The sequence below is a fragment of the Rosa chinensis genome, chromosome 4 (genome assembly GCF_002994745.2).
Source record: "Rosa chinensis cultivar Old Blush chromosome 4, RchiOBHm-V2, whole genome shotgun sequence".
Taxonomy (NCBI): Eukaryota; Viridiplantae; Streptophyta; class Magnoliopsida; order Rosales; family Rosaceae; genus Rosa; species Rosa chinensis.
In genome coordinates this window covers 44,511,104-44,582,659 of record NC_037091.1, presented here as the reverse complement: position 1 = coordinate 44,582,659, position 71,556 = coordinate 44,511,104, and the positions used below count along the sequence as shown (strand labels likewise).

The 71,556-nt window shown below is 36.9% G+C and overlaps 4 protein-coding genes and 2 pseudogenes across 10 annotated transcripts; 2 read left to right on the top strand and 4 right to left on the bottom strand.

Annotated features, from left to right (window-relative positions):
• Positions 1-22,746: 22,746 nt before the first annotated feature.
• Positions 22,747-25,197, bottom strand: LOC112199380 (annotated as a pseudogene).
• Positions 25,198-25,598: 401 nt separating this feature from the next.
• On the bottom strand, positions 25,599-33,294 carry LOC112200588 (protein ABCI12, chloroplastic). 4 transcript variants are annotated; one of them, XM_024341619.2, is made up of 8 exons: positions 32,851-33,292; positions 31,880-31,996; positions 31,470-31,706; positions 31,049-31,213; positions 30,822-30,897; positions 26,674-26,738; positions 26,210-26,378; positions 25,599-26,080 (listed from the first exon to the last, which is right to left on the bottom strand). In XM_024341619.2, the coding sequence occupies exons 1-7, from the start codon at positions 33,187-33,189 to the stop codon at positions 26,229-26,231; spliced, it is 1,149 nt and encodes a 382-aa protein (XP_024197387.1). In that variant the 5' UTR covers positions 33,190-33,292; the 3' UTR covers positions 25,599-26,080; positions 26,210-26,228. The 4 variants fall into 4 exon arrangements, with proteins under 4 accessions (XP_024197387.1, XP_024197388.1, XP_024197389.1 ...); XM_024341620.2 differs by having other exon boundaries at positions 25,599-26,033; XM_024341621.2 differs by having other exon boundaries at positions 25,599-25,979.
• A 296-nt stretch (positions 33,295-33,590) lies between these two features.
• On the top strand, positions 33,591-34,368 carry LOC112199379 (annotated as a pseudogene).
• Positions 34,369-35,776: 1,408 nt separating this feature from the next.
• LOC112197712 (membrane protein PM19L) lies at positions 35,777-37,016 on the bottom strand. Its single transcript, XM_024338511.2, has 4 exons — positions 36,834-37,016; positions 36,529-36,748; positions 36,369-36,414; positions 35,777-35,989 (listed from the first exon to the last, which is right to left on the bottom strand). Exons 1-4 carry the CDS (start codon positions 36,961-36,963, stop codon positions 35,867-35,869), a joined length of 519 nt encoding a protein of 172 aa, XP_024194279.1. The 5' UTR covers positions 36,964-37,016; the 3' UTR covers positions 35,777-35,866.
• Positions 37,017-37,418: 402 nt separating this feature from the next.
• On the bottom strand, positions 37,419-42,474 carry LOC112197711 (glutamine synthetase leaf isozyme, chloroplastic). Of its 2 annotated transcripts, XM_024338509.2 has the most exons (14): positions 42,326-42,472; positions 40,723-40,989; positions 40,459-40,498; positions 40,265-40,368; positions 40,133-40,181; positions 39,902-40,008; positions 39,682-39,769; positions 39,426-39,554; positions 39,266-39,340; positions 38,965-39,018; positions 38,840-38,877; positions 38,592-38,751; positions 38,427-38,487; positions 37,428-37,851 (listed from the first exon to the last, which is right to left on the bottom strand). In XM_024338509.2, exons 2-14 carry the CDS (start codon positions 40,971-40,973, stop codon positions 37,712-37,714), a joined length of 1,296 nt encoding a protein of 431 aa, XP_024194277.1. In that variant the 5' UTR covers positions 40,974-40,989; positions 42,326-42,472; the 3' UTR covers positions 37,428-37,711. The 2 variants fall into 2 exon arrangements, with proteins under 2 accessions (XP_040373458.1, XP_024194277.1); XM_040517524.1 differs by lacking the exon at positions 38,965-39,018 and having other exon boundaries at positions 37,419-37,851; positions 42,326-42,474.
• Positions 42,475-56,750: 14,276 nt separating this feature from the next.
• On the top strand, positions 56,751-64,273 carry LOC112197487. 3 transcript variants are annotated; one of them, XM_024338193.2, is made up of 15 exons: positions 56,755-56,993; positions 57,102-57,172; positions 57,619-57,700; positions 57,882-57,985; positions 58,744-58,870; positions 59,061-59,155; positions 60,683-60,806; positions 61,016-61,096; positions 61,545-61,643; positions 61,912-62,070; positions 62,167-62,230; positions 62,321-62,394; positions 62,843-62,887; positions 63,166-63,333; positions 63,449-64,273. In XM_024338193.2, exons 2-15 carry the CDS (start codon positions 57,135-57,137, stop codon positions 63,965-63,967), a joined length of 1,779 nt encoding a protein of 592 aa, XP_024193961.1. In that variant the 5' UTR covers positions 56,755-56,993; positions 57,102-57,134; the 3' UTR covers positions 63,968-64,273. The 3 variants fall into 3 exon arrangements, with proteins under 3 accessions (XP_040374218.1, XP_024193961.1, XP_024193962.1); XM_024338194.2 differs by having other exon boundaries at positions 57,084-57,172; XM_040518284.1 differs by lacking the exon at positions 62,843-62,887 and having other exon boundaries at positions 56,751-56,993.
• Positions 64,274-71,556: the final 7,283 nt, after the last annotated feature.

Sequence of the window (71,556 nt, the reverse complement as noted above, 5' to 3'; positions counted from 1 at the left end):
TTTTTATATTTTTGTCTCCCTTTTTTTTTTTCACCTTCTTTCAATGCACATATTTATGAGAATTAATAGAGTTTTTGATAATTTTTCTAATGGTAAAACATTATTCCAATTATGTGAATTTGTACAAACAAACTCAATTTAATTGGTACAATCCAATCAGTGATGTTATGTCACACACGAAGGGTAAACATGGAAATTTCTGTATCATCGTACGTACTCAATCATATTGATACAATCAAATGAGTTTCTAAATTCTTTATTTTAAAACCTTTTAGAATAGAGAAATTAGAAACTTGGCTGGATTTCCATATCCAAATAGGATTTGTAGTCAGTGAGCAAATCTTATAAAAACATTACCTAGCCTTTCCCTCCCCACGTCTTCATTCATTCATTCTCAACGAATTACAAGACTACTACCTCTCCTGCTTCGACTTTCAAGTCCTAATCAAGAGCTTCGTCTTCGATTCCACTATATCAAAATCTCATCCATGACTCGTCAGGTTTCGTTAACGCTGGCAAAAGTTTTGTTCGGGTTGTTCGTGTTGATCATGATGGTCAAAGCAGCTGATGCCAGAGGCTACGCCCATGGGCACCACTGGCACCCTCACCCTCACCACCACCATCACCATGGACAAACTAGTAGTGCATCCAAAACCTTGACGTCTTCAGGCACTCTTGGTTCAGCAGTAGCTGTGCTTTGTTACATGACCTTGCAATACTTGCTGTGATTAAATCCTCTTGGTTCAGTAGTCGCTGTGCTCTCAGAATTTTTGTTTTATTTTGTTAAGAACTTGTTACAGAGGATTAATTAAATTTCTTATCCTAGCTTTCTATGTAATTATTTTTCTTTATATATTAAGTTCAGCGTACTTTCATCTCAAAAAAAAAAGTTCAGCGTACTTACTTCTAGTATTTTCTTAGGAAATCAATACCTCACTAGACCCGATGCCGGAAGCGTCTCTTTCGGTGGGAAACAATCTTTTTGCTGCCAATTCTTCTCACCAAAACCCCAGTTTCGGTCTCAGACGAAATTAAAACTCGTATATATATACACACACCCCTTTTTATTTCTTAGTTCCAATATGTAGAAAGATGTATATGCCATACCCGTAACAAGTTGTATTTATAATTTATTAGTAGCACTACTAGAATAACGCCAATGGACATCACATTATTTATATCGGTCTAAATTCAACGCGATGTAAAAAAATATTCTAACATCGGTTTCTAAAAATTTGATTTTTATTTATATATTTAACATAGTTTGTTATTGTTGACCGATGTCTATACTTTAATTTTTAAAAATGCAAAAAGCTAAGTTAAAAATTTTCGTCAGAGTTGTTTTGACCCTGAGGAACTAGCTCTCCAAAGGTACACTTGTTCACTACCCAAAAAATTTGGTAAATCACTTTAAGTTTTGCCGAATCTTATTTTAGACAACCACTACTTTAATTACTTTTTGTGATCTGAAGTTGCAGTTTAAGTGGATATATGTAAAACTAGTTCTCAACTCATTGGCACATGTTTTTGCTAGGTCCATTGGCAACTACACCAAGAATTGGAAACTCACGTTACAAGTATTTTTACCTTATTTAGGAGACTTCAATCTTGTTCTTTTCTTTTCGATCTTTTATTGTTGTATATGGAGAAGTTTAGGCCATATGTCCCCTTCTCCCTACTCTTTGTACTCGTTTTATCAAAAATGATATTAATGAGATTTTTTTTTTGTTACCACTGGTATTCTCATTGTGATATTTTTCTAGCGAAGAAACTAATTTATGCACATAGGAAGCAAATCACTTTTAAACTAGAAATTGAAGCAAAAAGAACGAAAGGACAACAATATGAAATAACAAACTGATGTTATAAATGACTAAGAACATCAGTTCTATAATAGGAGATTGTAAACTGATGTTAGAAAAGAAAAAATACATTTGTAAACTGATGTTAGAAAAGAAAAAAATACATCGATTCCTTAAAAGAAAGCGATGTCAAATAGGAGATTGTAAATCGATTAAAATGATGAAGCGATGTCATAAGAAGAAAAACAAATAGAATTTTTAATAGAAAACTGATGTTTAGACCCAATTTCTACATCGGTTCTTTAAAACGAAACGATGTGTAGAGGTGTTTTTAACATTGGATAACAACCAATATCTGGGTTTTCATGATCTTTGACATCATCCACTAAGACATCAGAATTTTTTTTATTTTACATCGGTTAGGAACTTATGTATATGAGCTTTATTCTAGACTTCTAGTAGTGCAGCTAGGCAGCCCACATTTTATATGTGTGAGAGAAAAGAAAATAAAAAAGAAAAAATAGGGGGTAGTTTTTGTAAAGAACGTGTTAACTGTTTTAGGGAATCAGAAATTGAGAGATAATCGCTGTGTATTCTCATTGATAATAGGGGCCTCTTTATATAGAGGATTACAATGCATAGAATCTCAACATACAAGGAAAGTAATTCTACATTGATTAGGATTCTAGATCCTTCTAATTAAATCCTATTACCACTAGGTCAAGTAACCTAGAGTTTGGGCTAAACACAAATTAGGTTTTCCTTGAACACTCCCCCTTGTGTTGCCCAAACGCGGTGCTTCTCTCGTTGCCTCGTTAAAAACCTTGCTGAGTAACAAAAACCCAGTGGGACAAAAATAACCTCGGTCGAAGGGGAAAAAGAGCACAACACACCCTTCACGATTCGAGACGAACATGTAGACATCTCCCCCTAATGTCTGCGCCTCCCCCTGATGACTACGATCATGGGAGTTCAGATAATTTCCGCAAGTCAATTCTTGCCACATGTTTCTCGAACGTGGATTTGAGCAATGACTTAGTAAACAAGTCTGCCTCACTGTCCTCAGATCGAACCTAATTCACTTTGATCTCGAGGAGAGCCTGTTGTTGCTGATTAAGCTTGGTTTTATAGCTTTTGATGTAGCCTTGCCTCATTTGTTCAAAACAAGCAACATTATCCTAAATGCTCGTAGGCTCATCTGTGGTAGACTTCAAACCACAATTGCTTCGAACATACTTAATGATGGATCCAATCCATATACATTCACGAACCACTTCGTGAAGAGCAATGATCTCTGCATTGTTCGAAGATATAGCGACTAGGGTCTATTCTGTAGACCTCCAAGATGTCACGGTCTTTTCCCATGGTGAACACTTAACCGGATTGGGAATGACCTTTGTGTGGGTCAAAGAGATAACTAACATCAGCAAAACCTTCCAAAACACATGTCGTTTTGGGATGGGGATAGTGGACGCAGGCCAGTGTTGGCGGCGTACCTGGTGTGTGATGGGTCCTAATCCATCATCTCTTTGTAGGGATAGAACAAGCCCATATCACTCATACATCTCAAGTATCGAAAGATATCTTTTACACCAATCCAATGGCGTCGCGTTGGCGCAGAGCTATATCTAGCTAACAAGTTCACAACATATGAGATGTCCAGTCTTGTGCATTGGGATAAGTACAATAATGCGCCTATTGTACTAAGTAAGGCACTTCTGCCTCTAGCACATCTTCGTCATCATCCTTTCGACGAAGAGGATTCTTTTCAGGATCAAGACTATGGACGATCATGGGGGTGCTTAAAGGCTTGACCTTGTCAAAATGCCTAAGCATCTATCGACACGATGCTCAAGTTCTAAACCGAGACATAATCGTGTTCTCCCAAAATCCTTCATCTCAAACTACGGATTTCAAGTGTTCAGCGGTTTCCCTTAACTCTTTAAGGGCTTCTAATGGAGATCATGTCCAACATGAACCGCGATAGAATCCAAAACTTGTCATAGAAACGCGTGGGCATATCCCTTCCCAATCAAGTAGTCACATTAGTGAGCGTTTCAACCTTATTGTAAACGCGCTCCGTGGTCTAGAACCTCTTGACTTGGGTAAATGAAGTTCGCCATGAACCTTCATGTATATTCTGTATCTAGATCCCTATAGAGATACGTAGTGACCACATTTGTAAGCTGCATGTTCAGTTATTTGGAAACTACCAAACTGACAAGGTAGTAGAGTGCAATGACATCCATTACGAGAGAATATGTCTCATCGTAGTTGATTCCAGGGCGTTTTGTGAGAAGCCTTGCGCCATAAGGCGAGATTACCATCTCTTTTTCTCACTACGCTTTCTAACGAAGACCCATTAGTCAACATGTTCTATGTTAGGAGGTGTTGGCATCTCTAGCTCGAAAACCTTCCTCTTCGTTAGAGAATTCATCTTAACCTGGATCGCATCTTTCCATTTAGGCCAAAACTCTCTACGTTGGCATTCATTCATCAACGGAGCGTGGTTCGATATCATCTGACTCAACGAACTCATGCGCAACGAAATACGCAACTATATCATCAATTATGATGGAGTTTCTATCCCACGTCTCATGTACACTAGTGTAAGTTTCATAGAGCTCTATATTCTCAGGAATAGGTTCTGACATTGAGGCGTCCCCCAACGATAACCATAACCTGGAAGATTCTCATGAGGCGGATTTTGAGTGTCGATGATTCAAGGATTGGTTTGTGCCAATGTATCCTTCGAACCCACGGGCCTCCCACACATCCTAGTTGGGGCCATGGCCTGTAACGCCAGAGTGCCACTCTCTTTGGCATTGGCGCCATGCCTACCTCCATGTAGGGTGGCGCTACGTCCTCTCGTAGGGACGTCCTTCCTTGCAGGCATGTTTGCAGCATATTTGTGTGATCTCGTCACTTTAATAGGGATCAAGATGAGACATAGTGGGGACAGACCACGGCAATTCTTGTCGTTCCTGTTGAACATCTGTGTTCTTATCTCCCCCGAACGATGGGAAGACTGTCTCATCAAAGTGACAACCCACAAATCTAGCGGTAAAGAGATTGCCTTGCAAGGGCAGTAAGTGGCGGACGATTGTTGGAATCTCAAATCCAACGTAGTTGCCCATTCGTCTGTAAGGACCCATCATAGAGCGCTGTGGCGGCGCAATTGGCACAAAAATGGCTCACTCAAATGTGCGTAAGTACAAAAGACGTGTACCCAGTCACTAGCTGTAACGCAGAGGTACATTGAGTGGCGGTAGGTCATAGACGAATTAGCATAGCTGCATGCGATATCGAATCACCCCAAGCGGATGTAAGAAGATTGGTGTGCATTACCAATGTTCGAACTACCATCGTAGTCGTTTCTGCGAGACCAATTGGGTGTGTACATGGGAATGTGATGTCCAACATCATGCCCATTGCAATATCCATCGAAAGTCTTTCGATGTAAACTCTCTAGCATAGTCAAATCCAATTGACTGAATAGGATGATCTGGGGAGTGAGCCCGTTGTCATATGATATGTGCTAGGAGTGTAGCATAAGCAGCATTTCAAGTGGACAATGGCACAACACGTGACCAGCGTGTTTGCGTGTCAACCAACATCATGAGATATTTAAACTTCCGCAAGTTGGTTGAACTAGTCCACAGAATCCCTAAGGATTCTATGTAAGAACATAATGAGTATTTTCATAACCTTTGCAGAGGACAGTCTTAGTCCTACTTTCCCTAAGGAACGAGATTTGTAAAAACGAGCGAGAGGCTTTAGAAGCAACCAATGAGGATTTTGGTTGGGCCTGAGCGTCTAAAACGCTATTTGAAGCAAGTTGGTGATTGCAGCATCACCTGCGGCGCCATCACCATGATGGACGCCATGGAACGCCATCCATGGCATCATGGATAGGGACTACGCCAGCCCTAGGCTGGTGGTGGATGGAGGCGATGCCCTAGGCTGCAGCGTCGGTCACACTTAGTCCAGGAATCAACTTTTGATTCATGCTTCATTTTGCTCGAGAGAAAAGATGTCCATGTGAAGTCTTTAGTAGACGGATCATCATATCATGACCAGGATGACCTATCCTGTCGTGACAAAGCCAATATGTGTCTAAATCCAAGAGATCTTCTCTCATAACTTTTATTGGATTAATAGCTCGAATAGTGACATAGAGTCCACTAGAGAGACACATAAACTTCTCTAAGATGCGTCTTTGTTCGCAATCATTAGAGGTATTGCAAAGGAATTCATTTCCGTTCTCTACATGCATTTTCGCATGGAATTCGTTGGCTATTCATAGGGTACGATTTGCCCTAAGAGCGTAGAGAGTTTCTGTGACAGCTGTAATCAAGGTGCCATTTGGCAAGTGGAACTTAGGCTATTCCATGTCCTTGAATTAATACTGATGGCCCAGCCATCGTAGTCACAAAGTCATTTGCTCAGAATCAAAATGGAGTCATAATGAAAAGAACTCGAAATTTTATTCATAAGCCAACAGAGTACATCATTGTCTCTTAACCATTAGGAGAATCTAATCCAAATGCTAGCTAATGCAAAACAATGGTAGTCGTCTAACTTCTTTCGATAATTCCAAAATAAATGTGACCAGGTGAGTAGAGAGATGTCGGTGGAGCAAAGCTCACTTAAGTACCACTAATCTCAAAACCTTCCTAGACATCACACTTACTGTGGGTGAGCCTACTTTGAAGAAAGACTAAACCATTGGCATTTACTACAAAGTATATGGCAATTGCCTATTACATCTCTTGGAAAAATAAAGACTTAAACAGAATTGGCGATCTATTGATCCCAGCCAGATTTGTAGTCTCCAACCCTTCACTTTAGATCATCTTCTTGATCTTCTTGTTCCACATAGTGAGCTTCTCTTGCTTCACAATATGCTTTGTAGGCGGTGACAAGTTCTTCACGAGCTCTACAAATGTGTGCCCAATGATCAGACACTCCACATCGAGAACATACATCTCTTTGCTCGAACTCCATTGATTGAGGCGCTTTGAAAGCGTCATTTAGATGGCTCTTAGTGTTGGTGGCGCCACCAACATGGCCAGAGGCGTTGCCTCCCTCTCTCTTTCCACGTTTACCTCTTCGGTTCCGTGTTCGCCTATTTTGGCGGTTACCTTCCCAAGTAGAGCGATTATATGGATCAGAATGTCCAGAAGTATATCTAATATTAGGGTTTCGCTCTTGGCGCCCTCTCTTAGAGGTGCAACTATAATTCGATTCCGGAATATGCTCTGTTTCGACGAATCTCGAATTATAGTTCTTCACAAGGATATTGTCATGCTTTTCAGCGACATTCATAGCTACAATGAGCTCATGAAACCTTGTGATCCGTCTTGCATTAACATCGATTCGATAGTTCTTAGCAACCATCAATACAGAGACGGGGAAGGTAGAGAGAGTCTTCTCAATCAACTTCGCATCTGTGATCTCTTTACCACAGAATTCCATTAAGGATTTAATGCGAAGTGCTTCCGAGTTATAGTCAAGAACTGACTTGAAATCACAGAAGTGGAGGCTATGCCATCTCACTTCTAGGTCAAGAAGCAAGGAGTCACGGACGTTGCCAAATCTTTCTTCGAGTGAGACCCACAGCCTTCTGGGGTCTTCTTCATTCATACACTCGTACTGGAGCGAATCATCCATATGACGAGTCATTAGGATGATGTCTTTCGCCTTATTTGCCTCTAAGGCTGCTCTATTTGCTTCCAAAGCTTGAGCTTGCTCAACAGTTATCACGTCCTGGCTAGGCTCGAGAATCATATCCAGGATTCCATCAGCCTTGAGATGCTGGCGGATATCACGAACCCACCTGTGATATCCAGAGCCAGTTGTTACCAATGGAGCAAAGTCCAATTTGTTCAGGTTACTCATCCTGAAAGAGAACAAGAAATTAGGGTTAGTTTTGGAGCGAAATAGGCTACCACGAAAACATATGAAATTTCTGAGCGTAATTGCTTCCAAGAAATTAGGAATTTCCGAGCGTAATCGCTTCCAAGAAATTCGATTCCAAGAGATATTGGATTAGATCGAAACAATGATGTAAGTGGTCGATTATAAATTCTCTACAAACTCTAAGTTTGGAGATCTCAACAAGCTCTAAGCTTGGAGTGAGCACGAATCCCCACAGTTCGGCTTAATTTGGTCTCCCCTATAATGAAGAAAGGGGGGTAGAAGAAGGGAGGTTGCAAGTCCCCGAGAAAAAGAAGCGAAAAAGAATAAAAAAAAACTTCAAAAAGGGAAAATTTTAGTAAACCATACCTCTTAGGATTGCAGAGCGTATTCGATCCTTATTGTAGGATTGCAGACGAGCCTCAGTCCTAGGCGAATCAAACTTGTTGAAATTCGGAGCAAATTTGCTTCTGAACAGCTCCCACTCCGATTGGTGTACAGGTCTCAAAACGACTTCAATAGGGCTTAAATTTGGAGGTTAGATATAAGAGACAGACTTGAACATCTTTGATGAAGGAAGAATTTTGATCTGAAGTTCTGAACTAGGCGTTTAGGGGCTTACAAACTGACTGATATGCACAGGAACGAGCATGCTGAACAGCTCCCACCTCGAATGGTGTACATGTCTCAAAACGAGTCCAATAGGGTTGAAATTTTGAGTTCAGATAGAGGAGACATAGATGAACAACTTTTATGAAGAAAGTATTTTCATCAGAGGTTCCGAACAAGACGTTTTGGTACGTGAAAGCAGACTAATCTGCACAGAAACGAGCGTGCTGCTGTGTTGCAGGGGGCAGCAGGCGTGCGGCAATGCTGCAGGGGCAGTAGGCGGCACACGGGTGCGCAAGGGCTGCAGGGGCAGCATGGGGCATAGCTAACAAGGGCTAGGAGCTTGCGGCAGTTTTGGTGAGAAGAGTTTTCGGGTTTTTTGTTTTTAGGGCTAGGGTTAGGGCTCGTGCTGATAACGTGTTTTAGGGAATCAGAAATTGAGAGATAATCGCTGTGTATTCTCATTGATAATAGGGGCCTCTTTATATAGAGGATTACAATGCATAGAATCTCAACATACAAGGAAAGTAATTCTACATTGATTAGGATTCTAGATCATTCTAATTAAATCCTATTACCACTAGGTCAAGTAACCTAGAGTTTGGGCTAAACACAAATTAGGTTTTCCTTGAACATTAACCTTTTTTCTTTTTTCTTTTTCCATTTTATTTTGGGTTGTGAACTGGCTTTTTTTTTTTTTCTTGAATTCGGTTTTAAAGGTTTTTTAATTTCTTTAATATTTGAAGGCTATAACTAAATATATATATATATATATATATATTGTTGTAAATATTATTTCTTATGTGGCTGTCCACATTATTAGTTAGGGACCTACTTGTAATATCTCAATAGTTTAATCACTTATCATGTAAACCCTACCTCTATATAAGGGAGGCCTCTAAGATTGAATAATACACTTCTCTATTTTCCCCTCATCTCTCTTTATACATTCCTTACTCTCTACAACGTAAGTCAATATTTTATAACACGTTATCAGCACGCTCTATTCTTTTCTTTAATACTCTATGATGATCCATGAGTCCTTATCAACACGTAAGTCAATATTTTAATACTTCTGTTTAAAAAAAGAGAAAAAGTTTGGTGCCCGACTCAATGGCTAAATTGTTTCATCAATAAGAATATAAACAAATATATTTAAATACAATATTATGCCTTAGTCATATTGATTAATTGTTATTATTTCCTTTTATGAAGGCATGGAAAGAGATTTCGAATGCTCTCAAGTTATGAAGGATGGAGAAGATATATGTCTTGCTGACACTGCCACCACACATACGATCCTTCGCGATCGGGTTTATTTCTCCACTTTAACACTTTCTAAAGCCAATGTGACTACTATCTCAGGTTCTGCAGACCTAATTGAAGGCTCCGGAAGAGCCCACATTAGGCTGCCCAATGGAACTCAATTGTCCATTCAAGAGGCTTTATACTCTTCGAGATCTAGAAGAAATCTCCTCAGTTTTAGAGATATCCGTTTAAATGGATACCACATTGAGACCACAAATGATAATCATGTGGAATATCTTTGCATTACATCCAATAAAAAGTGCCAAAAGCAGATATTGGAAACATTGGTTGCCCTATCATCTGGGTTGTATTACACAACCATTCAACCAATTGAGGCATACCATGTTGTGAACCAGCAGTTCAAAAATCAACATACATTTATGCTTTGGCATGACCGTTTGGGTCACCCTGGATCCACCATGATGCGTAGGATCATTACAAATTCCAATGGACATCCATTGATGACTAAACATATTGTTTTGCAAAGCAACCCTTGCAAAGCCTGCTCACAAGGGAAATTGGTGGTTAAACCATCTTATGCAAAGATAGATATCGAATCCCCATCTTTTCTACAAAGAATTCAAGGGGACATTTGTGGACCTATTGACCCATCTTGTGGATCATTTCGATATTTTATGGTCCTAGTTGATGCCTCTACAAGATGGTCACATGTTTCCCTCTTGTCTACCCGTAATGTGGCATTTGCCAAACTACTTGCTCAGATAATTAAATTACAAGCTCAATTCCCGGACTACTCTATCAAGTCCATTCGTTTAGACAATGCTGGTGAATTTACATCTCAAACGTTTGATGATTATTGCATGTCTATGGGAATTGAAATTGAACATTCGGTTCCTCATATTCATACACAAAATGGTTTGGCAGAAGCTCTTATTAAGAGACTTCAAATAATAGCTCGCACTTTGCTAATGAAAACAAAGATGCCAGTTTCTGCATGGGGACATGCAATTTTGCATGCAGCAGCTTTAATTCGGTTGAGGTCCATAGCTAACCATCAATATTCCCCATTACAACTTGTTTCTGGGAGCCAGCCCAATATCTCCCATCTTCGAACATTTGGTTGTGCTGTTTATGTGCCTATTGCACCGCCACAACGTATAAAAATGGGCCCTCAACGTCGATTGAGAATCTACATTGGTTTTGATTCACCATCCATTATTCGATATTTAGAACCCATGACGGGTAATACCTTCACTGCACGGTTTGCAGATTGCCATTTTGATGAGACAATATTCCCGCCGTTAGGGGGAGATAAGACTGTTCCAAATGAACGTCGTGAATTAATGTGGACTGTACCCACTATATCTCATCTTGATCCTCGTACTAAAGAAAGTGAAATTGAAGTACGAAGGATTCTGCACCTTCAAAATATTGCTAACACAATGCCTGATGCATTCACTGACACAGCAAAAGTGACAAGATCACATATCCCAGCAATAAATGCACTGGCAAGAATTAATGTCCAAATTGGACAAACTAATGTGGCAGCCAATGAGCCATCTGTTGCACGCCTGAAGCGTGGCAGACCTATAGGATCAAAAGATTCAGTTCCCAGAAAGAGGAAATCAAAGTCACATCTGAATCCAAATGAAATCGCCCCTGAAGAGAATATTGGGCAAGACATTAATGTCCGATCCACAATTCATGATTCTATGACTACAAAAGAGGAAAATGACATCGGTGAGACACTAGCCCATGAAGAGGCTCAGGTACCTGAAAATAAGGAAATTTCCGTAAACTATGTGTACACCAATGAGTTGTGGGATCGTAGAGATATGATCATAGACAATATATTCTCATTCGCAGTAGCTACTGAAATAATAAAAGGCGATGACACTGAACTTCGCTCTGTTAATGAATGTAGACAGCAGAGACATGACTGGCTCAAATGGAAAGATGCAATCCAAACTGAATTAGATTCTCTAGAAAAACGCAGTGTTTTCGGACCTTTTGTCTAAACACCACCCAATGTCAAATCGGTTGGATATAAATGGGTATTTGTGAGAAAGCGTAATGAGAAAAATGAGATTGCAAGATATAAGGCGCGACTTGTTGCGCAAGGTTTTTCACAAAGGCCTGGGATAGATTATGAGGAAATATATTCTCCTGTAATGGATGCTATCACATTCCGCTATCTAATAAGTTTAGTAGTTTCGGAAAAACTTGATATGCGACTTATGGATGTTGTTACTGCATACCTATACGGTGAGTTAGATACTGATATCTACATGAAAGTCCCAGAAGGACTTAGGTTGCCTGAAGCAACTACAAAACCACGCAATATGTACTCAATCAAACTGAGACGATCCTTATATGGATTGAAGCAATCTGGATGAATGTGGTACAACCGCCTCAGTGAGTATCTACTTAAGGAAGGAAATGTCAATGATCCTATATGTCCTTGCGTGTTCATTAAGAAATCAAATTCTGGTTTTGCAATAGTCGCAGTTTGTGTTGATGACATGAATCTGATTGGAAGTTCTTCAGAACTTGGAAAAACTGCTGAATATTTAAAGAAAGAATTTGAAATGAAAGACCTTGGAAAAACAAGGTATTGCCTTGGGCTGCAGATTGAGCATTTGGATAATGGGATTCTTGTCCATCAATCTGCTTATACCGAAAAAATTCTGAAGAGATTTGGTATGGAAAAGGCTCACCCACTGAGTACCCCAATGGTTGTTCGGAGTCTTGACACTATGAAAGATCCATTTCGTCCAAGACAAGATGACAAAATTATCCTTGGTCCACAAGTACCATATCTTAGTGCTATTGGTGCCCTACTTTATTTGGCACAATGTACAAGACCAGACATTACATTTGCAGTTAGTGTGTTGGCAAGATATAGCTCTGCTCCAACATCACGCCATTGGAAAGGCGTAAAAGACATTTTACGCTACCTTCGTGGTACAACAGATATGGGTTTATTCTATACAAATAAATCTGTTGATAATCCCACGATTGTTGGATATGCTGACGCAGGATATCTCTCTGATCCGCATAGAGGTCGCTCTCAAACAGGATATGTTTTTACTTGTGGAGACACAGCAATTTCATGGCGATCATCTAAGCAAACACTCGTGGTAACTTCCTCTAATCATTCAGAAATAATTGCATTATATGAGGCTGGCCGAGAATGTTTATGGTTAAGATCCATGATTCGCCACATTCGAAGCACCTGTGATTTACCTTCAGCAACTGACAAACCAACAGTCATGTATGAAGACAATACTGCTTGTATTGCTCATATTAAAGAAGGATTCATCAAAGGTGACAAGACTAAGCATATCGCACCAAAGTTCTTTCACACTCATGAGCTTCAAAAGAATCAAGAAATTGCAGTGAAGCAAATTCGATCTGATGAAAACTTGGCTGATTTATTCACCAAATCTCTACCTAAGTGTACTTTCCAGAAGTTTGTGGAAGGGATCGGATTGAGACGATTCTCAAAGCTATCAAGCGACGCATGCAAAGATCAGGGGGAGATTTCAATCAGTGGGAGCATCAAGAAACATGATACCTAGGACATATGCGCGTTGTTCTCTTTTTGTCATTCGACCAGGGTTATTTTTATCCCACTGGGTTTTTGTTACCTGGCAAGGTTTTTAACGAGGCAACAATAAGCGCGTCCAATGCCATCATCAGTTGGTGGACATCCAAGGGGGAGTGTTGTAAATATTATTTCTTATGTGGCTGTCCACGTTATTATTTAGGGAACTACATGTAATATCTCAATAATTTAATCACTTATCATGTAAACCCTACCTCTATATAAGGGAGGCCTCTAAGACTGAATAATACACTTCTCTATTTTCCCCTCATCTCTCTTTATACATTCCTTACTCTCTACGACGTAAGTCAATATTTTATAACATATATATGATTATGGTGGGCAAAGCTGTCTTCTTTTAAACAATCTCTATGATATGAGCATTTTAATGCGACGTTTTAAGTGTTATTTCCTCATATTTACTTAGTTATTTCCTTAAATAAATCTTTCTTGTTTAGGAAAGTTACTAAATACTTTCTATTTTCAGGTCCTTGGAGCAAACAAGCTGAAATAAGCTCAAAAAGGGAAAGAAAAGCTGGAGAAGTATGGGGGAGCTCAAGGACTGCATAAATGAGCTGAAACGAAGAAATGAAGTTTTCCTGGTCCAACCAGGAAACCCTATTCAGAAAAGGAAACTTTGTCAAAGCAAGACTCCTGAGCAAACAAGGAAGCATGAGCGGAAAAATAAAGGAAATTGACGTTGGAGGAAGATTCCTGGAGGCACTAGGAGATATCATGGCTTGAAGATGACATGGAGGCCCAAGAATCTTCTAGATTAATGTGGATTTTCGGCAAATGAAGAAAGCCCATTGGATTTTGGGTTTGTGACTCATGAGAGATATTTTTGGAGGATTTATATGTGTTTGCCGTGAAATACAAAGAGGAAAAGAAGGAGACAACGTTGAAAATCAGAAATATAATTGAAGATATGCCTTGGAGATTTTCTAGGGAGAGTTTTAAGGGAGGAAATATTCTTGGAGGAGTTAATTGTGTTGTTGCCATAAAATACCAAGAGGAAAAGAAGGAAGTAATGTGAAAAATCAAGGAGATTGACGCCACACAAGGAATGATATGCCTTGGAGGAAATCAAGGGAGAGTTTTAAGGAAATGAGGAGTGTGTGCAACAAATAAAAGATATTCTTGGAGAATTAAAACTGATTTTGCCGTGGAAATAAGGAAGTTAACGTGAAATTCTCAAGAGAAAATTAAGGTTGACGTTGGAGATAAGGTTTGGAGAGTTTTAAGGAAGGGTGAATGCTCAAAATAAGTCTAGGTTCATCCCTACATTCCCTAAAGGAATTTTGGCCGAAAATAAGGAAATAAATCATATTTAATTCATAGATATTTCGGCAAATATATATTAAGGGATTATAAACTTATTTTGGAGAGTTTTGATTAGATGGATGACACACCAAAGGTGACATGGCACTCTATGATTGGTCGAAGCTATGTGGAATTTTCTGAATGCTTGGAGAGCCTTGGCCGTCCTCTATATATACTCCCCTATTCTTGACGTTAAGAGTTCCACACTCCACACACCCCATAATTCAGAAAATTCTCTCCATAACGTCAAGCTCTCTCTCCACCCTCTAGTGCAATCCACTGTTTCAAGCAAGGAAGAAGAAGAAGAAGAAAGAGCCGTGAGTATCATCATCCATCCTCCACCTTGAAGACTTGCTTCCAAGATTCAAGCATCCAAACGTCAACCCTCCATCCTCATCTCCATCTCATGGTGTAATTCAACCTCTTTCTTTGTAACCTTGTTTGATTTCGTTGGAATTGTTTCTAGTTGACAATAATATTTGAACAAAGTTTAATTCTGAATTTCTTATGATTGAATGAATTTTCGATTCCTATAATTGTGATTCTAAGTTGCTTTTGTGAGATTGTTCAATTAAATTTACTTGATTGATATCTTTTATATGTTTATCTTATTTGGGTCGACACTTATAGGATTTACATATAATTGGTGCTAGATTTAAGTTTATGATTCACCTAATAGTTTTATGAACTTGAATCAAAAGTAGTCAAGACTTTGGACAAAGATCGAATTTAATTGAAGAGGATTGCAAATAGATGAACTTTTTCATACTAGGTTGTGCACTTAAGTTGATAACCTTTCTCTTTGTTTATTGCGTTGAACATGTTTTGATTAACTAGCTTTCTAGACTTTGATTGCATGTTTGATAGGATTGATCTAGGTGCTTTCACGTAGGTTAATTAGTAAAGGAAAGTAAAATATGGGAAATCGTTTGCTTCAAATGTTTCACATGATCAACTTCTTTCTCATGACTTGGAAGAACAATTGTAGGGTTGAATCGAATTTGATTATGAAATTGGTTTTGATCTTTGTTTCTTATGTTTCATTCTTGTACTTGTGTTTGTATAGTTTTATTTGTTTTAATTCTTTTAATTTTCGGAAACCAAATCTTTAAAACCCCCCTTAATTATTTCGTAAATATGTTCATACTTTGTTTTATTTTTGTAAATAATTTACTTTGTACTTATTTTAATTCTTTATTTGTCATACAATGACAGGTGTACCCTCAATACCCGGAATAGAACGATCCCTACTTGCTTATACTACTAATGATATTTATAGGATTAAATTATACGCTTGCTTTTAAGCGTATCACTCTACATAGCCAATAGGTGTAGGAGGGTGGGCACTAAATGATTGGTTAAATAGTTTTAAATTTATTTTTTGCTATTTTAAATTACCACTATTATACTATAGTACGTCGACCTAAATCATCTAATCAGTTTGACTATGAACACAATAATTCTATATAATTACTGACCCGGCCCAACCATAACGGAAGTTTTTTATGTAAATACCCCTAACCATTAAAAAACATAAGAAAATTAATTCGATTCTTTTGAATAAGAAACAAAGTTAATTAGGTGGAGATGTTTCCTTAAAATGGAAAAGGTACTGAGCAGTAGGTAGTAGCTAAGCAGAGAACTGTGATCATGACATGCATACATAATGTTTTTATGTTGTAAGGTTTAACGCAGCTCAAACAATATCAAATATACAGATATATATATATATATATATATATATATATATATATACACAAATATACATACATTTCCATATACATACATACATACATATATATATATATATATATATGGGAGGTCATTAATTTTCATAAAACTAAGAAATTAGTTCTCAAACCAGCAGAGATCGAGTTTGTCTCAGATTGATTGATTAAATTTTGGAACTAACAAGTGCACCAGACTCTTCACGTTTAGTTCGGACTATCGATCAATAAGCCTTTGTTTAACTCTGGTTTTCATGCTGATTTTATGATGATAGATCATCTATCTAGATAATTTCTAATATAAATCGATATATCTGAAGAAATTTGATGTAGGTTGTTCCTTAAAATTAAAGACTGGTCGGTTAGTTCATCCCCAAGATTTTGCACGATAATATCATCAACGTAGCTACAGCAAAGGCTGTATGGGCTACAGCCCAACCCTTATTTAGTCCAAAATACCTTCAAGTAGGAATAGATATGTAACAGCCTAGCAAAAAAAATATATATATATTTGCTTGGAGATGTTGTAGACAATGTGCAAGTACTTTCCATGTAGCTTTTTCCTTTTTTGCCCTTTATTTTGGCTCTTCCCCTCTTCCCTTTTGGCTTAATGAAGTATTTAGTAGATCAATATAGCTCTCATGAAATGGTTCAATTTCTGGGCACCATTCGTCCTTCTCCTTTTCTAAGATATTTTACTACTTACAAATGTCAAGTATTACTCGCCAATTGTAGTCCCCCATGTTCTACTATTCTTTATTTCTTTCTTAATACTTTGTGTTTTCATTTTCTCAGTATCGTTTATATCAAATGATGGTTCTTTTTATACTTCTTAGTTTTTGGGTGTTTAGATGAATTTTTTATGGCTATGTTGTGTATATGGATTTGAGTGTTCTTGTTTTGTGGTACTTATATGCACTGATTTTGACTCCAAATTGGAGGCATTGATATTATGCATGAGAGACATCAAAAAAAAAAATTTGGGCTTCGCCCAAAAAATTTAGCCCACCCCATTTTTGAATCCTAGCTACGTCCCTGATATTCAAAAGGAAAATAATTATTTGAGAAATTAGGGAATGCGATATTAAAAAGAACTCCGAGTTCTTTGCTCTTCATTCTGTTAATTAAAGTTCAAAATCTCTTAATGTATATGTATAGTAAATATGTAGGTACATATGAACTAATTAGGTCTGATAATCCATAGCAGAACCGTTGTTTTCAAAATCCTAAGAATGGGTAACTAGTATTTGTGAATTTATATGGATTTTGTCATCACTTGATATTGGTACTGTAAACACGAAAATCCTGCAACGAATGAAAAAAGGACACGTGTACAAAATAATATATTTTTATTAATGAATTTGAGGGTTACAATCTCTGTAAATGCTCTTTCACAAGAATCTCCTCTGATTCGATCTCCGACGTTGATTTGATGCAAGGGTAGCGAGCACTTGATCTTGAATCAAACGGTTGTAGTGTGAACTTCTTGCTATGTTGACTATTTGAGGAAGATGATTGAGCAAGGGCTGTAGAACCTTGATCTTGATCGGATTTAGGCCACGGGTGGTGTCACGTGATGAGCGTTCTTCGGCTTTGGTAGGGGATGAACCGGCACGTGTGTTTGGTGCTTGTTGATTCTCCACGAGCTTGATGAAGAACTTGGCAGAAGCTTTGCTTTGTTTACGACTTGAAGACGACGGATGATCAAGGGCTTAAGAGACTTGATCTTGATCAAACTTGAACTACGAGAGGTGTCACGTGGCGAGTATGGCTTTGATGGCCGATGAATCGGCACGTTTGCTTGGTGGTGCTTGTTGATTTTCCGCGAGTTTGACAACTTCTGAGCTTGCAGGTGATTTCCCTTGCTTGTCTGAAGTTGGTGAGGTGAAGAGACCGGCTATTTGGCAGCTTGATGGTTCTTCAGGAGCTTGGGAGACTTCTGATCTTTGGAGAGGTTTCTTCCGTCTGCTTGCGTCTCTCTGTCTGTCGTCCCCTCCCCTCATCTTGATTTGAGAGGGGGTATTTATAGTGTTGTCACCACCCTCAATTTGGAATGCATTGATGACATAGCATTAATCACATTCCGTAAATATGTAATTAAATCAATCAGTTTAAATTCGTTGATTTAATTAATTACATTTTATTTAAGGAATATGCCAATCAAATATGATTTGATTTAATACTTGATTTCAATCAGAATTAAACAATTTAATGATATTTGAATTTAGTACTTGACTTCAATCAGAATTAAACAATTTATTCTGATTGATATTTGAATTTAGTACTTGATATTAAACAATATAATTTGATTGATGTTTTAATTTAGTACTTGATTTCAATTAGAATTAAAGAATTTAATTTGATTGATATTTGAATTTAGTTTACTACTTGATTTCAATCAGAATTAAACAATTTAATCTGATTGGTATTTGTATTTGATGCTTGATTTTCATCGAGATCAATCAGTTTAATACGATTGATCCGCTTTAAATGCTTAACTCTAGCAATGATCAATCAACAATAAATCGACGCTTCCACAATTGATGTTTCCGTGTCATTCAATCGATGGATCACTCATGTTTTGATCGACATGTGTCATCCTTGAATCTCACATAATTTTGGTGATATATGAGCCATGTGTACCTTTTGTAAGATCCATGTGCCTAAGCTTGTTTAGTCAAAATTTCAAAGATTGACCGATTTATTTAATGAATTTTATTTTCATTAAATTTCTTGTGTCTACAGGTACAACTTCAAGAGAATGTATTGGTTAAAAGCAGACTAACATCTAAATTCATCACATGACAAGTTGTGCATGCGAGACATTTATATATCCACCAAAATATATATAGGTTATTGAATATATATATATATATATATATATATTTAAGAGGTATTAGTGCGGCTGCTCTTAAACCTTGATTAATGAAACTGCAGAATACATGGGGGGACATGGTTTCTAAACTCCAGATTATAATATGCATCAAGAGAACTTCTTGAGATAATAACAAGAGTCTCAACTTATGTAGGTTATTGAATATTCTTTGATCAAATATTTATGTAGTTTCCTTATGCACAAAGTATGTAACTTATTTTTTACCTTTGAGAGAAAAAACCCTAGAGAGAAAAAAAAAATCTTGGGAGCCGCGTGGTCCTTCTTGCCTGTCCGACTGTGCCTCGGAGCTGGCGATGGCCTCTGGCCTCGCTGGTGCACGGTGCGTGCGGCCGGACGGGTGGTCTGGTCCGTTGGCATGCTTGTGGCTCAGTGGCTGGGGTTGGGAAGCTGCTTTTCTCGTCGTGCTCATGTGCAGGAGGCGACTGACCGTGGATCGGGTTGGTGGCTGCTAGGTGGGATCGATGTTGTTTGGCTCTATGGCGCTGCAGTGGGACTGACGGCGACGCTACCATGGATAGGTGGGAGATCAGAGATGGGAGGCGGAAGGACAGGCTGGCTGGGACCAGTTGGGATCGGAGGTCGGTTCAGTTTGGTTCTGATATCCGGAGTGAGGCTGTGTGGGGCTGGGGTGGTGGAGTGGGTGGGTAGTCTTGGCCGGTGGTTCCACGGCGGAGATGGCTCGCAGATGGTTGAGGTCCGACATCGGTGGTGGAGCGACGCGTATGGTGGCGTGTTGGTTCAGGTGCCTTCCTGGACTGGGCTAACGAGGTGGGGCTTGGCTGCCTTAGCTCTGGGCCTGGGCTTGTTATTTACTTATAGTTGGTGGTTTTTGGTTAGGTTTTTTCCGTTTTAGTTTTTGTTTAGGTATAATAAGTCCCTCCTCAATTGAGCGAGGGTTAGTTTGTTTTGGGTTCATGGGTGTGTCGTGGTCTGGACTTTTGTCGGTGCTTTTTGGTTATCAACGTGATGGTGGATCACCCTTACACGTGGTCTGGCAGTTTTGGATCGCGGTGTCCGAACAGGTGGAAACAGTTCATCGTAATGTTGGCGACTGGGTTGTATCAGTATATATTTGGTGGTTACTCATTGTAGCTCTAGGGTATGAGTGTAAAATTTGGTTAGGGGTTGAGCCTTTTTGGCTCATGGAAGTCACTCATGTTGACGGTCCCGTAACTATGGATCTAATGTTATGTAATCTGTTTGGTTATTAATGGAATTATTTATTCTCAAAAAAAAAAAAAAAAGTATGTAACTTATAAATACCTCGATCATTTGAGAGAATAATAATAAAATCAATCTAAAAGGTGCGGCAAATTTTCTTTAATTTGGCTTTCAATTTGTAAAATTTCACTCTTTTAATTTCAGCCCTCAACTATTTCCTTATGATGCGGTAATGTTCTCTTTGTGTTGATCAGGATCGTCATCACCTCAATGGCTGGTTTTTGTTGCGGACATGCATGCAAGTGGCGGAGGACATTCAAGATGAGGTGGTGGACATGGTGGCGGTGGTGGACGTGGCTGTGCAAGTGCTGATCATCCTCTTTATGGACACAAAAGCATTTCATCCTCCAATACCTTGATGATGTCTTCACACCCTCTTGGGTGAGTTGTAGTTTGCTTGACCTTGCATTACCTACGCGCTGTGGTCGAATCCCCATTAATATTTGGTAGCTAGATTAATTGTTTTATTTCGTGGAACCTATCTAGCTGGGGCTTGCCAAATAACTACGAACGAAATACTCTTTATTATATTTACAATTTTACTTTTATGCTGTTTTTCCGGAATGGAAATCACCTTTCAATTCCTTCTCATCTCAGCATATATAAATCTAACAAATGAAAAGAAAAGAACCTAATAAGTTTTTGTGATGCCAAATCTCTCTCTAAGCCCTTCCTCAACCAAATCCATCCATTGCAAGGCAAATAAAATGTTGTTGCTTGGCACCTTCATGCATTTAATCAAGACATGAAAGGCATTGAAAGAAAATCAAACCTTATTTAAGGTTCACTTCTCTCCCCCTCCTGATTTAGTTCTCTGGCAATTTTTAATTAGATCTGAGATTTTTGTTCTTTACATTTTTTTTTATTGCGTCTGGATTTTGGGTGCTTTCATTTTCTGACCATGCTTCAGTCTTTGGATTTGTTGGATTTTCTGTTCAGTTTGATTATGTTCTCGAATTACATGCAATTGCATTTTATTGTAATCAGTTGAAAGAAAATCTCATTAATCGCCACCGAAATGATTGATTAGCTCAATTGGACACTTACCCTATGACCCTAAGCACACCGGGACTGAGGGAATTAAAGTGAACATGAAAGATGAAATTATTTATAACATACAGACTACAGTAGAACACTCAAGAATTGAAAGAAACCAAATTACCTATCATAGATTGACCAGAATTTTTAAGCTGATATGTGATACCACTCTATGGTATTTTTATATATGATTCAGCACATGCAGTCATTTCTAGAATTATTTGTTTTTGTTGACAATATTTTCTATCTAAGCTGCTGCATGTTGATTGAAGAATTTAGAGCTAGCATCATATACATGATCCAATCATTCTTTCCCTCATAATTGAATGCTAAGCATACAGATCGATATCTCGAATTTGGGTCCACCAGAGTAACGTGCTCATAGAAGATCTAATTTCTCTAGTGATAACAATGGCAGATACTCATCTGCAAATTTGAAAACCCATTTGAGACTGTGATTGATTTACCTTTAGTATATTTAGATATAATCAACCTAGAAGTTTCGGGCTCTTGTATGTGGTGAAATAGCTCAAGAAGATGTAGTTCCTAAAAATTAAGGCTCATAGGTACAGAATAGGTGAAGGAGACTTTGCAAGTTTTCAGAATGATGAAAACAGAAAAGAAAAATGTTTAGTTGGAAGGGACTGAATTGTACAAATCTAAGTTGTAAGCTTTTCTTAGTTTAATTTTTCTGTTAACTTTAGCTGTGTTAAGAATTAGAAATCTCTCGGTAGTGTATGTGTGTGTGTAACTTAGGTTCAACAATCCCGAGCTATTTCATTATAGTTTTTCATTTTAATCAGGCAGTATAGTTGAACTACTGTTTCAAATGTTTCAGCCCTCCACTTTCGAAACGATGCTTTGGAAAGTTCTGTTTTTGTTGATCATGATTGTCACTTCAGCGGCTGCCAAAGGAGGAAGCATTAGCGGACGTGGCGGTGGAAGCATTAGCGGACGTGGCGGTGGTGGACGACGTGCAAGAGGTGGTGGAGTGGCAGCTGGGGCTGGAGGTGCACAAATGAACAGCTCATCCAATTCCTTGATGTCTGCGTCTTCTCTTACTTCAACTATATTCTGTCAGAGCGTTGGAATGGTTCTTGGTTTTTTGTAGTAGTTGTGTGAGTTTTCAAGAAAGTGAGGGCTTCAAGTGCCCAGAACGTGTGTGTAAAAAAGACTGCGAAAGTTTCTCCCCTAGTCTGAAAGAGAATTCCATTCATTCCTGGAACAAAACCAGTGAAAGCGTAATAGCCAAACTATATATAGATTTCTAACGCCAAAAAGAGAGACTCAAGCTAAAAAAAAAAAAAACAATCAAGAGACAACTTTTTAGGAAGTCTAAAACAAACAAATAATCCTGATAATTATAAGCTTCATATTCGGGTGCGGGATATCACATGCTGACTGAACAATATTGCCACCTTGTTGTACTTGTGACTCATAGAATAGTCTTACGGTAGAAGAGATCACAGAAGGCTCAGCCATTGCACCATTCCCGTAATCCCCACAAGCCAGCCTCTTCGAGACAGGTGGGATGAGTGAAACTCCAAGTTCATCAATGGACATGACATGTCGATCTGTGAAGGGATTCTTCCACATCAAGGTGTTCATGGCTGGTGCAATAAACAAAGGCTTGTTATAGTCCCATGCTGGCACAGCACAGGTGAGTAGGTTGTCACAAAAACCGCCAGCAATCTTGGCTAGGGTGTTTGCTGATAATGGGGCAATAACCATGATATCAGCCCAACGAGGTAGCTCAATATGAAGCACGATATCACCTATTTTGTTCCAACTAGACCATTCATCTTCATCCATGTAAAGAATTACATCCTTGGGAAGTGCTGCTCTATCAATGAAATGCAAAGATGCTTTTGAGGCAATTGCTCTTACTTCAGCCCATTCAGAAAAAGAATGGCAGTCTACCAAACTTTATGGCAGCAACACTTCCACTAGCACCAAGTAGAATCCGTGGCTTCCTCGGAGCAGCATTGGCTTGTGTTGGTTCCCTCTCTTCTCCCTGCGATAGAGCAAGCCATGATTTATTCAAGAGATGCCAAATTTTCTTAACCGTCGTGAATCCTGCAATAAGAGAGGATGGCGGCATTGATGTTGTGCGTCTGAAGGTGTGTAGGATGACCATCTAATTCTAATAGAAGTAGGAATTCTGTTCTAATTAAAAGAAGAAGGGTTGTGACCACTTATCTAATTTCAGCATAAACATTGCCCACTTACTCTACTAACAGTTTTTTAACTCCATTTACCCAATCTAACATCTAGTGACAGTTTTGCCCCCTATTATTTAACTCTATCCTGTAAGACTCTCTCTCTCTCTCTCTCTCTCTCTCTCTGCCATGGTTGCTCCGGCGCCCCACTTTCGGCTTCGGGCCAACACCTCGATCGATCCACCTCCGGCGTCGCCATCACCCAAACCATAGATCCACCGATCCAAGGCCCACTGCCACAACTCAGCCCCAACGCCAATCCGATTCCGATCCCAGCCCGATTCGACTCCGCTCCCCTTACACAACCACCTCCCTACCGCTCCTGCATCGGCATTACACTCCGTGGGTGCCCAGAATTTTTTTTTTTTTTTGGTATACTGTGAGCTCCGAGAATGGGGAAGGAAAAAAAAGAAAAAGTAACGTGTACAATTGAACATATAAATTGATCAAATGCATTTGTAGCGTGTTCATTTTGGTTTTGGGTGTTTATGCAATTCACTTGAGGGCAATAATATGATTATTGGAGGGTAATATTAAGATTATTGGGAGGCAATAATAATATTATTGGAGGGGGGGGGGGGGGGGGGGACAATTAAATGTTTATTAGGGCAATAATAAGATTATTTATTTGGATAAACCTACTAAAACATTCAAAATTAAAAACATCTTCATTTTTCACTATTGATCCCCAATGAATTTGTTACTGGGGGGCAATAATATGATTATTGGGGGATAATAAAATCAGACGCCGGAATCCCGTCACCAGTCCGGCAGTCTGGTCGCCGGATTCCGGTCACCGGTCTCTGGATTCTGGTCACCGATCGCCAGAGACCGCGGCCAGCCACTGGTCACCGGAGCACAGCAAGGTGGAGGATGACTTCTCTCTCTAAGTGAGAAAGAAGGAGAGGGCAAAAAAATCCAAAAAAATAAAAATAAAAAGAATAAAAAAAAAATTAATTGGGTATTAGGGAAATAATCCCTTAGAGTGTTTTGGGTAAATGAGGTTAAAAACTGTTAATGGAGCAAGTGGGCAATTTTTAAGCTAAAATTGGATAAATGATCATTTCCCCAAAGAAGAAACTCATGTAATTTCTGTTTGGAATATAATTATATTCCTACTTCTGTTAGAATTCTATTATGTGGCATAAAAGGTGAAGTCATAATTAAGCCAAGCTAGTCTACAAATGTATGGAGTCAGTTTATCTGTGTATCAAATAGTCTAATGTATCGATATATTCATTTATTGTAAAACTTTCACGTTTTTACCTAATTTAAATATTAAACAAATGTCATATCTCTACTCCTATGAAGGGAGACCTAGGCTTTGGTGTCAAAAGCTTCACCAAAAAATTGAACTTTCGATTTAGCCTGTAATAGAGATACAATTCAAGTAAAATTGCCCGTAATAGAGATACAGTTCAACTAAAATAGAAGACATCAAAGAGGGCTAATATTATAAAATACCAAAAAAAGTGTGAGAGAATATGAATACGAAAGTGCAGAGAAGAGAAAAGAATCACACCAGTCGCACACAATCTGCAGACGGATAACTGCAGGCTAAAAAATTTAGTTAGTCATGCATCTGAACACAACTCAAAATAAAATTGAGTTAGTCACATGTCTTCATCCAATTCTAATAGAAATAGAAATTATATTCCAATTAGGGAAGGAACCAAAAAAAACTCATGAGAATTTCTGATTGGTCCACGTTTGAAAGCGAATAAGAAAACGCCACATAATACCTAGGAAGATGTTGAAATCTAATATTCGAGATCGAAAGAGATTTCTTTTCTTGAATTTTCCTACTCGTTTTAGACTTCTCCATTTTGGAAATATCTCCTACCTTGATTATGACTCCACCATTTATTCAACATTCTGCTCCTTTTCTTTCTTTGCTACACAAAACCTAAAACCAATGCGTTTAATCCTAACTACTTCAGTCAATTTGAGATGTCTGTACATCGGTAATGGAACCAACTCCCTGATGAATTTATCTTATTGGGTTTTAAGGAAGATGAACTTCCCAGTATTACAGTACAATAAACGTAACCATAAGAAATGTTTAGTTTCCGACTACAACAAGTTCAATAATTACTTCAACTATCCACCCCACTGTAAGTAGTTGGATGCCTGTTTTGGTTTAGCCAGCATAGCCTGAACGCTAGAGTTCAAGAATACAGCTATATCACCGATCTTTTCCGTGCAGCATTCTTGGCTTTTACTACAAGCAAGGCAGCACCTCTCATACTTCTCTGCAGGAATTGCTGATGCATGAGTGATGAATCATCTTTCCATACATCGCAAAGATTGATCGCCTTTAATACAGAGCTTCCACAGCTAACAGATGACCTGAACATGTTTATGGTACCATGTTATGAACAGTTTTTTTTTTTTTTTTGATCCCTGTCAATAAACTTGATCAGCCAGAGACAGAGTAACAGGATTGAAGCCTAAACAAGAAGATCCGAGTATCAGTTCATTCAGTTTGGATTTCTGGCACCTTAGGCAGCTAAGTGCCAAGCAATATTCTCTTTGAAAACTGTCAGCATACAAATAAAAGGGAAGAAAAGAAGTATTACCAAGGAATTGCACTGTGCATCAAATAAGAAAGTCCGACCAAACCGCAGCACCTATAATACCAGCCAGGCATAACAAAGAAACAACATCTGCTATACCAATGGATGGATCTGATAACAGGTACATTTTATGTGTGTTGCAGTCCCCTCTGAAACCTCTTGCAATCATCGCCTATAAAAGCCATAAAATTTGGTAAACGTGTTGAGCTGGAATCACTTTGTCTTTGCAAGTTAATTAGTATGACACTAGTCAAAGCAACAAACTTCAACCCTTGTCATTATACACAATGACTCACAGTACCAACAGCTATTCCCAAAAAATTTGCATATTAGATAAGCATACATATCAAACTTACTGCTTTTATTTGGTGGGTGGGTGGGGAGACTTCAAACAAAATATACAATACGCAACATCAGATTATTGGGAAGATAGAAAAAGTATTTACAGATTAAATTGATGTACAAACCTGTGAAATCTGCTCTGCGTGGCTAAAAATATTTTTGAAGATCCTACGGAAGTAGGCAAAGAAAACTGCAAAATAAGAACAGGAGACTATCATACAGAAAATTTTTATCAAATAAAAAGGTTGATATGATAGGAATTCGTACAGATAAATATTTGATATCTTTCCATCACTCATCAACTAAGTTGAAGTGCTTTAGCATATGAACTAGTTTTCCATCCATTATGACTAGATGTAATTATGATAGGATTAAAGCACACATAAAAGAAACAACACTGAAATATTAAAGGAAATTAAGGAAATAATGACTCGATTCATTTCATTTCATATATATAAAGATTAGATATCTCTATCGATAACTCATCACCTAAGTTCAACTGCTTTAGCGTATGAAGTAGAAAGGATATGAATCATAGGATCAAAGAACAGATGAAGGAAATGATACTGAAAATGAAAGGAAATAAAGACAATTCAAATCCTGCCTTTATAATGGCTGTCCTCTGCTACTTAAGCAAAGGAAGATCGAAACTGTGTGGATCGTCTGACGTGGCCAAAGCTCAAGATGGTAAGCACTTGCACTGGCCTGATACTAAAAGGTCCATAAGCTCAATAATCCTAACTCCAACCCCAACCCACAACCCATCCATACCACCAACCCCCCCACCTTCACAATGAACTTGCAGCAAGACTTTCATGCCAAATTTACATAAAACCTTCAATACAGGATCCAATAGTGGCATGGATAAGCAGCAAAGATTCAGATACTTTTTTGAATGAACATGTTACCAACAGAACCGTAATATTTTCCACAAAGATTTCAATAAGTGCGAGCAACCTGGGGATATTCACTGGTTTTAATGCACCTAATGGAAGAATCAAAACAGACCTTCCAGTGTTGAATCTTGATTATGAATATGCAGAATCCAATCAATAAAAGTGTGTCCACCTCAAGCCTCATAAAGGCAGTATCTGCTGAAAGTTTTGGGCCTGAGAAATACCTCGAAGAAAGTGACACTGAAAGGATTTGGAAATAATTCGTTAGTGGTCCAGAAAAGATAAACCAGTTGACAACATAATTGCTTTCCAAATGACTCGTCTTCATACTCCTGGAAGTATTGCCTCCCAAATTTCCAGAATCGGAAACTACTGAGCAGCATCGTTTAGATTGAGCAGTTCTGATACAGGATACGACAGCAGAAATCAATATTTACAACACATCTTTCATTTACAACTTGCTTGTGTTCAGCAATTGGTAGAGCAACAGGAATCTTTACCATCTGAAGTTCTGAACATTATGGTACAAAGGTAAAGACTTTATAGGACAATTTTTTTTAGCACTAATGATTGTCCAAGATATGAAGTCTTTCTCTGGCATCTTGTCAAAAAGTACAGCCCATGAAATACCCATATTTTAAAGCTAGAGCATGAAGTCTTTCCAATGATCAAAGATTATTAGGTGCAACAGATGCTTGCAGGAAACAAGAGAATGTACAAGAGCCAAGATCTCCTAAACATCAGTAAGCAGATACCACTGCAGCCATGGTCATTCTGTCCCCTTTTATTTCCCTCAGCCTGCAGTATCCAAGAAAAAATCAATTGCTTCATCAAACATGCTCTCTTGGAGCAAAGTACCAACCATAGTTCCAACAGAGGACCACTCCCTGAAAGCTCTTTAAATCCAAGTTGACTTCACAATACAAACTCCAAGAAAATTTGTGATTAAGGAATCCATGACACTACACTATTCAAAATACCAACCAATATTATGCAGACTGTCTCATGTTTGCCACACTTGTCACTCATGTCAAGCATGACACTAAAAATGATATCCCAATCTGCTAATTCATTCCTAAAATATAATGATGGAACCACTTAACAGAGAAAGAATAACTAGTCGTGCACAAGCTACGACAGAAAACAAAAGTGGATTTGTAAGTTACCAGTATACCACTCAGTCTCCAAAGTTGCAACTGTTTACCTGCATAACATTCTTCCTGCAGCTTACACATTTTCTCAAATACATTCCGCACAAGCATGCTGTGTTCAAACTCCTCACTTTCTCATTGGTGAAGCTTTCCAATAATTTCTTTTTTTAATCTTCCTACAAACAAATATTTTGATTCTAACAGTGGATGAGTGGACTTCCAAGACCTTAATAGCCAGCTCCTGAGATATGCTTCCACTCTTATAGGAGTCAGCCATTAGCAATTCCAAAGTCACAGAAGGCACATCAACCCTCAAGATCAATGGTGCATCTCCCAGTGAGGAATCCAAAACTGTTACTGACAGGGGCTTTTTGTCTATTCTTTACATACTGTTGCCCCATCTGGAATTGCAATGAGAATCATTGACCAATAACCATAATTATTGCAGCTATATTACCCTGTGTCAAGCTGGACCATCCCAAATCACCTGCTCTTCCAATTTTCTTCAAGCATCTGATTTGCATGCACAGTTGTCTACTCAGTGTCACTCAAAACAAATCTGCAGGGCTCCTTAAATGAGGCAGTCATAGCATCCTTCTCCTTGAGCCTGGTGGTGAGTGAAACCCCAATATTGGGTAACTAAGAAATCCATTCCAGTGAATTTTCCACCAAGGTCATCAATAACTCCACATTAAGCACCTGGCTGTCATCCATGCGTGAAAAACGGCTCAAAGAAAAGTGAGATAGGTTCTCTCTTGCACATATCCTTAAACAACTTTTTTGCATACCATACCATCTTCTCAAGTGTCTCATCAGGAGGCAAACTTGATTGCCCAAAATTACCCCACAACTCATGATTTGAGATCCAAGTTTGGCTACACTAGCAACTATGGAACTATCCAGCGAAGATTTGGGGATGGTGTGGCAGTAATTGGTCGGGTTTCCTATTCGTGATCCAGGTTGGGTCCTCCAGAACATGGGGACATAATCAGCGAAGGACATAAAAGGAGTAGGTGAATATGGATCAGGAAATTTGGATGGTGGATCATAACTAGGAACTGATGAGTATTGCGCATTGTTCTTCATGAGCCATAGGAGTCACAGTCAACGGGATCTCGTAGGTGGAACATTTTTGGTGGAATAAGTATAAGAAGAAATTATGGTGGAACGAGCTCGGTTAGTGGACAAGATTGCAAATAAAGAGACTAACATGGTCACAGGTCATCCAGAGGCGTAAGAATATGGTGGGATTTTTTTTTTTTTGGGGGGGGGGGGGGAGGAGAGAAGGTTGGTTGTGTGAGGGGGCGCAATAACATGGCTGAGTGTGGGGGGGGGGGGGGGGGGGGGGGGGAGATGAGGAATTGGCAGTTGCAGTGAACTATAATTAGTACTGGTGGTAGTTACTGGGTTTGGGTGGAGTTAATAATGATGGAGTAGTAAAGGGTCCCTCATCCGGTACAAAATCACAATTGACGCTCTACTCTGAACCAATATATTTTCAAGGGTGGTTTTCAGAAATCATCCATGTAGTTAGGGTAGGTCTGGAAGTCAAGTTGAGGGTTGCCCAAGTGAGAACTAGGGCTCTGATTTGAACAAAGCACATACAAAGAAAACTGAAAATGAAAGAAAATGTAAAGAAATAAAGCCTCCATTCATTTCATTCCTGCCTCAGATGGTGTAACTGCTATTTAAAGAAAGGAAGATAGAAACCGTCTACAACTTCCAACGTGGCTCTAGCTGAAGTTGGTTAATACTTAGCACTGGCCACAGAAAGGTAAGATATATTACCTACTACTGATGATGGTTGACCAAAAGAAGAAAGAGCCATTCAAACATTTTGAGTGTAGCCATGAAGTTATTTTTGACAAGCATGCATCCATACTCTAAGCATACCATAACTACTGACTTTAACACAAATGACACATCTTTAACATAGCACATAGTTCATGAAATACAAGGTGTCAGACTGGGGAGCTAAAATGACATTTGATATATGCCAGAATTTGCTTGTTGAAATCCGAAAACAAGAAGAGAAAGCACTTGTAAGATGTACCATCCAAATAGCATACAAATTTAATGATGAAATTTAGCCGGCGGAAGCTATTCCTGTTTTGAAAAACCTAACTCAGATTTGATTTTTATTGCTAAAATTGAGAAGAAGAGAACTAGTAGGAAAAAAAAAATGAACAATGAAATCTTCCCATACAAATGCAATAGAGGCTTTACCATCAATTGTCTCCACCATTGTTAACTGTTGCCAGTCTATCCTACGAGATACAATCCCCAATGCAACATTACGAACCTACCAACAAATTGTTATAAGTATATTGCAAACAGGGTACATATCAATTTGAGTGTATTTTAGAACTAAATCAACATCAGTGTTCAATCAAAAAAAAAAAATTCAAATCATCTTTAAAATTAAAATAAAGACCGTTGACCAACTATCATACCTCATCAAACACAAGACTGATGAACCTCAACGAAAGCATGAGTGTAAGAATAACTTCAGCCACTGGAACTCCAAGATTTGTCAAAGGGAGCATAAACCACCGCAAGGCAAATGCAAGTTCTTCGGGGGTTGTGGTTGTTAGGCAAAGGCTCGCACTTTGGAAAACCTTTCACAAAAAATGAGCCCTAGTTTTCAGAATAATCAAAAGCTTGTATTCAATTTGAATACTTACATATGTATCTGGTAAACAACTTTGCTTCTTATGAATTGTATAATTGAAATAACTATATATATGCCCGCTCTTGTTTTAAGTTTTACCACTCCACTTGATTTGTTTCCCTATATTCTATTATATCAATCAGCAACTAAGCATGTCCTTACTATATGAAAGGAAAAAGGTGTGACAGATAGAAACAACTTACCGTAAAGGTTAAACAAGCAGCTGTGCTTGCTACAGACAAGCCCTTCCTTGTAAACTGTATTGGTCCTAGCTTAAAAATTAAATATGAGTAGCCTGCCAGAGATGCAGGAAGATTTGATAATCCTGTGATTGCAGGAGGAGGAGTTCTCAACTGAACAAGGGCTGGTGCGCCATCTGCACCCAGCCCTAGCATAATGAACAAAAGTCCAGAAATTAAAGACACTCTTCCCAATTGATCCTGCAACCAAGAAAAACTTCCTGCATTAGAACAGGACTATTTATTCATAAATAAATTTAAAAAGCAAAAAATAGAAAGAGATGCAGGATGCATCACTAAGGCCCTATTAATATAATTCAAATGAAATTTAGACCAAATCAGAACTAGAAAAACGATTGTGATTAGTTACTTACCATCCACGCATGTCTCGGCAGAACCCATATTGACAAAATGGCCAAGTAAACAACTAATCCAAAACGAAGTATTATGTGTGACCTCGCTGGTAAAACAACTAGAGCCAAAAGCCAAACCTTCATGATCAAGATGACAGTATATCAATATTGTATCTAAAACTGTTATAAAACAGAATATACAGGAAGTAAAGATGTGTACAGTTTCAATACAATGCTTGTCAAGCAAGTTTACCAAAAGGGAGATGTCACAACAAATAGGCATTTAAGAACAGATAATTCTCCAGCATGCATAACCTTATCATTATCAATATATTGATAGTCCATTTTCAATAACTATTTTTTGCTCGACTGACAATTACTTTAGAATGATGTTTTTACCTTGAAATAAGTTACTTTATAGTTAAACAGAGAAGGACCACAAGGTCTGCGAGTCAGCAAATTCAATAAATAACTTATCTTTGGTGATCTGAAGTGTATAAGACGGAACCGGTTCCACTCTATCTTCTCAAATTTTAGGGGGCACTTGCAACATGCTAATAAGATGTCACTAAACTTCTCCAAGTTCACCACTTAAACTACAACTAGGATACTAAGGAAGCCTTTATATATTCAGTAACTCTCTATTTGCTTCACCAGAACATGAAAAGAACACATTCTTTCATTTAATTTCTTTCTAAAAACATGTAAAGTTCAGGAGACCCAAGTTGTACCCTATTACAAGAGTTACCTTACTATTTCTGATATCTTTCTACACTTAGAAAATCAAAAGGAACAGTACTTTCTTATCATAAGCAGATCAAACTCATAAAATGTGAAACTCTACCGTGAAGAACAAACCGACAATACCCAAAACCCACAAACCAAATTCTATCACCAAAACTTAAACAGTCCAAAACCTGCAAAACCAAAATTAGACCAAACCCACCAAATAGAATAAAAAACCAAGCATTACCCATCAAAATAGAGCATACCAATTTGACTCTGGGGTCGAGAGAATGAAGAAAAGTGACGGGTTCCGACACGTACTGGCCAATGGGGCTAGCGGTGGCACCGGAGATCAATCTGAGAACTTTATCGGATCCCAAAGCTTGGGCGGGCAACAGGTTCGCCCACCACGGCGGTTGGCTATTATCGCTGGCGGCGGAAGCTCTAATTCGGAAGCTTGATTTAGGGTTTACAGAAATAAGGGTTTTGTTGTTGTTGTTGTTGAATGAACGAAGGGGAGTGAAGTTTGGGGTTTTGGGAGTAGGAGGGTTTAGTGGGAAATAGGGAAATGTTACCGTTGCGATGGAGCGATGTGTGAAGCTCATACCTCACCAGTAGGAGATGACCCAACTTTCTCTGCACTTTGTTACTTCCCAAACTGGCGGGAATGTAACCATATACTTCGTTACAGATTTGCTCACCGTCTTTTTTTTTAGAACAGAAAATATACATTAATCAATAAAGTTTACACTGGAGGACATAAATCTAAACCCCAAGAAACCGCGGTTACAAAGACCATCAGACCAAAATGCCCAAACTCAAACTACCAAACGCTCATTTCTAGTAAAACCATATAATCAACCGCAAAGAAGGCAGCGTCCTCTTCAACACCGTGTCCGAAGGCACTAGACCACGTGTAAAGAATCGCATACGTGGACCAATCAGAAATTTGGTATGAGATTCCTTTTTTTACTAGGAATAGAATTCCTACTTGTTTTAGACTTGGATGAAGACTGAGTATAATTACTGGTTACTGGTTTCTCTTAAACAAATAACCTAAGAATAGTGGGACTAACAGGGGGGATTTCGTCTAGGAAGAGTACCGTCTCAAATGCCTTCAAGACCCATGACATTCCTGTTGTTGACGCTGATCTTGTGGCTCATGAAGTATTGAAGAACGGAATTGGTGGATGGAAAAAGGTTGTTTCAGCATTTGGACGGGGCATTTTGGAAACTGATGGAGAAGTTGATAGGCCTAAGCTAGGGCAAATTGCATTCTCTAATCCTGAAAAACGTCAACTTTTGAATCGACTACTGGCTTCTTACATATCGTTTGGAATCTTTTGGGAAATTTTGAAGCTATTGTGGGTTTTAAAGTTATTGTTCTTGATATCCCTCTATTGTTCAAGGTCAAGATGGACAGATGGATGGAGCCCATTATTGTTGTATGGGTCGATCCTGAAACATAGCTCCAAAGACTCATGTTGAGGGACAGAACAAGTGGGGATGATGCTCGAAATCAGATAAATGCTCAGATGTCACTCAATTTAAAGAGGGCTAAGGCAAACATAGTGATTGATAACACTGGATCACAAGAGAAGTTTAAGAGTGTGCTATTTGAGGTCACAAAGCCCTTGACATGGATTGAATTTTGGCTTCCTCGACAAGGTGCTCCATCTGCTCTTGTCTCCATCATCGTAGGTGTTCTTATGTTTAGAAAAGTTTATGATAGTGATAGTGAATTATACAACTTCAGAGTTGTACTTATTGAGATATTGATCTAAATCTCCATCTCTTTGATACAATTGATAAGAGAAGAACTTCACTATGTTTGTAGAAAAAACAAAACATAAGGACGAACACTCGTATAAAAGAAGTGCATGACGTCATTCTACACATATTCGGAAGCACAACATTAGTTTATTGCCGTCATCCTCTCCTAACTAAATAATTCCTATAAATGAGAAACTAACTAAAAAAATAATTATTATCTAGTTAGAAAAACATAATGGCTTAAAGTATTCTGAAAATAGTAGTCATAGAATTAGACATTAGGAATGCATTAGGCATACTGTCTTGGAATTTGATTATAGAGGTATTTAAATCAAGGTCCAATTTGCTACATCAATTTTCATTGTAGTCCGACCACTTTTTTATTTTTAATTGTAGTCCAACCACTTTTTTCGTTTTCCATTTTGTCCTTCAAGGTAAATAAAGGAAACTAATCAAAATCTCATAATTTTGGGACTTTAGTTTTCAATTTAAATATTCAAATTTTGAATTTCAAATTCCTTAAATCTACTCAAGGTAATTATAATAAATAATAGGGCATTTAAATCTATGTAAACATATCATGTACCTATATGAAAGGTCAATAAACGTCACTTTAACTCCAACTATCACTTTAGTCTGCCAGTGAATTTTTTCGATAAAAAAAGTCACATAACATGCCATTTTTTAAGGTTTATTTTCGTCCTATAATTTCAGAAAATTTCAACCTATATTCAAATCAAAGGTCTCACATCTCTTCAACATCTTAAAATAACCCTTGAAAAATGGCATGAGAGGCATCATGTGACTTTTTTTATTGGAAAAATTCACCGGTGGACTAAAGTGATAGTCGAAGTTAAATTTGAGTGACTAAAGTGAGATTTTATAAACATGAATGACCAAAGTGTCAATCAAGTGAAAGTTGAGTGACTAAAACTATATTTTTTCCTTTTTAAAAATCAATTGATTTCTAGCATACCTGAGCCCGAGGTATATACAGAGAAGAGGACCGAAAACTGATACCCGATAGTCTCTAAATTTCTTGAGAGTAAGAACATTGGTAGAAAAGATGATCCAAAGATTCAGGCTGATTGTAATAGAAAGGAAAAACTCGATCAATAGCAAGATTTGTAAAGATCATATCTCTGGTTCTCAGTCTTCCTCTAATCAGTTGCCAAGAGAAAACTTTTCTTTTATGAGGAATATTAAGTTTCCACATTTTGGTTAGAATTAAGTTTTGCTCTCAAGTGTTCTCTAGTTTTATTAGTTTGTATAGCAGATGCAGTTTTAATAGAGAAGTTTTCAGTACTTAAAGGGCCCCAGATAAACTGATCTTGAATTTGAAAGGGCCCCAAAATTGAGATTATTGGGATTGTATTGCTAAAGTCCCGCATTAGAAAAATGTAAAGCTAATAATATCGATGAGAAAATGTTATGCATTCCCTTAGTGTGCATAGATATAACAACAATACATTAATCAAGTAGTGTGTAGATCAACAATATGCATGGGGATTAACGTCTTGCTGCAGTCCGATCCCTTTGTTCTGCAATAGCCACTTCAACTCCAGCTTGGATGGCACAAGTAGAAAACAATTGAGTTGCACTCACAATCATGGTCATGGTCTCCAAAGTACGCTGTGTATCAATACAATAAGACCATAATTAGTTGATCACTACATGCAAATAATGTGTAGTTTGTTTTAAGAATCAGTGAGTTGAAACTTCAATAGTTTTCCGCATATAGCCAATGAAGTTTTACATGTCATATAAAAGCAAAGCATTCGCCTATTATCACGAACTTTAACAGCTAATGAATTAACTTGATATATTTTGTTGGCTTATATGTTTTTCTAAACATTTTTGTATTTTTTTTTTCCTTGCCTTTGTTTGATGTTAGTATAACCCTGGTTAATTTGCAAGTGGTTGTAGGTTGGAAATCTGAAGTAGTTCTCATTCAGAGTTTCAGATTAAAATAAATATTAAAAAAGAAAAGAAAAAAAGAGCAGCATCTTACCAAGTTCCCAGTTGTCCAACCAAGTTCAATCTCTTTACAAGCCAGTCTGAAACAAGAACATTGGAGAAGTAGTATATTGAATTATGGTGTAGTCAAGGTTTTCAAACAATCAGAGAAAAAAGAGCAAAGAAAATAAAGAAAAAGTAGAGAGTTTCATTACCCCATGGCAAGAAGAGTGAGGGACCATGATACAAGAGAAGAGGCAGCAGCTGTGTGTAAACTGGGGCCATCCCATTGAAAAACGTTATGAAGTCCGGTAAGGGAGGTGGCAATTCCAACAACACCGGCAATGAGGGAGAAGATCACAAAGAAACCGGTTGCCATATTCCCCATTGGGAAGTATATTGGAAAAATGCGCAATGGTATGGACAAAACAGATGCTGCATTATGCAATAAATATGCCAAAAGGGTTAGAACCATGATATTCAATCGGTTATCTTGTCAAATGTACCCAAAAAAGGTTACCTGCTTCACGAGACCTTTGGATCCCATGGTTCATTGCCCATGCAGCTATGACAGTCACAATGAAGAAGATAACGAGATTAACAAATAAGAGAATATAGGCTGCTGATTTTGCCCCTCCTCCAGCAACCATGGCTTTAGATTAAGATTGGAGATAGGTAGAAGACAACTGAATACTGTCAGCCTTCCAGAGGAGAGAAATATATACAATCAAGCAGTTTACTGAATGTTTTCTTGCTTATTTTTAAAGCCTTTCCATCATTGGGATTGCTTCATAGAGGGGCAAAGAATCCTTTTTGTTTATAATTCATTCAAGAATTTTGACTTCTTTCTCCATATCAGTTCTGCAAGGCAAGCACTTTACTGGAATAAAGTTTCCCTGCTAAGCACACAAAGCAAAGAATAAAGTTTCCCTTTATTTTTTTTTAAATTCCTGGCTATGCACAAACCATATGAGTATTGAATTCTCTTTTCCCATTCCTCCTGTGCATTAGAATAACTTGATTCTAGTTTCTTCCCCATTTCTCCCTAGTCTTATTGAAGAAAAAGATGATAGATCAAAGTCAAAGCTCATAAGGAAAGAACAGCTAGCCAACATGTCAAAATTAGCCTGTCAACAATGCAATACAGAGTTCACATGCCAAGTGAAATTTCCAATGAACTGTCACATGAATTTCATTATGACCATCCGATCAATCTACTAGGTTTCCTCAATATGAGAAAACCATACTAAGCATGAAAGGATCATTCACATAAGACCTTTATTTACAAAGAATCTTCTCGAAGCATTTAAAAGTAGAGAAGAAACACTTCACAACACCCAGCATTATTCCAATTGAAACAGCATCTTATGCCCCAGCGGATTATTGAACTTTGGTCTCTCAGACATTCAATGCTAGTTTTTGAGCAGCAAGAGCTTCAGCCTCAAGTGTTGGCTCCCACAAGATTGTAGTTTCTGCCAGCAGTGCGGTCACAGTGTAAGGGTCCATGTTTGAAGCTGGACGACGGTCCTCCAGATAACCTAAGAGAACAGTAGAGCAATATCAAAAGATTCAGCGATCCAGTCATGTACAAAGTCCAGTTTAATTTGTATATCTTTAGAGCCTGTGAATTCCATATGTTGACCTCAACTTTCACACACACACACACATATATATAGGTATGATATATGCTTTGATTTTCATGAAGCTTGGATGTGGTTGGATTTACTCACAGTCCTTCATTACAAATCCAAGGGTGTGAGGGCAAATGGAACGTGCATTCATACACTTACTAGTTGTTCTGAGGGATGCACAAACATGTACCACCTCCATTGGATTTGTAATGAAGTGCTAGGGATTGATCCAAGCAAGCACATTCAAGTACCAAAAATCCATGCAGAGAATCCAACATCATACTTCAGTATGATACATGTGGCATTGATGAAAGAATTGGAAACTTTTTCCTCCCTTATGGAAAATCATAAATTTGGTGCAATAACGTACTGGTTGTCTTGGAAGCAAACACAGAGAGATAATTCCAGAAAGTTTTAAGAATACTAACATGGTAAGTCAGAGCTCTTTGAAAATGTATAAAAAATATTGCTGAAATTGGTACCTTTTCCTTGCTTCTCAGTGTCACGACCAACACGGATTGAGGCACCGCGATTAGCCACTCCCTACCAGTTTAAGTTGAGGCATTTATTAGCAAGCTAACAAAGGAAAACATTTCGGCTCCTTAATCAAAAGATCAATACAAAAAGCCACCAATTTTAATGCATACCCAAGAAAATTGATTAATGCTGGCTGTTTCATGCTTTCCTGTCAACCTTCTCTCATTTCCTTCTCCATAGGCACTAATATGCTCTGTGTGGCGAAGTGACAGATTCAAAATTGCCTTCTTAATAATTTCGAAGCCTCCTTCTTCCCTCATGCTCTTTGTACTGTAAAAGCAATTATAATTAAACATTCTGTAGCATATTTTTGTATTTTACATACTTTCATTCCATGAATGTTGTATCGTCCAAATACCTGTAATTGGTGTGGCATCCAGCACCATTCCAGTCACCCTGTCAATGCAAAATGGAGGTTAGGTTCATTCATCCACGCATATCTACAGAAACCTAGGTACATAGGAGAACTCAAAACTATATTACCATAATTGGTTTTGGATCAAGAGTGAGAACAACACCTGCTTGTTCAGTGATCCTCTGTGATGGTAAGGGAAGGAAAAAAAAAACACACACACACAGTAGTTGAGTAAATCATAGAAAGCACCCAAGAAACACCAGTTGAATGATACCTTATGCAATACTGCCATCAAGTTTAAGGACGAGTAAAATGAAATCACCAGACTGAATCTGGTGGAGATCATTCTTGACCATTGTTGTCTTTCTTCATTGAAGTGACCTTTACAGTCTTTTACATGCCCAATAATAGATGGGAATGATGAGTTACCTCAAGAATGTATCTTGCAGCCCAGATATGATCTCCAGCTTCAATTCCCACACTAGGACCAACTTGAAATTCCCACTGCATGATAATATCAAGTATTATTGATGAACCAGGCTACTGTAGTTGAATTTAGAAACCAAGAGAGAGATATCAAGAGGAAAACCTGGCCAGGCATAACTTCCCCATTGGTTCCACTGATGTTGATTCCAGCATATAGACAAGCCTTGTAATGAGCATCTGAAATGTCACGGCCAAACGACTTGTCTGCACCAGCACCACAGTAATAGGGACCCTAAGATAAATAAAAATTGCATTGTTAGTCAGTAAAAATGCATGTTAATTATTTTATTGGACACTAGCAATTACTATAAACGTGAATATGTGGGCTGAACTGGCATGATGTCGAAAAGAATAACAACCTGAGGACCAGGATAACCTCCGACTGGCCAACCTAAAGGCCATTTCACGTTGGATTGAAGTAATGTGTACTCTTGCTCTATCCCATACCTGAGAGAGTAGTCAAAATCAGTATTTTCTCAGTTCAAATATGAAATTTGCAGATACGGTCAATACATAGAGGCTATTTTCAGTTCATGTTTATGGAACTTGGAAGTAAGACAAAATCTTTGAAGGAATTACCATGGAACTTCATCTATAACCTTCTGGTTGCTAAAAACCTGAGCAGCCTTGTGCCGTTTGTTTGTTGGGATAGGCTCGCCTTGGGGCGTGTATGCGTCACAAATTACCTATGTAAAACACATAGGATGATATTAAAGTTTTGGTCGATGGTTGTAATAGTGTGCCTATATATCTTAAGCTTTCTTCATATAATGTAATATTTTTGTATTTAAGTATTAGTATGATGCCTACCAATATATTGTTGCCACCACGAAAGGGGTCCTTGAATATCGCTTGAGGGCTGGGAAATAGAAAGTAAAAATCATGTTCGTGAAAGAATGAAGAGATACAACCAAACATGTAAATATGTAATCAAGATCTTACTATAAGATCACTTCACTGTCTTCACCAGGTGCCTGTCCGGTACTTGATCCATCATAGTTCCACTTTGGAAGCTCAGACGGATGTTCAACAGGCTTTGATATCGTCTGAAAATTTGTAAACAAAAACATACATCAGAATAAGAGTAAACAGAACCCTTTTCAAAATGTTATAGAAGGTATTAACATTCATCATACCCTTGACTTGCTACGCACATCGATACCAGACCCTCCGATCCTGTTCCAACATGGTATAACATCAAGATAGCTTTTTGGTGGTAAACTTACAGGAATCAATGCAAGAGCTTCTCTTATTACCATGATGTCCAACTTATAAAAAATGAGTGCCCAAATTAGCTAACTTCCATTTTGAAAATTTGGATTCCAGTTTCAATCCAGTGAGAAAAAAAGCTGAAAACTTTATTGATGGTATCAGATGTTAGCAGAGAAGATGAGACATACCAAATGTACTCGGCAATAATCTTGTCCGTGTATGGAGTAAGGTCCAAATTTAGTAAACCCTCAACCCTGTTTATGGTATAGTCTTCATACTTGGAGGCAAAAACTTTGAACTTAGAGCTTTTAACAGCTCCTTTCTTGTTCTGTTTCAACACTAGAGAACTCCACATCTTTCCTGTCATAGGACTAGAAGGGATTGAGCTCTTTGTAATTCTCATCTGCCATTGTGAAGTCGGAGCCAAAATCTGTGCCATTTTGGCCTACTCCTCACTGGAAAACATATAGTATAGGGGTTAGAAATCAGCCATATTTCAAGTGTCTGTCAGACACTTTGATCTAATCTGGTGTAGAATAAGTCACTCCGTTTTACAACCACTACCAAAGACTTCGAAAGTGGAAGGAATCTTATCATCCAGATCCACACCAACTCCAACATCGAACATCACATTTAATTAGGCAAAACTAAGAAACCTGAAACTATCATTTGGTTCTGCAACAACAGTTAAATTATAAACTTAAAATTGAAGGACATGGTCACCTGCTAAAACTTTTGCTACAGCTTACACCAGGAGTGATCGGTTTTTCAATCCCTGCCTTATACACTACTGTTTCATTAATTTAACATACCAAAATTTTCTACTTATATACAATTGTTTGAAATTGATTTCATCGCTTAATGGAGATCATTTTTTGTTTTATTTGGGCATGACTACTTCATCACCTATTCTTGCTACTCTCAACTCAATGTTTAGCTGTTCTTTGTAATGGCTTCTTATCCTAATTACCAAATCAGTTTGGCTTTATTAAGCTTTAGACAATATTCTCTTTGTGATTGAATGAATCATGGTTTAGGAAATACATATACATGTACATGTACATATACATATACATATATAGTGTACATTTTGGTATGCATTGCTTAGGAGCAGGCTAGCAGCATATTTTGGCTATCAAAATTGTTTAGGACGAGTGGAAAGGGGAAAGTTGACATGGTACCTAATAATTGGTAGGTCATAAATTTTATTGCTAGCAATAAATAAATAAAAAATTATAACAAAAATAAAAATAAAAATAAAAAACTTTAAAAAGCTAGGGACCTTCGAGAGGGAAATGACGTAAAAGACTCCACTGTTCATAAAAATGAGTGATCCAATCCAACTAAGCAAATTATAGTTTTATACCAAAGAAGGGAAATGATATGGTTTTCTTTAAATCAGACAAACTATAGCCCACCAAATGAGAAAAACAAGCTTATTATTTCTCCCAAAAAAAAAACGGAGGTAATTAAAGTCACCAGTTTTAGCATTTCAAAGAAGGAACAAACAAACACAGAAAAAGAAAATACAGTACTTCCTTTCAAAAAAAAAAAAAATACAGTAATTATCAATCTACCACGTCTCCAAGACTCAAACTTTTAGCAACAGTATCAGGTTCAGGCAAGAATGTGACTAATTGAGTCAGACATTGTTACTGTTAACTGAAGTCTTGACTAACCCACCATTCATTCACTGTTTATTTTACAGTCTAGTAGATATTTCTCTTGCTTCTCTCATACAAGGAAACAGATGCAATTCATGGAGAGTTGGAACAAAAACAAAAAACTGACCTGAGGAATGCTGCAAAATGGCTGGTTCAGGAAGGCTGGAACTGGGTTCTGCAACTTCAGTCGGAGACTTGGAGCTGCTTTTTAGAATGAGAGAAAATAGATGGGGTATTTTGTGTGGGGTTCTAATGTTCTATATAAAATAGTGGTTGATGGGCTACAGATTTGTTGCCTTTTCCTTAGCAGATAGGGGTGTCGATGAGTGGAGGAAAATAGTTTTTGGACCCTTAAGAGGCCCCAAGAGAAGCTTGGATCAGTATGTTAAAGATAAGGTCGGCAAATTCTTTTATTCTTTCTCCCCCAGCTCCATGCAAGGAAAGTCACTTATTTATTAGTTGTCATTTAAGAATGATGTTATTGCTAACTAATATTATGACAACTTATAAATGTAGAATCTTACACCAAAGTTCTAAATCTGGAATAGTACAGCAAATTAATTGAAGTTTGACTTGAGAATAAGAATGTATTTGAGAGAATGATGAGATAATTTTATTCTTCTCACAAGGAGGTATTTATATATTAGGGTTACATATACTAACTAGGTAAGTGCTAATTACAATTAAAGGGATAATTACATTCCTAATTGCATACAATAAGTACATTCCTAATAGAATAAGAATATTCTAAATATGATACATTGACTCACGCTAACAGTTTGTGTTAGATGCGTTAGTTGTCCAGACTATTCGAGCATTTTAGTTCGATGAATTCTGAATATATAAATTGGTCACAACTCACAAGTGTTTCGCTTTATTCATATATTCATGTTCTATTCTACATTCGGAACCTGCATAACATAGTATCAAACTTAAGGCCTCCTCTCCATTTTCTTTATTACTAACTAGCTCGGGTTGATTGTTTTTTACCATGTCAGAGACTAAAAGATCTTAACTACCGGACAAGAAAAATACTCAAATAGAAAAGAAAAAACAAACACTAAGAGTCTAAGACCGTAATTTAAACCTTATTAAATTGATAGTGTCTTCACTTCTTGTGATTGATAGAAGAAGGTTCAAAGAAAGCCATCTTTAGTTGTTGCTTTGCAAGATACATAATGAGGTTGACTAATGCACTATTGTGCCCTAGATACCACTCAAAATCCAAATTTTATTCAAGCAAATTAAGGTAAACTTGTGGGTGACATAGATGTTAAGCTGGTATTCCAGTTGCATGGACTTAAATTGGGTTGGATGATGCCTGTTTGATTCTAAAGCCGTCTTTTTTCTTCCCTTTGAATCCTTTTCCAATCCTCCATTGAATGGTTGGGAATGGTTGTTGGAGAAAATGACATATTTGTTGTGCTTTTGGGACCACTAGAGACAAGGTGTCACATGTACAGAAGACCAGAGATGCACATTTCATCAAATGTCATATATTGAAATATTTGATCATCCATATTCTCAAAAAAAAAAAAAATATTTGATCATCCACTAGAGTCACTACTTCTCTATCTGGTGGCTGGCTAGCTCAGAATATAAATCATCACATGAACTGGCACTGCGCACAGAGAACTCTTCTAAATTGGAGCATCTCCTACTATACAAATCAACTCAAAAGAGAGCATCTTGCTTAATTAGAACTCTTCCACAATACCAAAATAGTTGAGACTCTAATTTAAGCAGTCTAGTACTATAGTATTAACCGAATCCCAAATGACTTGAAATGCATTTCTAGTTTTATGTATTCCACTTTTAAACTTAAATGTCTAATCATTAGTTTTCAAAAGATACAAAAGATTAGTATGAGTTGGCGACTGAATTGATGGCACTAAAAACGGTTATAAGATTTGCTCTTGATGCGAGTATACTTCCATCGGAGATTGAGGTGGATAGTATTGAGGTTGCAAGGCTTGCTAACTCCAACTAGATGGTGTGATTGTGGAGGATATGAAGAAGCTTTTGCCCTGAAGTGGTACCCTCAAGATTTGTTTCCAACCCCGCTTGTGCAACAAAGTAGCTAGTTTCATTGTCAACAGAAATGTAAAACTATAATGAATCCAGGCCGGAATGATTTATGTTGTCAATAAATATCGTTTGAAAATTGTAACATATCTCATTTCTTGAACACTTGTCTCTTCTGCATATATGATAGGGATACAAATACTTTCTTGCAACGTTTATGGTCTTAGTGTAAAATACATGATTTTTGTTCATTGCTTTGAGATGTGATATAGTTGATATTGTACCAAAATCCTCGTTCCTCAACAAAACTTCCTAGCCATATTTTTCTGAAAAAAAATATATGTGCACATACTTAATTTAGATCCTTAATACAACTCGCATTCTTACTCAAACTATCCAATTTGTTTTTGCCTCGATACACCTCCAAACCCAAAAAATTTACACAACCAATCTTGGAAAAGTCGGAGCTGGACATTCTTCTAAAACTAAGGCATTTCTTTTAGACAACTATTTAAGTGCTTTCAAATATTTGTGCGGTAAGAAATACTTTCTAGTGATTTCTTAAATATGTGTCATACTGACATAAATCTTATGTGTTTCAAATAAAAGAACCAAAAAACGATAATAAGATAAGTTGAAGAAAAGCACTTAAAAGCATGCCCAAAGTCCAAGCTATAATAGATCATCTATTTTGGGCTAGCTGTGTGTGTCCTTTCTCCTATGTTTCTTTGGGTTTCCTGTTTTGGGTCCTTATTGCCTTAATGGTACTGTGTCTTTGGGGCTGAACAACATTAAAGACCCGAAATACAGAAAATAGAGAATTTCACAAATGGTCACTCAACTATGACTCGTTCGATACTTTGGTCACTGAAGTTTCAAATATATCACTTTGGTCACTCAACTATTACACTGTCAATCACTTAAGTCACCCAAAGAGTATTTTTTATATTTTTTTTTAAGGGGAAATTGTCATACACCCCAAATCCACCAATATACTTCTCATACACCCCACCAACTTATTTTTATTCCCACTCACACAAAACTTTCCACTTTTTTTCCCTACTTTTCAAAACCACTAACTATTCATCCCACTAATACCCCTCTCCATCATCATTTTCTTTTATCTTACATACTTATATTTTTTTATAAAACGTGGTGGGCCCATCTTAAATTTATTTGTCTACACTATAATTGCAGCTATACTTCATCCTCTATATTCAAAAGTAAGCAGTTAAATTTTACTATTTATAATTTCGATCGTTGATAAACTTGAGTTGATTGTCAACTGTAATATTACGAGCAAAGAATTGAAAAAAGAAAAAGAAAAGTTGAGAAAGTTGAAAAACTTTAGAGAAAGTCTTAACAGTGAAACTCCCGATTACTGGGATATCATCTTTAGAATTCAAACAAGAATCTATAAAGTTGAGCAGGATATTGAAAATATCTTATATACTCTTAAAGAGGAACAAAAACCTCTTGATTATTTGAGCATTGGTTAGATCCGCAAATCACTGGTATCAAAGCTTGTAAAATAGCTCAAAAGGGGAATCCCCAATGGGGACAATGTCTGAATTAATATTAGAGAAGTTGAATTCTCTACTTATATCCTCTGATGAGAAACATCAGAACCTACTAAAAGAATTATCTAGATGTCAAGATCATCTAAAAAAACTACCAGGTATAATCTACCAATTAGAAAAATTGAAAAACAAAATAGATTATATCAAAGAACTTCCAAAAATGGAAGAAGAAAAGCTAACAAGTGTTAGTAGAAAAATCAATGAACAGCAAAAACCCTGGATTCTATGAAAAATATATTGAAGGACAAGAAAGTGTCTACAGTAAAACCAAAGAAAGCTAATGGATTTAAACCATTAGAAAGACCAGATAAGAATCATGTTCCTAACATGATTTTTCTAGAACCATCTACTAGTCATACTAGTATTCGGTACGAAAGCCCGAAAGAAACAAGGAATATCAAAATGATGAGCATCTTAAGGAAAAAGAAAGGAGTACAACTCCTAAATGCTGAAGAGTTTGAATACAATGAAATCAAACATGAGGTGAAAAACTCCTCAATTCCTAAACTAGATTTTAAACAAATCTACAAAAGGGGAAAGTTTGAATTGATGGACAGCCATCATTTCAAAGTATTGGAATTTACAACCCCTTCTACAACAGAAGAAACAGATCTCTTGATGATCACTCCTGAAGAAGTTTCCAGAGCAAGAACAAAAGATTATCAATTTATGCATATTGGAGCAGTCCAAGTAGGCATAAAACTTCTTGCCCGAGAAGGCATAAACTGTTCAGTTCTATGTGTCTTACAACTTTACAAGACAATAGACTAACAGATTTTCAACCTAGTCTGTTAGGAACACTTGAAGCATTTTTATGCAATCAAGTGCCATACTTCAACCGCTTTCCAAACTTCTCAACTAGCTTGAAAGATGCAGCTCACTGTCTAAGACTAAGAGTAAGAGTCAAGACAAATGACATATCTATGAAAAAAGATATGCAAGAACTGGCTATGGTATACAGAATATATTATAAATTAATGAGTACCACAGTAGAACCCAAGACAAGAATATCCAATATCCGAGGTCTTACTACTGGATTCCTCACCAGCCAGAAGAACCATTCTCAACAGATTCACAAGGTTACTTGGAATGAAGTAACTTTTCCTATTGAATGGAAATTGTCTGGTCAGAAAAAACAGCAGAAAATGCCAAAGCGGCAATATATGAAAGCAGAAATACTGGAGATATCAGTCTAAAATTTGACGATCACAGAAAAAGTGAAGTTTGTCCTGAAAATATCATGATAAACAAAAATCTTCTTAGAAGAAGCTACAGCATTAGAGAAGCTAGTGTTAGTGGTACCAAATTCTCTGTTGAAGAACCAACAGAGCCCATCACTGAAGAAGAATTAGAATCTGATCTGAACAGACCAGTAAATATGCTTAGAGCACAAAAGCTCTATGATCTCTATGATGAAGTAGAATCCTGCGAGAATCCTAAACAATTAGAAAAACTAATCAAAGAAATGAAAATTTTCAATACAAGAAAGGTAAAAAAAATCCTTCCTTATCAAGATATTGAAATGGAAGAAGGAGATAGCTCCAAAACTTTCATCATTAGAGAAAAGGGAAAAATAAAACTCCCTGTGCAGAAAGCCCCCACGGGCAAAAAAGAATAGAGAAACTCTCAAAGATTTGTCCCAAAGGACAACATGCCTAGAGTTTCAATCACGAACTACAACATCTGGCTAAATCTAGACAAGGCGCTAGATAAAAGAAAAGGCATTGACTAATGGGTAGATAGCCTGATGATGGTCTCTGCTCTTACCCTTGGAAAATTTGAAGCACCAGATTTGCAGGTGTACTATGAAACTACTTTTACTGGGGTAGCTAAAAAGTACTATCTATCTTTCAAAGAAACTGCCAGAGGAAGAGACTGGCTAGAAGAGATAAAAAATTTAAAATCTCCATATGATTTTGCAGTACCCCTTTACGATCAATTCTGTGGAGATCTCTCAAATCTGAGTAAGAAGGCTAAAGAAACGGCCAAATCAAATATCTATGCTCTCAAAATTTGTGACATGAGATATTTTGAAGAATACTTGAATGAATTTCAAGAATATTACTGTACAATCAGCGAACTAGAGAATATTGATCTAGTCAACCTGTTGCATAGAAAACTCCCTGAACCATGGAGAACAGCTGTGAGAGAAAGCATAGCTGAAAAACCAATTGAAAGATTTTCAGTTGGAGGAATTGCCGACAGAATCAGACAATTACTATAAGAGCAATGCAAAGCCAATCTTAGAGCTAAAATGGCCAAGAAACAACTCAAAGGAGTTGAAAATTTCTGTTATGGAATATTGGATATGCCAACCAACTGGGGATGTCATGACTCCAAATTCCACAGAAAAAGAAAAGAAAAATATTACTCTAAAAATTTCAAAAAGAGTAATAAGAAAAACGATTGGAAATTTAAGAAAAGTTCCAATTTCAAAAAACAATAGGATGAAGATCCAAAAAAGAAATTTTTCAAGAAAAAGAAGAATCACCAAGCTAACCATCAGAATACTCAATTAGGCAAAAAAGCTTGTAGATGCTGGTTATGCAAAGCTGAAAGGCACTATGCCAATGAATGCCCAGAAAAGGGTAAAAGATCTGCTAAATCTCTATTTGAATCATATGAGCCTATAGTAGAAACAACAAATATGAAGGGCTACGAAATAGCCTATTCTGATGAAGAGGATGACGACAGGTCAGTTCTCTGTCTGGTCTGAAGAAGAAGAATCCTCTGATTCTGAAATAGATTCTGAAATAGAGTACTTAGAATCTAGACAGATGAATGTTCTACATGTCAAAAACTGGGAAGAAAGTAAGACGGAAGCAATAACGTCGTCTTATCAGGTGAACCTTGGTACATTCGTTTGTGACTACTGCTTATGTCACAAGAAGAAAAGACTTCCTATGTTCTATGAAAAGTCAAAAAAGACTTATCACAAAGAATGCTTCATAGCTGAAGCAAGAAGAAAGACCAAGAATGGCCTTGTCAGCCAATTAATAGAACAAGAATATGAAGAATATTTCTCTGAACAAAAAGAGAAAGAATTAGAAACTATGTTCCAAAAAACTGTGGAACCCTCCTCTTAAAAAAAGGAAGAAAAAATTGAGGAAGAAGAACTCAATACAATTATTGGACTAGTTGAAACAAAAATCGAGGAAGAAAAACTCAATACAACTATAGAACTGGTCGAAATACCAGAAAATATTCTAGAAGAATGTAAACCATTCATACCTCAGGAACAACCTCAAGAAAATGAGCTTTAACAATTGAAAGTCGTCTCTACTAGCAGATATAGCAACTACATAGAGATTGGACTCAAATTCCTTGATCACAAAAAATATCATCTACATGCATTTGTAGATAATGGATCAGGATTTACAGTTGCAAAGAGATTTGTAATTCTAGAAGAACTCTGGAAAGAAGATAAGAAGAGGAGCTACTGGTGTCCAGTTCGATGGAAGCCACCTAACCATGAGCAAGGTAGCTAGAAATGTTCATATCACCATTGGTGGAGGAACATTTGTTATCAACACTTTTTGGCAATCTGAAGGTCAAGAATCAGATTTCTTGTTGGGAAATGATTTTATTCTTCAACAAAGATTCATCCAAGATGAAGAAGCGATAGGCTTCAGAAAAGGAGAAAGTGTGTTCTGGGCAGACAGGCTTACACAAGCAAAAAGTGTGGTAGGTCTAAACTTTACTACCCAATATCAGAAATTGCAACAGAATAGTGGTGATATTACCCCCTACAAGCCCAAATTCGAACCGATACTCTAAATCAAACAACAACAAGAATTACTTGTTGAAGAATCTTCTGAAGAAGAAGAAGATGAAGAAGCTTGTTTAGATGAAGAAGCTAGTTTCATCCATGAGCATAACCTCAAGCACGTTCAGAATAAGCTTGAGTCTCAGAAAACTCCTACCCTTGATAAAATCAAGAAACTATTCGAACAAAATATTGATGTAGACCCTCAGAAATTCTGGGAAAAACACCCAGTGGTCTGTGAATTAAGATTACATGATATGAATGTCATCTGTCATGTCAAAGCCATTCCTCAGTACAAAGAGGAAGACCAGAAAGGATTCAGAAAAGATATTGAAGATCTCCTGAACAAGAGATTAATTCAACCATCCACTAGCCCTCATCATGCTCTAGCTTTCTACGTGAGAAATCATGCAGAAAATGTCCGAGGAAAAGCTAGAATGGTAATTGACTACAGAGATGTCAATAAGAAGACCATTAAAGACGGATATCAAATTGCTCAAGTAAGAGTACTGATCAACCAGCTCAGAGGAGCTAATGTTTTTTCAAAATTCGATACAAAGTCGGGTTTTTGGCAAGTCAAGATGCATCTTAAGAGTGTTCCTCTCATTGCATTCCGAACACCACAGGGACATTACGAATGGTTAGTAATGTCTTTTGGTCTGAAACAAGCCTCCTCAATCTTTCAAAGAAAGATAGACAACATCTTCAAGCATGTGGCTGAATTCTGCGTCGTTTATATTGATGACATCCTTGTCTTCTCCAAAAATAGAGCAGAACACATGAAACACCTCGAGGTTGTAAAGCTGATAGTGCAGCATGGAATTATCCTAGGAGAAAAGAAAATCTTCTTTATCCTCGATGAAGTCGATTTCCTAGGAATAAATATCAAGAATGGAATAAAACTCCAACCTCACATCCTTGAGAAAATCTGGAAGTTCCCAGATAGAATTCCTGATGCTAAGAGTCTAGAGAGATTCTTAGGAGTCATAATCTATGGGAGAGATTTCATTCTCAAAATCTCAAGACTAACAGCAATGTTATCTACTAAAACGAGTTCCAAAAGAAAATGGAACTTCACTGAAGATGATGAAAAAATAGTGAAGCAGATAAAAGCTCTTTGCAAGAATCTACCTCCTCTACACAACCAGAGAAAAATGATGAAATTATCCTCCAAACATATGCGAGTGATAATTACTAGTCCGGTGTTGTTCTGGCAAAAAAGCCTAGAACTAACGTTGAAAAAATATGTAAATTTTGTAGTGGCAAGTTTAGCCCTGCAGAACTAAATTATCCCATAGGGGAAAAAGAAATTTTGGCTGTCAAGAAAATAATTTTAAATTCTCCAGCTTTTCTTGGAAAACCCTTTACTGTCCGCACCGATTGTACTAGAGTAAAGAATTTCAAAAATTTTAAACTTGATAAAGCTGCTGATAGAGGAAGATTAACAAAATGGCAATTATTTCTTAACCAATATGATTATAATGTTGAATTAATTGCAGGAAACAAGAACTATCTTCCAGACGCCCTAACCAGAGAAATGACAATGTTCAGCCGAAAAGATGACGACGAAGGTCGCAACCCCAGAAGTAGAAGAATTGGGAAAGAACATGAAACTGCTGAGGATCCTAAATAAAAAATCCTCAAAAGATTCCTGCTAAGTCCAAAAGGACTAACCACAACTGATCAATCCCAGGGTAAAGGATTGGCTAGCCCGTCTCAAACGGCAGACGGTAAAGGCTCATCAAGACCGTTGACAGCTACTGCTTTGCCAAAAAGCAAACCAACTCCAACTGGAGTTATAAATGTTTTTAATTATGAATTAAGAACCTTTGCTGATCCTGTGTTCAGAACTGGCAGGAGGCTAGATTACCACCAGAAGGCAATCTTGGATAACCTCTTATTTGCCTTTCAAGAAAGAAACAGTGGTATTATGCTCCCAGCTCTGTTCGCATTATCTGAAGAACTCCATGAAAATGCTAGACCACAAAATGAAGAAGTTCATGTACAGCAGAATGCTGTTAGAAGTGAAAAAAAATCACTATCTTGAAGATCCAGAAAGTGCTAGAGTTCCTATCATAGCACTAAAAGAATCAGATTGGTTTGAATTCCATAATCAGATTGGAAGCCATAATTCAGAAGACTGTATTCCTCCAACCCTCTTCATTGTTGTAGGACCTTATGTTGGAAGATACGGAGTTAATGTTCAGAGTGAACATCCTCAAGAACACAAGTTTTGGCTTGTTGAAAATGGTTTTGTCCATAATCTATGGACCAAAACAAATGATGATCTCAAAGGCCTACCCCCTATCATCATCAACACAGTCAAAATGTCAGAAAAAATTACTGTACTCTTAGACTGAAGTTTAGATCTACTCCACCAGAATGGATTCATAGAACAAATGGTGAAGTTGAATACATTTTTCCTTATCATTATGTGAGAATTATTCAAAAAAGAAATCTTCAGCCCGCCTGTGTTGGATACAATGGCCAGCCAAATTCAATTATTCCATGGAGGAAGGCCATGTCTCTCGAATACATCAAGAAGATCATCCAAGAAGATACAACAAATACTTTCCTGGCAGCAGGAGAAAAAATAATTATCACTGCTTATGATCATCCTGAAGCAATCAGCAGTGTTCTTTTCATATCTCTCACAAGAAAAGAGATAGACTCGACACTGGCATGCTTATAGTGGGTTGAAAAGTTTGAAAATGACAACCACTACAAGATGTATGTAGATGCAGATGTCGAGGAAAATGCAACTACTGCCAGAATGGCCAGGATGGATAGCAACTCCTTTGTCCTTGGCCACAACTCAGAAACGGACTAGAACATGTGAAGCAGCAGGTGTAGAAAGCACCGAAAGTAACTTTGGACTTTTCCCAAAGGCTGCTTTTTGCTTTTCAAAAAGAAAGCAGGTGAAAAACATTTCACCTAAAGGAATCTGCTTTTGCCAACCGACCTCCATCATCAGGAGCACTCACGAAAGCAGATAATCACGGTGTTGTTCTGTACATTTTGATGTTTTGAATTTCAATTTGAGTTCCGCTCCCTATATAAGGAGCTTTAGCTTCAGTTATAAGGCATTCGAAAATTGAGAAGAATCATATTCTCTCAAAAGTAAGAAAACCATAGTAGCAGTGTGCTCTTTCCTTCCTGTCTAGTGTGAAGAAGTGTGTTTTCATTACAAGTAAGTATCTGTATTCATTCTTATGAATAGCTAAAACAACTTCTTAGCTGTTTACCTGAGAATGAGGCTCTAAAGTTTTAGTCAGTAATTATGTTTGAATAAATATTTTCAGATCGCTCATCCACGTTGTCATTATTTTAAGAACGATGTTTTAGTATTAATCTGTTTCTGCCTTATTCCTGTACTATTTTTAGGCTTAGACTTTCTCTTTTTAGAAAAAATTGACTCAGCTTAAGATAGAAACAAGCAGCAGTGATTCCGCCTGTTAAAGTAACCATCAGGCAGGGAGCCATTAGGTGAAAAACTTGGGCATGTTGAAGGTTAGTTTTGTTTTTCTCAAAAGTGTGAACAGTTTTTCTAAGAAAAATCAAAGGTTAAACTCAAACGTCAGTATATGATATATTAGACACTAAGTTTAGAAAAGACTATCCCTATAGGTCTTTTCCTCTAAAATTTGTGTAAATGGGCACAATACAAACTTGTTGGTGCAAGTGGGCACAATATATGTGATTTCTGGGTAAGCAGGAATTAACCCTTTTTTTAATGAAAAAAAAATTAACAAAGTAACTTAAATGATTGACAATGTAATAGTTGAGTGACCAAAATGATATATTTGAAACTTCAGTGACCAAAGTCTCAAATGAGTTATAGTTAAATGACCATTTGTGAAATTTTTCTCACGAAAAAAGAAGAGTTGCAAATTTAGACCATCCCTCTGTTGTTTTCTTGGTGGTTACGATGCTTTGTCTAGTTTCCATGACCTCATTACATAGACAGCTCCTTGGAAAAGAATAGTGACTTTATCTCCAACGTACCAACCTCTCTGCAACCTTGTGTACCTCATTTTATGTCCAAATGTTCGTTCTTCTACATCTGCTGCTGCTGCGTATAGTACAGAACCCAGAGGTTCTAGAATGAAACAAATTAATATCAACCAGGTCAAATGGGGTGTTGGCTAAGCCACAGTGATTGCTCTGTACACATGACATCATGGATTTCAATGGAGCATGATTGATTTGAAGGCAAGTGACAATTATTAATCTGCTCCCAGCTCCCTCTTTCAATTATTAATAAGTAAAGCTGAGTTAATGAGCTCTCATTCACTCTAGGTAGTAAGAGGTACCTTTTGTCACGTCATACTCATACCTCAAAAATAAACAAAAGTAGAACAAACTTCTATGGTGTTCCACAGTATTTCAACGGGGTTGGTTTTAGTATTTGGTCCAGAATTAACAGTGTCAAACCGACATGAACAATTTTTTTTTTTTATTAATTGAAAGAAAACAGGTAAGCAAATTACAACATAAAGTCTTTACAAATACCCTCTCCCAACTTATTCAGATGGAACACTGAGAACACATAAAGGGGAAGACAATTATGCCAAACAGCAAAATCCTTATCTCTAAAAAAAAATAAGCTAGTTTATCAGCTACAAAATTAGCCTCAAGAAATATATCTTGAAATACGATAAAATAGAAGAAAGTTGCAAGCTTTTTGATGTCTTCCGCCAGAGTCTTGATACGCTAAGGAATAACAGCTTTTTCCAAAATGCAATCAATAAAGAATTAGAATCTCACTCCACCCACACTTTAGAGAAGTTGTAAAAATATGCAGCATTCAAACCATCTCTAAGTGTAGTAGCTTTAGTAATAAGAACATTGGTCTCACTAATTTTCTTTGAAATAGCAAATAAACAAAGGACATGTAAAATGATAGAGTGGTTCTAGTTGGACTTCCAAATTTGCTATTTGGACATCCCATACATAGTACACCTCTAATTTACTTTTTAGAATACTTGAAAAGCTAAGTAGACCTCCTTATTTTTATCAAAATGCCCTTGAACATGAAATACAATAATCTATTATTCTACTTTTTATCTCTATCTTCAACCACGAAAAGAAAAATGAATCAAAATTACATGACATTAATTGCTCTCTTATGAGTAGATCTCTCCTCCACCAAAATTAATCAGATTGTTGGTTCTCGATCTTGACATGTGTTGAAACCTCTTTGAATTTGCTAAAAGAATAATTTCAAGGGTATTGTGTTGGAAGATTGAGTAATAGCTATATCATAATATTCAATTAATTTAGTTTAAGAAAATTTCAAATAGATTGTTTTGAATTTACCCTTGTAATAAATGATAGGCTATGTATAGAAATTATTATTTTTACTTAATTGTATTAAGTAAATTATAAAACTATATAGGCAATATAAGGAAATATCGGGAAAAAAAATTAAATTGAATGTTATATTTGGTTGGAGGAGGTAAGAAGAGTATTTATTTACTTACTTACTTAATTTTTATTTTTCTCTCGTTGTCCTTATTTATCTTTTCATATAAGTTGACAAAGTCAATTAATAACTGAAAAAAATTGGAGATCCAAATATCAAATTTGAAGGTCCAACTAGAACCATCCAAAATGATATACTGTAATTGTTTAAAAAAAAAACAAAAAAAAAAGTAAAAAATATGAGATATTGTAGAATTTATCAAAAGGAAATATAGAGATCCAAACCGGCATGTTCTTCATTTGTTGTATTTTTCGGCCAAATGACTTTTGACCAGCTGAACTTCTTAACATTTGACATTTACAACAACCGTAATGGTAAAAGATAAAACAACCGATCTACTTTGTCTGCTTTCTTTTACTCGGCAACAATTGATGGCAGAGCTTATTGTGGCTTCCCTAGGTTATAGCTCGCTCCTAAAAAAATTGTGTATGTTTGGTATAAATAATTCAAACTAGTGAAGATTTTAGCCACACAAAAAAAAAAAAAAATCGTCCATCATGATTTAGATGATTTTAGAGTTGTTCTTTAGTCTAATAGAGAACAAATTTTTAGCAATCCTTAGATGAATTCCTAACCCCGGCCTTAGCATGAAGTGGTGTATAGCCAAAGAAGACATTTTGCCACACACGCACACATATATGTATTACTAAATTTACACCTAGCCTATATGATTGACACATTATTGGAAATGCTTTTTATGTTTTTTATTTTTGAACATGTATTGGAATTTGGAAATGCTTTTAAACCCCCTCTTCTGGGTGATGCTTTTAAACTTCTTAAGGGAGTTAAGTCATTGTTTACTTGTGAATATGGGCAAAGGTCGTTTTCGCATGGAAATGGAAATGCCATTGAATTAGGGTGGTGGTCTATTATTACTTCATGGCAAATAAACTATAATTGTGTTGCTTGCTGACACAAACATAATATTTTGGTGGAACAAATTGGGATGGTGGGTGATGCCTCACATCATGAGCGTTCCAACTTCCAAATGGTCATTATCATAACATAGTTTACTTTATTCATCATCCTTTGATACAAAGTGGGAGGCTACCATTGAATCCCCACTCACTTGGATCTTTTACCATTTCGTCTATACGCCTTTGCTATTTGCCTTTGTTTGGTTTACTCCTTTCAAGATGAAAGAAATAGAGGTCCAAATCACACCAATTTCAGAACATAAAATCTTCTAAAGATTATCTTGTCTTTGTTTTTTTTTTAAGGTAGTTGACAGAATTCCAAAAGGCACTATTTGCACTGCTGATAAATATTTGCTCTAATTTTTTTTTTTTTTAGGAAATTGATAAAACTTCTAAATGACAAGCTAAATTGCAACCCTCAATAATAGTTTCAATTATTTATGTGAAAATACATACATAATTGAGAAACTCTCACAATACATCTTATTCGAGCTCCTTCTGTTCACGCTAATCACCCAAATATCATGCAACATTTAAGTAAAACTTACGGTATGTGAAAGATGAGAATGTAGTCAATCTTTATTTGCTTTTAACTCTAATTGTCATGGTCTATGTGTGTCAATAACAAATCTTTATAATTTCAAGATTAGAGTTCCAATCTCTTCTTCTCGAAGACTTAATTACCGGTCCTCCAAACCCGAGCCGGCTCCATTATAGTTCCCTGTATTCCAAGCGAACGATTCGTGACCAACACGTGCGAACAGGTTGGCCAAAAGGCGAGAGGGGAAAAGGGCCAGAGAGGCAAAGACAGAGAGACATCCGTCGGGTCAGGGAAGGCAGAAATTCAATATTTTAAAACTCACAGCTTTTGCTTTCTTTTTTGGTTTTCGACGAAACATACAGACTTTTGTGTACCTCCCACCGTTATTTTACCACCCCCACCCAACAACAAAGCCCGGTTCTTTCTTTCTTTCTTCTTCTTTGTTTCTTGTTGTTCTGACCAATCCGTAATCACCCACCAGGTGGGTTCTTGTTTTTCTTTCTGGGTTTTTTGTTTTCAGAATCACATGTGTTTTTTTTTGATGCTTTCTTGTTTGGAATTTTGCTTAAAGGAGTTGAATTTGTTGCAGACCAGTTCAGAGGGAGATCATTTTTGAATCCATATGGAGCAGCTTGTCAACTTCATCATTCGGCCTCCTAGGTGAATCATGAGATATACCCTTTCTGTTTCTGGGATTGGAATTCTTGATGGGTTTTTTTGTTTGGCGGATTAGATTATGATGAAAAGATTGAATTGGGATTTGGAGTTTTTTGAATCTTAGTTGCTTTCACCTCTGGGTTTATTGGAAATGAAACCCTTTATTTGGCTCTGAGCCTAATTCAGCTGTTCGCTTGAGTAGAATTCAACTATTTGTTCGTACTGTTTTTGTTGTTTTTGGTAGTATGAAGCATGTGATTGGTACTTCATATTGATGTCAAGTAACAATCCTATGCGTCATACTCTATATAAATGAAAGTTTGAAACTTCAATTTCTAATTGATGTATTGGATTCTTGGCAGAAGATTTATTGAATTTTAAGCTGTTCAAATTTTTGCGATTGCTTTGCTGTTTAGGATTAGAAATGTAAGTGAATTTCTTGTTTTCAGGGCTGAATACGACCCAAAAAATGATTTATTGGACGAGGAGTTCATACTCAAGGGGAAATGGTATCAAAGGAAGGATGTGGAGGTAAGCTTCTGTGTATTATATAAATGAGGAAGTTTGTTTACTATGCAATTAGTTCAGTGCAACTATGCTGACTATTTGTCTTGGAAACTTTTATCTTGCACATTAGTTTCTCTCCAGTTTCTGTCCTGCTTATAACTCGATAATGCCATGTGGTTATCATACTTCAAAAAAAATCTTGCAGGTTAAAAACAGTCGGGGAGATGTCCTCAAGTGTAGTCATTACATCCCCATTGTTAGTCCTGAAGGAAAGCCTTTGCCCTGTGTCATATATTGTCATGGAAACAGGTGACTATATTTGAAAATTATACTCGATACTTCCTATGTTTATTTGAAAGATATTTTATGCATAACTTACATTCTTTCTGACTTAAGAACTGGAAGGAGTGAGATTTATTATTACAATTCAGTAGTCAAATTCACAACTGCTTCAATGGATTGAATTTAGGTAACTAATAATGGCCTTAATCTTCACTACGAAAGCAGGCTGATTGACTGTTAGTTGTAGATCAATAACATGGGGTTGCGTTTGCTTCCTTTTGACCCTATGATATAGGAGTAACGTTTATCCTTAACGGCAATTGTAGCAACCTTGTGCTTTTCAGTGGCTCGAAATGTCATATTATATAGGGTCTGAATGAATCATCCAACCACAGGTTTACTTCTGGAATGATGTACTATGGAAAAATAATTTAAAAAAATTCGTGGCTGGTCTTAAAGTTGTTGCATACACAAGCCAGTTGTCTATATAGGGAATCGACCAAACATATCCGTATTGACATTAGCTACATAAACTGTTAAAGCTTAAATGTTCATTTCTACTGCTAGTTGAAAGCATGACCTATCAGACAACCATAACAGGTTTTGTTTTGTTGTTTACAACCTGTATCCATTGCAAACCAGTATTTAAACTTCAAAGGGCACTCATAGTTCATAGCTACAGTCTTACGTATGTATAATATAGTTTTCTGTCCATGCTGGTTAAACTGTGCTTGATTGTTTATAATGAATTTAAATAACCGACTGCGACGTATTCTTTTTGACAGTGGGTGCAGGGCTGATGCAAGTGAAGCGGCCATTATTTTGCTGCCCTCAAATATTACAGTTTTTGCTCTTGATTTCTCAGGATCTGGGCTCTCTGGTGGAGACCACGTCACATTGGGGTGGAATGAAGTAAGTGTTTAGTAGCTCTTTTTATTTTATATTTTATTTATTTATTTTTAAGTATGTTATATAAAGACCTTGAGTAAGCCATTTATGTGAAGATAAAGGCCTGAAGTTGTTTGTCAATGAAACACATATAGTTTCTATGCTTGATCATGGAATTGGTATCTGACATTCTTATTCTTAACTACTTTTTCAGAAGGATGACTTGAAGACTGTAGTTGATTATTTGCGAGCAGATGGAAATGTCTCTTTAATTGGCCTGTGGGGCCGTTCAATGGGTGCTGTCACGAGGTATTATTATTCATGTATTCATTGTTTATACTATTCTTGCATACGTTAAATGAATCTATATAGATCTTTCAGAACTACTTGCGCTGAAATTGTTTATCGATGCTTCTAGAGGATTGTAATTGGTTATGATTAATTGAGTTCATCATTTCTTCTAGATCTTGGTTCTAAAATCTGAATCGCTGCTAAAATTATGACTGAATCATAAAGACAGGATTTGATGGTTGCAAGCCTCATGCAACAAGTATAATTGTTGCCTCTTTTCAGTAATCAAATCTATATTTCTTCTCCAAAAAAAAAAAAAAAAAAAAGAAGAAGAAGAAGAAAGAATAAGTGCAATTCTGAAATTGGAGTATAATTGGTACTTCCAGTTATATAACAGAAAGATCCTCTGTTTTTATGTGTGTTTGTTTCTTTGTGAAAGCATTTGCGTTCAAGTTCATAAGAAGATTTGATGATTAAGAGGCCTTGGATAAGCATGATTGCAAGTACCATGGAGCCAAATGAACTCAACTCTTGGTAGTTGCTGCCAAGTAGGACGGGGAAGTGTTTGATTGTGAGGATGTTGTACACTCGTACCCAACAATTACTATATAACTGAAAGTGCCATAAAATTAATTTGAAGTATTTGTTATTTATTTATCATTTTTTTTTGGCAACTGCAAATTGTTGTCTTATTCTTTAGTCCCAGGTTCATATTGGTCTAGTCCTACAGTTCTTAGTTTTGTTATCTGGGAACTACCCTATTTTTCTTTAGTTCTGTGAGGAGAGAAAATTTGGTGCACTAGCTATAGTTTTACACTGACCTTTTTATAACCCAAGTTTATGACTTAAAATTCAATACCCCATTTCAGAGCTAGCCATTTAGAATAGTGGGTTTTGAAGCTTTTGGTTGAAGGCTTAGATAAGACAGCAAATCTGAAATTTTATGTTTCTCATTTCTTTGACTGAGAGTCTGAGAAGTTTGATTTTGAGAATGTATATTCTCACCTGCAGACATTGTCTTGATCCTGAGGAAGGAGGCAACTAATTGTCTAACTACACATGCATGCTTAATACCATGTCTTATGCAACATGTTATTTAACATGAAAATCTGATGTGCCATCCATAATATCATGGTATGCATGACTTCCATAGTAAAGGTGTTATTTGGAAATCATAACAAACACTGTTGAAGAGATTATATGGTGGGTAGAAGATATTGACATGAACAATATAACACAATTCAGGCTCTGCTTGAATAATTGGATCGTGGTGACCAAGTTATTACTCAAGGATTAAAAGTAGTAGAGATATGCTCAATGCCAACATATCTTTCAAGCAGACATATGCTCATGTTTGGTGCGACTAGTGAGTGTGTTTAGTCGCTATCTGGTATGCTGTAGAAATTTGTGGAATATTTTCTTGGCAGATTTGGTTAGTATAATTTTATTATTCTGCATCTTGGTCACTCTGCCTTTTCTTATAACTTAGCATCCTGTACTTGTTAGGCCTGGTTAATCTGCTATTAACTGTATACAATTTGGCAGTCTCTTGTATGGAGCTGAGGACCCTTCAATCGCAGGAGTTGTTCTTGACAGTCCATTCTCTGATTTGGTTGATTTAATGATGGAACTTGTGGACACCTACAAAATTCGTTTACCGAAGTTCACTGTAAGTAGATACTAATAGGAGGATATTGTGCTTACTGTGGCATAAAGCGATGCTGGAAATTGTTGTTAACCAGTTGTGCAGACATACAAAACAATTTTTTGTATTAAAAAAGAAAAGAAAAAGACATACTAAACAATAGATTGCAAGGACCCTACAGTCATGACTGTTATAAAACATTGACCCTTTCTTTTTGCGTTTTTGTTTTTCAGGTGAAGTTTGCTATCCAATACATGCGAAGAGCTATCCAGAAAAAGGCAAAATTTGACATAACGAACCTGAACACAATTAAGGTGTTTTATTGATGAATCCTTTCTTTCTTATTCTGTTGAATCTGTCACTAATTAAATTGGACTGGAAACAAAAATTTTTGACTGTTTCTAATCATATTTATTTTTTCTCATACAATGGAAACTCATCTCATACAATTAAAGTTTCTGGCTGACATCTATTTGTCATCATTTTTGCACTGGTTATAGTGATGAAAGATGCAAGAGAATTGATGTTGAAATGTTCACTCTGATACCAGTTCATTTTAGTATATTGAAATATACAAACCCTTTAAAAGTAGATAGCTCAGCATTCACAGTAGTTGCCTAAGGTTAATACAGTTGTGCTTCTTAAATCCATCATCTGCAGTCAAAGGCAGCTTAATTAGTTTGATGTAGGACTTTCTAAACTCTATTTTCACATGGACAGTACCACTAATTTAATTTTTAATTCTTTTTCCTTTTCATGTAGGTGGCAAGCTCCTGCTTTGTTCCAGCTTTGTTTGGACATGCCATTGAGGACGATTTTATACAACCCCACCATTCAGATCGTATATTTGAGGCTTATATGGTATATATCCAACAGTAATTGGAATAATATGCTTGTTGGCAGTCATCTTATGGCTGCCTGTTGTGTTTGATGTAATTTTTAAATGGATCTAAACAAACTAAAAATCTCAATTCTCTATGATGAGCAAGGGATCTAGTATGTGAACCTTGCACACATTTGAGATTGAGCTTGTTAATTAAGCTCTCTTTCCGTTTTTCTTCGTCTGTTGTCTGGCTTTACAGGAGTCTAATGTTATATTTGGCTTGTCATGTAATGTGAACTTTTTCAGGGAGATAAAAATATCATCAAGTTTGAGGGAGATCACAACTCTCCACGACCTCAGTTCTACTTTGATTCTATAAATATCTTTTTCCACAATGTTTTGCAACCCCCAGAGGATGAGGTTGGGGGTACGTTTTTCGACACCATGCATGATAACTTCGGCAAGGTAAATCAAACTGTCTGTTTATAAGTTTCTATTGTAGTTAAACTACGGGATTTTATGTTTGGAGCACTTCCAAATTGTTGACTGGTGTACGTGCAGGGTAGTTGGAGAACCGTGCGTGAGGTTGATTATGACCACGGAAGTGTAACTGCTTCTTCTAAAGGCATGACTAAAGTCCTTATTGTTTCTTTCTCAAATGCTGATTTCAACACAACCTTTCTTATTCAATCTTTAATTGATTACTTACCTGCAGAACCAGCAACAAGTGGCAGCACACAGGATGCCATTAGCCAACTGCGCTCAAGAAGACCCATGAGTCGAACAGATGTGAGTAACTGGTTGCTTCTTATATTGGTTGCTCACATGTCAAATAGTACACAATACGAAAGTAGACTGCCACTTAAACAATTTTGTTAGAGGTGTTGGTACACAGTGTGAAAGTAGGTTGTCACTTCAACAATTCTGTTAGATGTGTTTAAAACTGGTTGCTTTTTATTTTGGCTGCTCAAATGTTACTTGATACAAAAAAAAAAAAAAAAATTTGTGCTGCCACCCACACGAACTTTGTTGGAGGGGAAAATTATCTGTAGAAGGATGTGTAAATGTATGAAAAAGCTAATCTCATCCCCTCCTGCTGGCAAATTCACACATACCATGTGAAATTAAGGGGTTGATTTAATCTTTGTATTTGCCTTTTGGGGTTGGACTTTGAAGTCTCAGATGTATTAACTAATTTTGTTTTGCCTTTTCTCTATTCTATGTTTTTTCCCCTTAGGTTCCTTCTGGTGTATCATCTAAAGATGACGAATCTCATTCTAAGGTATATCTTGCCATTTTTCTCTTGTTCGATTGTTTTCCAAATCCAGTTTTGCCCCCCTAATAAGATGAGTTGTATCATGGCACATGCTTGATTAGTGTCCTGTGATATTTTGCTTAAATGAAAATAAAAAGGGTGAATCTTGTGACTTATGACGAGCTTGGTGGATCTCAATTTTTGTTGTTGTTGCATTAGTGCCTGATAGTTCTAGTTCCTCTATCTGTGAATTTTAACTAGGAAGTTAACAGAATTCAAAGTAATAACTCTGCATGGTGGTGCAGGATGGAAAAGTCGATCATGATCCTTGTCCATCATCTTCTGACATGATTAGCTTTGAATTCTCAAATGGACACCCCCATGTTCCGGCGCCAATGGACAATGATCAGTATGTGGAATACCAACTTGAGGACTTGGCAGGCTTTCCTAGTGATGTGGAGGAGGAAGAAAGGGTGGGTCATATGATTGGCCTAGCTGAGTTCTAGATTCAGGATTATTATTATTATTATTTCTTTCTTTTTGAATTTCTGACATATGCATTACCATTTAACTCGTCCCCATTATCAGATGTTCATGGAAGCAGTGATATTGTCACTAAAGGACTTAGAAATGAGACACCCAAACCCACAGGCAGAAGAGCAACCACCAGGGAATACCCCCGATTCTTCAAAGATATCAGAAAAAGATGACTATCATGATGCCGTGTCTCCGGTAGAACAGCGAGAACCTGTAGAGACAGCATCAACTTCCGCATCAAGTGCACAATCTGGGTCCTCGAAAACAGAATCTATTTCCAGTTCAGCTGTTAAGGTCGATGATTCGAGACCTGAGCAGCAAATTCCTGACGCAGCTGTACCATCTATAAAACCTGCATCCCAAGCTTCTATGTCCACAAGGGACTTGGGAAGTGCTGGGCCGTCTACTCAAAGGGATGCACCAGATAAAATCCAAAGCTCATCGGACACCGACATGTCAGCTAACACAACAGCCACGGTAACGGTGGTAAAAAACCCTGCAAGCCATGTCATGGATGGTTTAATGCGTCGATGGGATTTCAACTTCTTTAGAAACAACCACAGTCGATAGGATGAGGGCTTTATTTTTCTATTATTTTTTTCTTTTTCCGTTTTCAATTAGACTTCATTGGTGTATTGTTTTGTAAGCTGTAAGTTGTAACTAGTGTCAGGGTTCATGATTTGTGAAATGCTCGACTTGAAAGCAAAAACCGAAAGAGAAAAAAGGAAAAGAGTAGAGAGGGTGCTGTGAAGGTGATTTCTTAGTTACAGAAGCTCTATATTCAGTGTTCATATCGGAGAATGAATATATATTTTTTATTTCTCATGCCTCTGGTGTGAGAAATTATATTTCAATACCATCCCAATTTGTTAACAATGTGTAGTAGGTGCGTGATGAGATGAGGATATAGGTTTTTCCACTGTCAATCTTTTCCCATCTCCATTACCGAATGCCATCATCCAGATCAAGTACTCCTGATTGTTTTGAATGTCAATTACGCCTCTATTGCTCAAATCCAGATCAGCAGTGGTTTACTCTGGTTCTGTTGACAGGTCTGTATAGCTCTGAAACTGCAGTGTATGCAGACAATAACTAGTATATTTGTTGTGATGTTCCTTCTATCCTGCTCAGATCAATATCTTTTCTTATGTTCGTTGGATAAAACATTGAAGATATGGCGGCTACTGATCAAAGTGGAAGCAAAAAGGTAGAAGTGAATTACTCATTGTGAACAACATGGTTTTTTTTGCGCTCTTTGGGATGCATGACTCGGAAGCGAAGGCACTGATGTTGTGCTCATGTAATAATGACACCCTCCGCATCTATGACTCGCCATCTTTTTTTCGAGAGGGGCAGAAAATTTGTCGAAGGGAGAGATGCGAGAAATCAAGACAGGTCCGCAAGGACTGTTTTTCACTGCCATTGAACTGCTCCGGTTCAGGTATGGATGTTGTGCGGAACCTACTGCTGCTATGTAACTTCTCTTATAGCTACAGGACAATGAATTTTGTGGGAGAATTTTATAAGTGGTCACTTAAGTATAACTCATTTGACAATTTAGTCACTAGTATATCACTTTGGTCACTCAACTATTACTTTGCCAATCACTTTAGTTACTAAAATGACATTTTGTCTCACTTTAGTCACTTCTCCTGATCATTCCAATTTAGACTTAACAATTTTCCACGATTGGTTGGAAGAAAATATCTTTGATATTGTAGCAATTAAAATTTTCTTTTAATGAAAAAAATTAACGGAGTGACTAGGGTGAATAACAGAGTTAAAGTTGAGTGACCAAAGTGATATATTTAAAAAGTGAGTGACCAAAGTGTCGAACATGTGAAAGTTGAGTGACCATTTGTGATATTATCCATATATTTCTTTTTAACTTGTAATTGCCTAGACTGAAGTTTGAGGAAAAACATATAAATAAGACAAAAGTCATGTGTTATTCAACATCTTGCTACATCTTTATTTTTGTATGCCTTTGATTGATTTAAAAATGATGTTTATGTTGTAGAAGGTGCATAGACAAACATGGTTATTTACCCTAAATGTAATGGGAAAGTATATTGTATTGATCTTCTATTTATGTATAGGATTCCTTGCTAAGCAAGACGATTGTACATGTAATTCTCAATATACAGAGGTCTTTTATTAATGAAATATATTTCAACTTTCTCGCCAATTCATATTCTCTCCAACACGTTATCAGCACGAACCCTAATCCCAGCTTCAAAAAGTAAAAAACCCTAAAAATCCCAAAAAGCCTATATGCCGTTAGCCTCTCTAGCCTTTGCAACCCCTTGCCCCTGTTAGTCTCACTAGGTTAGCCTTGTCTGTAACCTTGCACGACCCATAGCGCATTATGTAAAGCATGTTCCTTCAGAAAATTAGATCAAGACCGTTCTATGCAAAAGATTTGAAAGAACTCATTCTAATTTTACAAAGAATCCATGGCGATATTTGTGGAACTATTCAATCAACTTGCAGATCATTTAGATACTTTATGGTGTTGGTTGATGCGTCCACATGCTGATCACATGTTGCGCTCTTGTCCACACGTGATGCTGAACTCCTAGCGCAAATTATTTGGCTATGGGCTCACCATCGAGATTATCCGATTAAGTCACTTCAACTTGATAATGATGGAGAGTTTACATTGAAAACTTCAGATGATTGTTGCATATCCATTGGGGTTGATATTGAACACCCGATTCCTCATGTTCACATCCAAAATGGTCTCGCAGAAGTCACCATTAAAATATGGCAAAGGTCATTCGAACGTTGGTAATGTGCACTATCCTTCCGATTTCTGCATGGGGTTATGCAATTGTATTTGCAGCTGTACTTATTCGTCTACGACCCACCACCACTCAGCCATTTTCTACATCATATTTGGTGAATGGATACGAGCTAGGTGCCTGTGGCTTACACATGTTTGGGTTCCCAATTTATGTGCCAATTTTGCCACGATAATGTACCAAAATGAGTCCCCAATGACGAATAGGTATATATGTTGGATATGAATTTCCATCCATCATTCGCTATTTAGAACCCTTGACAGGCGATCTCTTTATCACTAGAATTGCAGATTATCACTTTGATGAGACAGTCTTCCCATCTTTAAGGGACGATAAGAATGTCAACATTCAATAGGAACGACAGGATTCTTGAATCGCACAGTTCAAAACTGAATTACGGCGAATTATCTATTTCAAAGCATTCCAGATTCATTGCCTGATACATTTCCTGACATCACTAAAGTGATAAGATCATATATACTTGCTGCAAATGTGCCTGCAAGGATAGACGTCCCTATAAGGAGACATCGTTCTACCGCTAGTGATGGCGATGTGGCAGAAATTAAGGGAATGGCTACCGCAAGGAAGTGCAGGAGGCCCTTAGGTTTGATGGATTTCACATTTGCTGGCTTGACAAGGGCAACTGCATGTTGCTTACGCCTTTTCCTACTTGCTTTCATAATCTTTTTTTGTAATTGCACACTTGTATTGCCTTCAATATTTCCAAGAATTCTACAAATCATGTCTTTATGCATTGGATCCACAATGAAGTATTGCTACATTTTCCCAATATTTTCATGTTAAATTTCTTCAATAAAAATCAAATTGCCATAACAAAATGAGATACACAAAAAGGGATGATCAAACCTGAATTAATTTTCAAATGTGTTCCTTTTTTGTGGGGTCGAGATCCTTCCATTTTGGATAGGTAACTAGCATATGTGCTCTTATCAAGACCCCAAAAATTATTGCAAATTTGTTTGAATTTATACCATAGGGTTGTCAGTTGGCATTGAAACTAATATTATCCTCATGATTTGGCCTTCAACAATAATTCCAATTGTGGTTGGACCACACCTTTTGCTTAGTTGTGCAGATTGTGATCCATTCGAATGTGACCCTTCTACATTACTCTCCACTTCAGTTGATGTACCATTCACCATTTTATTGCTTGATATAACTTTGCCAATTCTATCAATGTCTTGGATTACAGATTTTTCTTTACCCTTGTGGTGTTTCCTTGACTTTTTCCTTTGTTAGTCATTCCTTGATTTTTATAGCATGCATTCTACACCAATCCATATGGATAAGGTTCATCATGATCTTCATTGTAATCCAGTCTTGGTGTCTAGAATGGTGTAAATGAGTCAGTCTCATTGCATATTTTCATCTCGTTAAATCCTTTTGGTGGTGGTTGTTGAGAATATATATATCTCACATGGGAAAAATGAGACCTTGGCTATGAGTTTATAAGGGTTTGGGCCACTCCATCCATTGCCAATTAGTTTTGGATGTGAACCCCAGATTACTTTATCATAGTATCAGAGCGGGTAACCCACGTGTGCATGCCTAACTGCCACACGGGCTCCACGTCATCCAAAAGTTGTCCACGTGTATGGCTTGAAAATTCGCCACACGTGCGGGGGCGTGTTGAGAATATATATATATCCCACATGGGAAAAATGGGACCTTGCCTATGAGTTTATAAGGGTTTGGGCCACTCCATCCATTGCCAATTGGTTTTGGATGTGAACCCCAGATTACTTTATCAGTAGTTGCATAACAACACAACTAGATGACTCATCCTCCCTATAATAAAAAATCTTGCTTAGCTTGCGATGCTATGATGAATGGGTCTCTCTTGCACTGACTTGGTCCTTCATGGAGGTTGACTAAAGTAAATTCATCATCAAATTTGACACCATTGGCAATGTTTGCCCAATCACACTTGAATAGTGCAATATGGAATGCATGATATTTTAAGACTATCACATCTCTTAACACCCTATCATAAGAAACTAGTGATTCCTTCATTAAATTGTCTTTTGCACTATATCTACAAGAGTATCTGCTTCAATTGAAAGACCACATGTTTCTCGAGATTTATTAACTTCTATAGTATCATATTAAATACCATTGATAATAAAACCAATATATGAAAGACAATGGTCAATGGGTCCACCAGCAAGCCATGTTAATGTAGGTGACACATCGTGAACCATTGACTCATATTTGATCTGCTCAAAGTGGGAGGCAATTGTTAGATATACAAAAATATAAAAACTAATCACCAGATATGACAAGTTAAAACATGATACACTTCCAACCTTTTTCTCAAACCGTTCAACGAATGACTGTTTGTGCTTATTGTGTAACAATGTTTCATTAATTGATAGATGTTTATCCAAACGCTGAAGTTCCTCCAAATGTAATATGGTACAAACTTGTGTTATGAGTTTATTCTTGTCAATGGTAAAATTTGAAAAAGTAAAAGTAAACACTTACTTGCTGTATGGTCGACTTTCATCAAAATTTATCAACACATAGTGATGAGCAGCACATAACATCTCTGGTGAAAGAGTTACTTTCTTTTTCTTTGAAAGTGCATTCTCTTGTATTAACAAGCCATTATCAAACTCTTCATTGCATCCATATTTATGGTATATTTTCATCAACTTGTTTTATATATTTGCTACACAATATTGGGCATTCTTCAACAAGGTACTGTTGAACTATGCATTGTTCAGGATGTGAATGATTCATAACATATCCTTTTAATACTTTCATATACCTATGACATATAGACTAAGCTGAATATTAATAACAAAATGAAGGGTTATTCTACTTTTCCTGAGATTAGGGAAAACATAATTTTAAGAGACATGAAAAATGATGAGTGCAAGTAATAGTATACAAAAAAAAAGTATTATAACAATAAATAACTTAGAAGCGAATGTAAATAAATTATAAGTGAAAATAAGTAAATTATAACTTACCTCTCAAATAGGTACATCCAACGGTAATGGATAGGTCCACATGGATGAGCTTTTCATCCCAGATGTATTGTGAGTTGAACTGGTTTTTTTTATTATAACTTACTTCTCAAATGGGTACATCCAACGGTAATGGATAGGTCCACATGGATGAGCTTTTCATCCCAGATGTATTGTGAGGTGAACTGGTTTTATTTTTTTATTTTTAAAATCAAATTCATGTTAAAAATAATAAATAAGTAACTCACAATACATGAATTTAAATTAAATTGTAGGTGTATTGATTAAGAAATATTGTGTATTAAGTAGTCAAAGGTGTGTATTTAAGACTTTTCTTTGGCTTCTAATACTACCAATAAAATACATCCATCTACAATTCCAAAACCAACATATATTTTTCTCAATCAAAGACCAACATTAAATTTTCTATCAAAAACTTATTCGTTCACAGAAATATCAATTTCAAATCTTTCATTCTTTTTAGAGTAAGAAAATATGGTTTTTTTATTTATGTAAAAAAGACACTAATGAGATAGTGAACCTACTACAACACAAACAATAAACAAGATTACTAATAGAACTAAAGCAACTTAAAGCTTTTACAACATGCAATAGTTGGACTTAGAGATTAGGATAACATAAGTAGATCTAATCTTTTTGAATGTCGTTTGTCTAACATCGGAGACGATAACTCCAACGGATTTAGTCTTTTTCCTGGCAGTCATTCCCATAAGGGAAAGGCTACCTCCAACGGATTTGGTCTTCTTTCATCCCTCTGCAATCAATTTTCTACTAATTTTCGATTAGTTTTTCTTGCCTTGGAAAGAGAGAGAAGGACGTAGAATAAACGAGTCGAAGTTAGAAACGAGTTAAAATAATGAGCATATGAGATTCTAAATGAATAAAATTGATTAGTAAGTATGAACTGCAACACCTTTGGTGAAGTATGGTCATATTTGATATGAGATGTAACACAAAAATAATGGTCATTTAGGTCTAAGCAGGAAAGATGAGATGTAATTTGCTAATTCATTGCACAAATTTAAGTACTAAGTACATATCTCAACTTTGATATCCAATGGAATAATAAAACTAGAGTTCCTCTTGTTGCCAAATGATTCTATACAGCACAAGAGGGAGGATCTAAAGAGAACCTCCTTAAACTAGAAATGTGAGGATGTTTTTATTTTTAGCATGTAATTTAATAATCTAAACCATTCATTCTCTAATTACATAAACATATGAATCCTACAAAAAATTAGACAAATTGGAAAACATTTAATCATTTGATCAACACAATGCTTATTTTAATTTTATCTAACGGATTACATTTGTTTACACAATTTTGAATGACAAAATGATTATGGATTGGTTGATTTTTTTATAGACACAATTCTTGCATATAAATCCAAAAAACAACAGTACGTTGAAATCATTGAGTTAGGTCATATATTAGTGTAAAATAGTAAAAATCTTTAAAATTCTTAAAGTAAGGAGATTCTCTCTAGAACGAGCCTCTACAGCACAATATAGCAAGACATATAAAATAGTCATATAATGGTTAATTATTAGTAGTTGTAGCATCTTTTTCTCTCTATACATGACCTAATCATATTTTATAAAAATTGTACTTCTCAAACAAATTTCTAAGTAAAGAAAAGTGTTTTTTGATAAAGTTATTCATTATCGGAATACTTTTGATAAGAGCCATGACGCAGTTGGAAGTAACCTCGGTTTACAAGCAATAAATCCTAAAAAGATAAATTTGGAGTTCACTAGAGAATTTGAGAAAAATATCTCATTTTATTAAATTTGATATGATAAACTGATTCTAGTACAAAACATGATGGTGCTTAAGGCATCCAAGACCTAAAATCATAATCTAACAAGAAATCCTAAAGAATCCAAATTTAAGAGGAAACTAAAAACCTAAAATAAAAGAATTCTAAAACAAATGTAAAACTAGCCTAAAAATATTAAATGCCGAATTGGATAATTAAGACGATATATTTTGGCCTAAATTTGATAGGGCTCACAAAAGTGAGTCTTGAAGATCTTGTCGTTCCCATTCTGGAAAGGTATCATGCGTCTCAAATGGACATTCTGGCTAAAAGTTGATCAAATCTGATTCACAATCAAAACTTGACTTTTTGCACGAGTAATCCGAAAAGTTCAAAAACCAAATCTTCTTGAATATTCCAGCGGCTAGTAACCTCATTACGCGTGAGTTACCTATTTTCCAATCTCTTTTATTGATTCTACGCCGCTTCTTTGTTTTTATGGTTTTCTGGCTAAATCGGGTCCGTTTTCGTCCTACATCAAGCCACATTGTATACTTATCCCGAGAGACGATATATAAGTT

What these genes read in the sequence shown, in the direction of transcription:
- LOC112197711 (XM_024338509.2), bottom strand. Translation starts at nt 40,973, where the DNA reads ATGGCACAGATTTTGGCTCCGACTTCACAATGGCAGATGAGAATTACA. An exon ending in GAGGTTATCCTGGTCCTCAG is followed by an intron (nt 39,555 to 39,681) that starts GTTGTTATTCTT and finishes TATTTATCTTAG; the next exon opens with GGTCCCTATTACTGTGGTGC. An exon ending in CTGCAAGATACATTCTTGAG is followed by an intron (nt 39,019 to 39,265) that starts GTAACTCATCAT and finishes TTACCATCACAG; the next exon opens with AGGATCACTGAACAAGCAGG.
- LOC112200588 (XM_024341619.2), bottom strand. Translation starts at nt 33,189, where the DNA reads ATGAGCTTCACACATCGCTCCATCGCAACGGTAACATTTCCCTATTTC. An exon ending in CTGCTTGTTTAACCTTTACG is followed by an intron (nt 31,214 to 31,469) that starts GTAAGTTGTTTC and finishes TTTTTGTGAAAG; the next exon opens with GTTTTCCAAAGTGCGAGCCT. An exon ending in TCAGTCTTGTGTTTGATGAG is followed by an intron (nt 30,898 to 31,048) that starts GTATGATAGTTG and finishes ATTTGTTGGTAG; the next exon opens with GTTCGTAATGTTGCATTGGG.
- LOC112197487 (XM_024338193.2), top strand. Translation starts at nt 57,135, where the DNA reads ATGGAGCAGCTTGTCAACTTCATCATTCGGCCTCCTAG. An exon ending in TGTAACTGCTTCTTCTAAAG is followed by an intron (nt 62,231 to 62,320) that starts GCATGACTAAAG and finishes ACTTACCTGCAG; the next exon opens with AACCAGCAACAAGTGGCAGC. An exon ending in ATGACGAATCTCATTCTAAG is followed by an intron (nt 62,888 to 63,165) that starts GTATATCTTGCC and finishes ATGGTGGTGCAG; the next exon opens with GATGGAAAAGTCGATCATGA.
- LOC112197712 (XM_024338511.2), bottom strand. Translation starts at nt 36,963, where the DNA reads ATGGTTGCTGGAGGAGGGGCAAAATCAGCAGCCTATATTCTCTTATTT. An exon ending in CTCACTCTTCTTGCCATGGG is followed by an intron (nt 36,415 to 36,528) that starts GTAATGAAACTC and finishes TTCTTGTTTCAG; the next exon opens with ACTGGCTTGTAAAGAGATTG. An exon ending in GTTGGACAACTGGGAACTTG is followed by an intron (nt 35,990 to 36,368) that starts GTAAGATGCTGC and finishes ATTGATACACAG; the next exon opens with CGTACTTTGGAGACCATGAC.